The sequence below is a fragment of the Lagenorhynchus albirostris genome, chromosome 5 (genome assembly GCF_949774975.1).
Source record: "Lagenorhynchus albirostris chromosome 5, mLagAlb1.1, whole genome shotgun sequence".
Lineage (NCBI taxonomy): Eukaryota > Metazoa > Chordata > Mammalia > Artiodactyla > Delphinidae > Lagenorhynchus > Lagenorhynchus albirostris.
The window spans coordinates 111905839-111977927 of NC_083099.1; the positions used below are offsets into that span (position 1 = coordinate 111905839).

General features: G+C 34.1%; 1 pseudogene; it reads left to right on the forward strand.

Moving 5' to 3' along the window:
* Positions 1-38530: 38530 nt before the first annotated feature.
* LOC132520663 (transcription elongation factor A protein 1-like) lies at positions 38531-39555 on the forward strand (annotated as a pseudogene).
* Positions 39556-72089: the final 32534 nt, after the last annotated feature.

A 72089-nucleotide genomic window follows, 5' to 3' on the forward strand; every position in this document is an offset into this window, starting at 1 on the left:
TTCATTATATTTAATCTAATCAGATTGTATCAACTTAATCAATATTATTTGAATGCACATAAAATACTATCATATTGTGAATAAATTTAAAAACCTGCTGTTTCCATAGAATAATTGGATAATTTAGAATAATTCAAGTTAAAAATTATCAAGCAAGTTGTACACTAAAACAGTATATATTTCAACTTATACAAAGCACAAAAATAAAGTATTACATGCCTGTCTCCATGGGAATTAAAATACTAGTTTTGTTAAATTTTCAAGCTAGGTAGCTAATTTTATATTGTATCTGTGTGTGTCTGTGCATGTATTATGCCTGATAAGTGATAGTCATTAATGTGAATCCTATGTTTAATTTAACCTAAGAAAGCAATTGAGAAGAAAGCAATTGAGAAATTATGGCTTCCAAATACCAAGAATCTAAGTACAACTTTCAAAGAGGTTATCAAAGGTTATAATTCTGTTTCAAAGAGGTTATCAAGGTTAAAGATTCTAGGGTTTCTTTTGAATTTAAATTTCATATAGAGAAAATATAATTTACTTACAACAATTCTTATTCTTGAACTCTTGAGGCTCACAACATAATGTTAAGTAAAAACAGTGCATACTTTATATAAAATATTTCCCAATTAAAAAAATTTTTATCATTTATATATCACGCTGTGAAAAATTTTCACATTTATCCTCCTCCTCCTCTTCCCCCTCATCCTTCTCTTCCTCATAATTATTATCTCTAGGAAGTAGAACTAAGAATTCATTCATTCATTCATGCATTTATTCATTCATTCATATATTTTTATCTTAACAATGAATTGTGTAAAAGTATCAATACATTTTAAAAATGCATTTGATAATTAATTTGATTTTGCAATTAAACATAGGAAATAGGCTAATTTTTTATTGTTTCAACTTAAAAAAATGCATCATAATAAAATGGATAGTGGACATAGAACTCACATATCCCATAACCTTTCTAAAACTAATTTTGATTTAAATAGAACCTATAACAAATAGCTTAGTAAAATTTTTCTATGAAATATTAAATTATGGGTAGATAGTATTAGGTCTTCATTAATAAAATATCATCCTATTTCTAATATTACAAACCTCCATCAAACTAAAAGGAAATTCACTAGAAAAATTCTGGGCTAGCCCAAGAATGTTAGAATTGTATAAAAAAATAAACTCTGAAGTGTAAGGACTAGACTCCTTCAAGTGTGTTGGCTTATTTTTCCCAGAGAATTTTCTCAGAAATGAAAAAGACTCCTTAGCAGTTTGAGGGTGATATTTTTACAGCTTTGTGACAATGTAAATTGTGTAAAACATTCTTTCTTACCTTGTCTTTCGTTTGGAAAACTCTAGGGAGTCACTTTAGCAGGACTGATTAGGATAATGCGTATATCATCAATGAATCAATCACTTTGACCAGAAGACTGAGGATGTGGACACAGGGCTCATATAAGGAGGCTGTCACTCCCTTTTGGCTAAATCACAGAAAAATCCATTCTCCAAATAATGAGAGGCTACTTCAGAAGTGGAGATTGTGCTAAACTAAGAAATTAATTAATGTTCATTTACAGCCTTGAACTAAGTTTCACATATATGCTGACTATGGTTTTGAACTATATTACTAGTACTTTTTAATAAATGAGGAATTGATTGAGAAAATTCTTAATGAAATTACACAGATTTACAAAACAATAGGATGAAACAAATATACAGAATTTCTGATGAAATAAAACATACTTCAGATAAATAAAAGGTCTAATATTTGACTTGAATTCTATCATTCAAGAATAAATAATATACCCTGAGATATAACCTTAAATATTTTTGTTTGCATTTTTATATACATTTCTAATAAATGATACCATGTAATATACATCTTATGATTTATTTTTCTATACCTAATATGAGGGAAAGCTTTCAATATTAGGAAATAGAAGACTTCATATTATTGCTTACAGAATATTTCATACATGGAAATAATAAAAATTATTTTTAATATGTATTAATTTAGATATTTGTGTTATTTCCAAAATAAAATATTAAACCATGTTTAACCATTATATATATGACTTTGTTTCTATTAATAATTACATTATCACCACATATTTTGGGGATTGATATTGCCTAGTTATTTAGTATGTGGTTTTTTGAGACATTTAAACATTTTTTTTGCAAATTACCTTCTAGAAAATGTTGAAACCATTTTCATTTCTACCAAATGTGTGAACTGTCAAGCATTACTGGAATAGGTAAAACAACAGGAAACATTGGCCCCACTACAAATTCAACACCATCAATTTCAAATCAGTTCTTGATACCTAACAGTGATGTTATCATATTTGTCTGACTCATTCACTTTTCCCACCTACGCAAACAGAGTCTCATGTCCTCTCAAATCTCGGATGTTTCATATTCTCCATCTGTCCAAAAGATACACTCATCTATTTCCTGTAGAAAATCAGAAAGAACTCAAATTTCTGCTTTCTCCAATCCAAGTCTAAAAACATTGGAACCTCCTGTACATTGTTTCTATTTGGCTAGGAGAAGGTCTTTTTCTCTACTGTCGAAAGCTCATACCATCATGTGCACTTTGGATTCTGACCCATTCAGCCTTCTCTGGAAAATTAACAATTGACTTCTCTCCTCTCTTCCTTGCTTATTTAACTATTCCCTCTCAACTGGATTTTCACCTTGATTTTTTAAACATGTTCTATTGCTTCCTATTAAAAGGTAATTTGAAACTGGACCTGTACAGTTCCTTCCAGCTACCACCCCATGTGTTATGCTTCCCTCTGCACCCAATCTTTGCACAGTCTGATCCGTCTGATCCCTCTGCCTTCAGCAATTGTAGCTTCTTTTATACTCAAACTCAGATCATTTTATTCCTCATGCCTAAGTAAGGATATGAGTCACCATGAATGATCAGTAAATATTTATTGATTGGAAGAAAAATGTATAAAACAAATAATAAATATATTCTCAGATCGTGAGCATGGTTTCATGTATTATCAAACTTGGATGAAATGGTGCTAGATATAACAGGGGGAAACTGAAGCCTGCCAAATATTATAAAATAGGCAACACAACAAAATAAAATGTCCTAGGCGAAATGATAGTTCATTGTACTAGAAGAAATACTTTACCAAGGATTGGGAAACTAGGACAATGGTAGGAGATTTCTACGATTAACTTCATATTACTTTTATTTATTTATTTATTTTGGACTTTACAGGGCTGTATGTGACACAATTAAAAAGCACTTACACTGTAATTACAAATGTGCCACCAAAGACTAATTGTCACGTTTTTTTTTTCCTCCGTTGTGCTTTTATTTTTTAAAATATTGCCTCTCCAAAAATCTTCTACAAATAGCCACTTCTAAGAGTGGCTTCTAGGGCTTCCCTGGTGGCACAGTGGTTGAGAGTCCGCCTGCCAATGCAGAGGACACAGGTTCGTGACCCGGTCCGGGAAGATCCCACATGCCGCGGAGCGGCTGGGCCCGTGAGCCATGGCCGCTGAGCCTGTGTATCTGGAGCCTGTGCTCGGCAACGGGAGAGGCCACAACAGTGAGAGGCCCGTTTACCAAAAAAAAAAAAAGAGTGGCTTCTCCAATTATGGTAAGGGTTTTCTTGGCTTACCAATTGTCTTCAATGTTATCGGTTCTCTGTGTTCAAGGGTAGGCTTGGATTCTGGGGAAAAATAAGCATAAGGAATATCTCCTAATCTCTGTACCTCACTTCCTCATTGGACCCAACTCTCATTCAGATGTCTCCATTCCTCTAGCTTCTTATCTTCTGACCCTTCCTTCAAATTACTGAGGGCACAATCCAGGTGGACTATACTCTACCATCACCTCCATTATTTGTGCCTTCTCGATCCTATTCAGTCTCTGACTAAAGTGAAAGATCATCATCATCGTCTTCATCATCATCATTATCATCATCTATTTGATGTTACTATTTTGGCAATAGATTTCAACAGATAAAGACAAAAGTATTGTGGGAAGGGCTAGACAATAAGTCAATGTCTAAGCATCATGTTGAGCACCCAGATTCACTGTTATAATGAGATAATAATACTACCCTTTTCACAAATTGCTGTGAGGATCAATAACCTTGATCTTTTCTTCTAGCTCCCACTCAAAGCCATTGCTCCAGCATTTCTCTCATTTTTCTCTTATATCATATATTTTCCCCTTTTGCTGTGTATTATGCAAAAGCAAACAAATATGGTCCAATTTGTCACACATTATATACAGAGAGAGAAACACTTTTGACTTTAAATATTTCTCTAGCTACTGCCAGTTATTTTTTCTATCTTCTTTATTTCAAAACTCTTCTGAAGAGTTGTCTATATTTTTAATTCCACTCCTCTAATCATTTCTTGAACTCACTACATACACACTGTCTTCCTACTACACTACTGGAACAGCTCTAGAAAAGGCCAACAAAAATCTCTAGGTTGTTAAATCTAGTAAGTTTTAGGCCTGATAATATTTGAATTACCAATAGTATTTGACACAGGTAGTCACTCATGTCTTTTTCACTTAATTTTCAGTACAATACTTTCTCTCTTCTCCTCTTTGAATGTTCCTTCATAGTCAAATTTACTGATTGTTCTGTATCTCCCAGTGCCCTAGGCTCAGTTCTCAGTCCTCTTTGCTACACTATCTACACTTTCTATTTTTCTGAGGACCTCATGCAATTTCATGGTTATAAATATTCTACAATAGTTGTTGTCTTCGTGTTATTTCCCTTGAAGACTTCTCTTCTGAATTCTAGACTTGGATATCCAAGTTTTGATGATAACTTATAAAAGTTTTCTGACTCTACTTCTGCTATTGTCTTCCTATAGTTACGTCTCAAAAGAGCAGCCAAAATTAGCCTTTTGAAAGTTAAGGTGAATCATTTCCTCTGCTTAGATAACAACCATGGATTTGCATCATATTATGATCATTGTACATTTAATTCCCTCTGCCTAAAAGTATTTTCCTTCTGATACACCCATGGCTTGCTTCCTAACCTCCTATAAATCATTACTTTATAGCACCTCTTCAGAAAGGCCCACCCTCATTTAAAGCAAAAACTTATCTCTCAAGGCAAGATCTATTACCCTTTCCTCAGTTTATTATTTTTCCATAGACTTCTTACCACCTCATATACTATCTATTGCCTTGTGTATTTTTGCTTACTTTTATTCTCCCAACTAGAAGATATTACTTTTTTAGTTTTTAACATTCATGAAACTGGTCATTCCCTTTCCCTTTCCTTCTCTCTACAGTGAGGGGATTAAAACATTTAAAGTTGGGTCTTTAATATTCTATGATTGCAATTTCCAGTGGGCACATCATGTTGGTGGCTTACTCTCCCCATTGATACTTTGAATTAACTTTATTGTCAAACTACAGAAAATATACCTTTTTTAGGATTACAATTCTGATTTCATATGAAAATGAAGACATCAAAATTCCTTCTATAAAATTTCACTTTAGAGCAATTTCACTAAATCAAATTTAGGTCATCACACAATGGATTCTCACAAGTCTCATTACCATCATGTGAATTGCTATTTACTGCTCTATTTCAAAAATACTAATTTTATAGAATTCATTTTCAGTATGATTTTTGTATGTTTACCAAACAAAGCTAACATAAAGTTGCAATCTGAATTTTTACAACCTTTTAATTTTCTGAGTATGTTACTCCTGATTTAAAAGAATTATCTTCAAAAAGTAAATAATTCTTAATACTTAATTCACATATAAATATAAAGCAAATGTATCTCTGTATAAGCAATGCTTCTGACACATGTGTTTAACAAGATAAAACCATGAATACAAATCTGGACTTATTGGATTCTTGGTAGTATAAATCAGTGCCCTTGAAAAAAATAGGTTGCAGCAAAATTATAAAATTTACTCTGTAAAAATAACATCCTAGGTGCAGCACGTTCAATAAAGAGCCACACAACCCTATCTTGTTAACAAGCACATTTCATTAAATACTAAATAATTTAACACATATGAGCAATTCATAGAATGTTAAATAGTTATGCTGTTTCTCCACTCATTCCAATTTTATTGATTCTGCTACTACTCAAGTAAAGCTTAAAGAATAATAGAGTGTTGTTTATTGTCCATGTTTTATACAGTTTTCCTGTAACACCAGAGATGCACCAAATAACAATAATGCAAGGGAAAAGCAAATCTATGTCATTCAACCCATTCTTAATTTATGCTTTCCCAAATATTTCAAGACCTCATGATATTCCTGCTTGACTAAATTTGAAGAAAATAGACCATTTTATTGTATGGATAAATGAAATTCACTCTTTTGCAGAATATTGTACCTTCCAAATTTTATAAATTATCTCTATTCTTATTTATATTTCAAGTGTCATCATTTTCTTTGTCATAGGTCAAAATATTTCATTCAAATTATATTCTACTTCGGTCTTGCTTTCTATGTTTTATCAACAATAGAGCTAAGGTTTTTTCTATCATGTTTCTTCTTCTCCCTTAGCACTTCCAATAGCCTTCATTGGGTCCTTGTTACTCCATCCATAGACAAAATATTCTACAAACTCTTTTCCTTTCCTTAGTTTAGCTACATTATTTCATATCTTGTTTATTTTTAATATTCCTTTGTTTGTACATTCAAAACCATTATAGGCATTTCAAAATCTGACCTGAATCAACCTTTGTAGTTCTTTGGTAATTCCTTTAATAAGAATCATTTGTTTTAATAAAATAATAATAATAATAAATAATTATCTGCTTAAATAATAAAAATAGATAATAATAGAGATAAAATATCTCATTTCTGTATTTAAAAAAAACCTGTATCTAAACTTTTGTGTATGGTACATCTCCCTCTTTATCCTCTCCATATCATTCTAACACTTCAAGTCTATTCTTCAGTGTCTTTATAAGCCATATGGGAAAAAAATTAAGATGGAGTTCCAGCAATAGAAAACAAATCAATGTTAAGTATTTAGAAATGGAAAAATGGTTGTATAAAACATTACAGTTACTTCTCTGACTTCATTTGGAGTATAAATTTAGTCATTAAGTAGATCATATTCTTGAAAACCTCACACTACTATCCTTATTTCCTCCTGTATTTCTTTTAGAAGTACTAGAAAATGTTTTTTGTTTCCCCACTAAACTCTTTACCACAGAATTTAGTTAGACTTATCTCCAGTATTTGAAGAAAATATTCATAATAACTTTATTTTCTACCAATTTGCTGAGTTCATGTTTCCATTTTTATATGGTTCCCCCTAATCTTCAATCAAAATTCCATTGAACATAATTTTCCACTTCTTATTTTGATTCATTTTCTAATTCAATTCTCATCACCTGTAACACCCTTTTCTAGTCTCAATCAGTAGACTTGGTACAAGATAACAGCCTGTGGATATCAGAATGGAAATACAGTAACAATCTGGATGTTTGTTGACTTTGTTAATTTACTAAAATAACTAACACGGGTTTTTAAAGATTTTTTATTTCTTAAGCCAGGTGATTCTGTCAATAATGATGATAACAGTGGTGAAGAGGAGCTATATTGCAAATTTGTTAGTGTATCAATTGGAATTGAGAGTTTGAGAGTTTTCTTTAACCTGAAGGCTAGAGAGTAGTTGGATTGATGGAAAAAATTCAAAGGAACCTGGTTTCTTAGATAGATGATAGGAATAAAATATTGCAATGGTAATCAGGAGAATGAGTTGTAATGAGAAATTGGAGAATACAGTTTGAAGTAGCCTACACTTTAGAAGACTTCAGAGAAAGCAGTATTCTCACAGGCAAGTACTAGATTAGAATATGATTTTACTTGAGGACATATAAAGTTTAGAGGACTCAGTGCAAGATGTTATGGAGTCAAAAATGGATGGAATTTTGAGTACAATAAGAAATATAAAAGAAGCAAAAGAGATAAAAGTCTGGGTGATGATGGATGACTGACAAGGTTTAGGTGTCAGATGCTTAGTTAAAGAAGTATGGGAAGCATGGTGGAATTATTTCTTACAATTTCTTAGGGGAAGTGAGCCTCTTTCTTGGGATCCATTTCTCTAAACTTGTGAAGCAAGACCAGTTGTGACTTGGGCGAGGGAAGTTCAGATAGAAGCAAACTTAAGATCTGTGGACATCTCTTTTGATTGCCTGTAAAGGTGTTAACTGGAGAAATTTTCTAACTGGTAGCATTTGGAACTCTGAAAGTAGAGCTTAAAATAAAAGTATATATGGGATTTTTTAAGACCTTCTTAATAGACTTGAAGGCTAATTTTGTTAAATGCTAAGTGATCAACCAAGTCAAGAATATCCTCTTTTTCAAATGTTTCTGCCAAATGCATTGGAGAAAAAGGAATGGGAAGTCACTATATATCCCCATATAACTTTCTCATGGGGCTAATATTAAGGATAGAAAATGAGTAGGTGTATCTACCTTGTGCCCAGGAAAAAAGCAAAGTTCTTAGGTTAGTATTTTTCCCTTTGTATTAACTTAATTAATTAAATGGACCTATATAAATGATCCACTGTCCCTAAATGAGGACTTCAATAGGATTCTGCCTCACAGGTATTTTTTCCTTTCTCTTCTTTGTCATAATAGCAGAAGTCAACTGGTATTGATAATCTTTTCAAATAGGGTTTTTGGGGCTCATGTGTAGTCAACTTGACCTTTACAAAATGCTAAAATGATTATGCCATCTTCTTGATTAAAAATCTCTAATACCTTCCCAATACTCTTAGGGAAAAACAAACAAAAAACCAAACCAAAAAAAAAAAAAACAAAGCCCTTAAAATGTGTTATGGTGTAATATATGGCATGGAGTTGGTCTACTTGTTCAGCCTCCTCTCAACTCTTTTTATTTGCTGGGTTCCAATTACCAGTTTTTTTGTTTTTTCTTATTTATCTGAGAGATCATTTTTCTTCTAGGCTTCTGCATTTACCCATGCTATTCCCTCTGATGACAGGGCATTATCCATCCCTTCACCTTTTCATTTCATCACCAAGCTAACTCCTATTCAACTTGAGATCTGAAAATGAAAATGTTATTTCTCAAGAATACGCTTTCTAAGAAATTCAAGTTGCTTTGACATATGGTGTCATGGTGCTCTGAACAAATACCAGTCTGTAATTATTAGTTATTTAATATATGTCTGCGTCACACACTAAACTATAAGTTTAATAAATTAAAGCATCGTTTATTAGTGTGCATGTAATTTAGTTACTTTTATATTTTTATCACTTAGCATAATATCTGACCAAAATAGCAAACAATTATTTAACGTATGTATATCAAATAATATCAACCAGTAGTTTTCGGCCTCTCCCGTTGCGGAGCACAGGCTCCGGACGCGCAGGCTCAGCGGCTATGGCTCACGGGCCCAGCCGCTCCGCGGCATGTGGGATCCTCCCGGACCGGGGCACGAACCCGTGTCCCCTGCATCGGCAGGCGGACTCTCAACCACTGCGCCACCAGGGAGGCCCCAACCAGTAGTTTTAAATGCTGTGCATACTACAGCAATTCCACCTTTTAAATTCATCTCAAAGAAATTATTAATGATGGATCAAATATTCAGAAGGATGCACTCACAGCATTTTTATAAAAGGAAAAAATTTGAAACAAATTCAGGTTCAGCAACAGGGGATTGGATAAATACATTTTGTTTATAGTCATAAAGGGAAACTTCAAACAATTAAACAATATGTTGTTGGAGACTAAAAGTTATTTCAAAATGTATCTAGCTATCATCTATCTGTCTATCTATCCATCCATTTAATATCTTCTATAACAAATATAAGCTAAATGTAAGCATTGAGTTATCCTTGTACTTCTTAAATTTTCTAACATTTCAACAATATTAAAAGATAAATACATTTTAAAATAATAAGATATAGACCATAAAAACTACTCTTTATTAACCATAATTTATAAGTGTTTCTTGTAGATAATCTTTATTTCTTAAAGTTGACAACATGTTTGGTTAGCTAAGGAATAGTTATCCTCTGAAATCTCAACTGTGGTTATTATACATTTGATCTAAATAAATACATACACATCAGCAAATCTGAAGATATATAATGCTGGAAGGCAAGAGTTCCCAAAGGTGTTAATATATCTAGAATGAGGGAGTTTTATTTCATTGAATTTGGCAATAGAGGTAAAATTTCAGTGTCTACCTTATTATAATTAATGCATTGTGAGTAGCTGTAAAATGGAAATGTTGTAGAAGGGATAGTTAAGCCTTTCAGTAATGAATCAACCCATGAAGAGAAATGCTCTACACTTCATGGTTGAAAACCAGAGAAGTATCAGGCTCACACCACACTCCTTCCCTAGGGAGGCTCAATCTTATTATCTTTTTGAACTCATATTTTGTGTTAATACTGAAAATATCTAGTGCTTTTCTGAGTGAAGAGAGCAGTTTAAATATCTGTTGTGGGATGGTGTTATTAAAATGAAGGTGACAGATAATAGTAATTTATGAAGTGCAAGCATCTATATAGGGGCTAAGTTTGAAAGATTACTGTCTCAACTTTATTCTTTATAAACCTGTTCAGGTTTTTCTATAATACCTATGAGTTAATACTTGCAAAGTCCTAGTTAAAATACAAATGTGCAACCTGAGATATATACAAACTACAGTAGACACTTTCATTCATTAGCATGTTAACCTGAATCAGCTTGTCAGATTAATCAACATTTATACATTACAATCTTTCAAGTGTGTAAAATAAGATGTCAATTTAAAAATTTTATTGAAAAAGCTGGCCTCAAAATAAATATAAAGAGGTTTCTATCCTGGAAAATTTTCAATGAAGTGTTCATTAGTGCTCTACTTGCCCCCTCTCATTACAATCAGGAGTCTTAAAGATGAAGGAAATAAATTATCACATATGTAAATTATCACCATGCAATGCACTAAGTGTTTTGCTAGCATTGAATAACTAATTTACAAAACATCCCCCACTTGAAGGTAGGTTTTATAGTTTGCATTTTACAAAGGAGTTATAATCACAGGTAAGGTAAATGAGACTCAGCTCTAAATGAATGAATTAAAACCATGTATATCTAACGTCAAACATCTTTCTGAAATTTTGTAATGTTAATTTAAAAACAAGGAAATTAAGGTTTTACCTTAATTTTAATTACCTTAATTTAATTACCTTATTCTATGCTTGAATAATCTAAGACCATTAATAAATAATAAATAAATGTAAGAATATACCACATTTATGGTACAATGTATGTAAATTTATTGTTTTTAAAAATTATATTATATGGTCCATCCTTAATTTTAGGGAAGAACATTGCTATTCAATCTCATGATGAATATCCAAAACATAGTTACAGAGTGTACTTAATGTGATAAGTCCTTGAAAGGATCATAATTTGATTTTTCTGCAAAGATAAAGTGAAGTAAATATGATTATCTATAATAAGTTTAACCAATGATGAGTGTATGCTCATACAGAATGTCCTGACATAATGTAAGGTAAGATTTTAAAAAGCACAAATAAATCTAAGATTGTGATAGTATCAAAAATTCAGTTGATAAAAAAGTTTTACTTATTTGTAGACTCTGCCCAATTTTACACAGTAAAGTATTAGATGATTTTTTATCCCATTAAGTTTAATTTTTAAGATACATTTTAAAAGGTAAGGGTTATTAAACTATGGCATTTAATATATATAGTATATCTCAATTTAAAGATTATTAGACATTATCTGACAGGTAAAATCAGATCTAAATATAGTATATATGTGTCTAATATATTTTATTTAGGTAATATATACATGTTTAGGATACATATAAATTCATATAGACATATATATATAATTTAGCTTATATACCTTAATATGTTTATTGGCAATTGATACCAAGCATTGGTATCTGCTAGTGTTTGTTATACATATACAAAGGTAAGAAAAAACTTTTTCAAGTAAATATTTTTGTTTGCACTCTCATATGTTGTACCACATCAGTAACAAATTAAGTCTAGGAATATTAGCATTAGTTCAAGGTTTTTTTTTCTTAATTTAATTATTGTAGATATTCAGGTTCATAAGGCAATTGATGAGACAAAGTATATATTTTTAATATTACCTTATAATAAAACTTTTTATAAAATATTTTAAATTTTTAAAAAGTATTTTAAGGATTACTGGGATGTCAGCTTCTGACCAAGATGAACTTACAGGGACCAGTTTTACCCTTCTGCTAGAAACATCCTCAAAACAGACCACTTTATAAAATATTAGATGATAGACATTGAAAGACAATGATTCCTGGGTGATGAAAAACAAATGAAGTGAGTCATCCTTTTTCCCCAGATTCAAGTCTTGGGAGAGTTTCTAGGCTGTGACGTAGTGAGACTAAACCAAGGCAGAGTGCCTGAGCTGAGAAGACAGTACTGCAAGTCTGGGGAGACAGAGTGAGCTAGAGTTTGCAGATCAGAATACTGGCAAGGAGAGAGCTGGATAGAAAAAGAACTCTAGAGTTTGCAGAGGGTCCTTTTCAACACAGTACTCTGGTGTTGAGTACTGATCCACAGATAAATGTGAGTACCTAACCAAGGCTGGGGATATAAGCACCAGGAAGGAGTAGAGGACTCATGTACAGCTGGGAAGAGTACCTGTTGCCTCCAGCCAAACTAGATACCTCATGTGACATTGTGATTTACAATAAATATTTATATATGGTCTTCATGCTCATTTCTGGCACCGAGTGCCTAAAAAACCCTTGGAATTTCCTAAGTGATGAGAGTGATAGAGTTGTCTTTTTTTATATTAATGAGGTGACTTTTGAAGAGCACCTAAGGACTGGGCTGGTTGTCTCTGGAGCCAACCATGTGATTAGAGGGTTGGAACTTCCAGTCCCACCCGCAACCTCTGAGTAGGGGAGAGAGGCTCATAGGTTGACTCAATCACTAATGGTCAACGAATTAATTAACCCTGCCTATTTAATGAAGCTTCCATAAAACCCTAAAAAGATGGTGTCCAGAGAGTTTCTGGGTTGGTGAACATGTAGGGGTGCTGGGAGGGTGGCATGCCCAGAGAGAGCATGAAAGCTCAGCACGTTTTCTCCATACCTTGCCCTATACATCTCTTCCATCTGGCGGTTCCTGATTTATATCTTTTTATAATAAACTGGAAACTTAGTGAGTAAAATCTTTCTCTGAGTTCTGTAAACTTCTCCAGCAGATTAATCAAACCAAAGTGGAGTGTCCTGGGAACCTCTGATTTATAGCCAGTTGGTCAGTAGCACAGGGCTTTTAACTGGTATCTGAGGTGAGAGTGGAGGACAGTGCTGTAGGACTGAACCCTTAACCTGAACGTGTGGTGTCTGATGCTGTCTCCAGGTAAATAGTGTCATAAATGAGATGAATTGTAGGACACCCATCTAGAGTCTCAAGAATTACTCCTTGGTGTGGAAAAGCCCCCAAAACTCCCTCCTGCCAGCATACATATTGGAACTGGGTCCAGGAGTCCAAAAGTACCTCAAGGTTAAGGCTTTTGGGAGAGTACACAGAAGGATCTTACCTCAGTAATGGAGAATAATGATTGGCATTGACAACTGAATGTTGAGTTCGAAATGCAGAAGCTCAGGCCACATCCCAAATTTACTGAAACAGATTACTCATTTTTGACAAGTCCTACAGGTGACTGGTATAAATGTTAAAGTTTGGAAAGCACAGAGTTATGCAATATTACCTTTGATTAAGTAGATGGTGAAGTCCATTAGGGTGACATGCCTAACATATTCGCTTTTATCTTATGTATTAATTAGCTAATTCACTCAACAAGTCATCTGAAATTAGTATTACATTTAACATTTGTTTTAAAGGGATATGGGGCAGAGTATGAGATAGAAAAGGGAGTATAAGAGATTGTTTACCAATAACAAATGCATTAAGCCATGAGAGAATAAAATTATGGGTGATAACAAATAACAATGGAACTTTGGCTTAGAGTTAAGGTGAGAATTGATCCTTTTTGATGGCCACAGATTATTTCCTCAGTTAGATGCCTTTGTTCAATCTTGGAAACTTGGATCATTTTTTATATTCAGCATCTAGCTGTCTAGTAAAATTCCTGCATTATAGGAAGTGCTTAGTAAATACTTGCTATGTGAGGGAATAACAAGTTTTATACTTAGTATCATTTCAGATTTATTGCTGCATGAACCCACCATAATTTTGATCAATTATTACAAATCAATTTAAATTATTTAATAAGACATATTGCATTGATTGAGACAACTAGTAATTGGAAATTTTTAATCTCATAAACTCTACTAGATAGAGATAAGCTTTGCTGACACTTTCATATACTAAGATAAAAGATGAAAGTATATTACTTCAGGATCTATGATGTAGATAACATTTATAAGATATGATACATTTTTCATTCATAATAAACTTCTGAAAATTGTGTTTCTTATTAATGCTTGTAACAATAGTCTACTACAATTTTCTAAGATTAACTTACATAGTTAATACAATTAAAAAAACTATATCCTGTTTTAATTTTGATTGCCTTAAGGATTAGGTTATATTAGATAATACACAGCATAAATCTCACCTTGAAATTTTGCATCTCCTGTTTTAGTTATTTTGGAAGCATAATAACTATTTCTTTACATAAAACAATATTATCTAACCCTTGCAAAGCAAGTAGCATATTATATACGGAACAGAAGCAATTCCAGGCACATGATTAGTTGCCCAACAAGTATTTATTGAATGAGTGAATGCATTCAGTTTAAATTAGTAAATGTATAATCCATGAAGGTAATGTATAAAGGAAGAAAACATAATAATCTACTTCTGTGTATGGGTCCACAAGATTTTAAGTGAATAAATTCATATGATGACATATTTCATAAATGATAATTTTTTACTGCCACTTATTTGATATAGATGTTAATCAGTATCTCAGCTATAACTACAAAATCTATTGCATTTACTAATTCACACAGTTAATATTTAAATAATTTTATACTAAATTTTGGACAAAATTATCAGCCTAGGACTTTTTTTTTTAATTGAAAATTTGTCCCTTATATATTATGTTGCAATTTTCTCAACTACCAGTAAGATACTTTATGACTTATAGCCATTAATTAACAACATATTAGTGAATTCTCTCCTAGACCCCATTCTGAGTATGTGGCTGGTAATACACAATGTACAATCAGAATATGGAAAAAACACTAGCGTACTTCTTTCTCATTTTCTAAAATACCCTAAAACCAAGTTTTAATGCCTGATTAGAATTTAGATAGGAATTTAAAATCTTGTATTTTATTACACGTGTTTTATTACACATGTATTTTATTACTCATGTATTGTCTTGCATGTATATTGCACATAAATTTAACTTAGTACTCAGAGACTTAAGAAAAAAAGAAAAGGCATATTCCAATGGGAGGTGAGGAATACACTTTATTGAGTGTTTTGTCCATAGAGGTTTCTGTTTAGATCAATACAGTCTCTGCCAAATGCATTTTTTTTACTAGCAAAATTGTAAAGATTTCTTTTCTTTTGTTTTCTTTTTTTCTATAAGACAGCAACGCTTCCTTCATTGGTTAAGTGAAATGTTGTTACCTATTATCACTGCAGTTATTTTAAAAATTTGTTCTGCTAATGTTTTCAATTATGCAAGTTTTTTTTAATCATCTTGTGTTTTCCACCCCCAATTCATTTTACTTTTTCAGTCTGTATGGCTAATGGTCAAATTTACTGAAAACTAGTGGATAACTGATCCCTAAGATAGCCACAACCAAAAATAATATGTTTATAATGTTTAAGAGATGAGATAGCTATTCAAGGTACAGTCTATTATGAAAAGAAAATAAAAATGGAGTCAGTATTGGTAAGAGAGCTCTCTAAAATGGAACTGCCAGGACACTGAGGAAGTGTGACTTATGCAGGTCTCAGCCTGGATGTAATCTGAACTTTGACCACTTATTGTCTTAACTCAGGCTCCCAGAACACCTGCCCAATGTTCTAGAAGTTAAACATGCTTATCAGACCTTGACTCTAAAATAACTCACAGCATAGCCCTTAAGGACAAACATGTTCTTTATTGCATCATTCAGTCATAATTCTTGCTAGACAACTTTAACAACCATGAGGCTTTTGCCTTTATAAACCCTTGACTCTTTCTATTCCTTGGAACACTCTTTCAGTTTTATCTGAATCTGTGTCTCCCAAATTTCAATGCCGAAGATTCCAAATAAACTCTTTTCTTATTCGCATCCTTCTGTGTTTTTTGGTTGACATTACAATATTGTTATATAATAAGAAATATATATTTGGTCTTCATCATGTCCCTAGTTCCTGGCAAAGAGCTCCTAAAACCCTTGTAGTTTTGAGTGATAGAGATGAAGGGAGCATCTTTTGTTATTCATAATAAGCCCCTTTCAAACTTCCCTGAGTATGTGCTAATGAAGTGACTCGATAGACCCCAAGATAGCTTCAGGATGGGGGATGGTTGCCAGAGGAATGAATCAAGTGATTAGAACTTTCAGCCCCACCCCCTGGCCTCCAATGAAGAGAATGGGGCAGGAGACTCATATTCAATCATGCCTACACAATGGAACCTCCATAAATACCCTAACAGATTGGGTTCAAGCAGCTTCCAGAAGAGTGGCACACTCTACTGAGACAGAAGCTCCTATCTCAAGACCCTTCCAGGCTCTCCCTACATACCTCTTCCTCTGGCAGTCCATTTGTATACTTTATAATATTGTTTATAATAAACTGGTATTAGGAAGTAAATTTTCCCTGAGTTCAGGGAGCGTTTCTAGCAAACCCTGAGGAGGGAGTTTTGGCAATGCCTGATTTATAGCCAACAGATGGGAAGAATGAGAAGCTTGAGACTTGTGATTGGCACCTGAAGTGGGGATGGTCTTGTACAACTGAGCCCTTAACCTGTGGGATCTGTTCTGACTCTGGGTAGTTAACATCAGGATTGAATTGACTTGTAGGACACCCAGTTGGTGTCTGCAGAGAGTTGGAGAACTGCTTGGTGAGGGAAACCTACATGTTTGGTGTCAGAAGTGTTACAGGTGCAAAGAGATCTTACTGCCCCAAAGTTTATTGGCTCTAAATCACTATTACATAGATGTCATAAACAAGTCTTGATTTGCAGTAGGACTAGCAGAGACTTATCATTCAAATAGACATAACAGATGGGGTGTCAAGCTAAGAAATTATTGAGCATTACTGAGTGCTCAGCACTCTTGTATGTGTTTACCATATATTATCTGTTTTGTCCTTGAAACAACTATTTGGGAGATATTTTATACATGAAAAATCTTTAGTGAGTAACTCATGCAAGCCACTAGCAATTTGAAAAGAGAGACAGACAAAGCTAATGCAGGAAAAAATTTAAAGGATTTATAGTTATGGAACCTAAGATGAGTTCTACATGAGGAAATAAGTCCACAGAGGGGTGATAGTGAGTAAGAGTGTTGGGCTGAATATAAACATCATTAGCAAAAGAAGCTAAGCTCAAACAAACAAACAAATAAATAATGAATACATATGTAGGTAAGCACTTCATTTTGCAAACACAACTATTAACTCATTTAATCATTATAACAACCCAAAGAGGCAGGCACTTTTATTAACATCATAATGTTTCAGAAGAGGAAATATAGATACACAAGATAATTAAGCAAATAATCCAAAGTCAGATAGGTAGTAAGTGGTTCAAATACTGTCAGTCTTTTTACAGAGTGCAAACTTCCAAGCCCCAAGCTATTAGCAGGAGAATTTTGAGTTAAGCTCCCCTGGAGATTATAGGATACCTTGCAGAATAGAGACATCCTATTTAAGTCCAAGTGTTTCAACAGCTCAAGATGAAGGGGTAGGACATTCAGTCTTCAGAGGATTCAGGTACCAAAAGAAAATTTGAGTGTAAGATGTACTAGTAAAACAAAGCTTAACTTCCTAGCAACAAAAGTAAGGGTCATAGGGTAAAAAAGTATGAATCTTATGAGAACCTGATATAGTAAGATAAGAGAAACAGCCACTCTGGTCAGAGATGAGTTATTAATTTATTGACAAAGAGACATAATAAATGTATATAATAAAAGAGACAAAATTTGTCCAGAAAGCACTCAAGCTTACTGCTATGGTAAGAAGCATGGAATCCAAGCAGAACATGACAAAAAGATAATCACTGATACAGACCATAATGAATGAAGCCTAGTAAATTCTCCAGCTTTTTCTAATAAAATAATCTTAACACTTTCTTATACATTTGGGGCCTGCTTTCTTTTTAAATTCACACATTTTACACAATTTTACATTTATGGCAAACTTCTCTAAATTGAGAAAGCAGGTATCAATCTGTATATCTATTTCAAACATGCACAGAATTTGCAATAGCTGTTTTACTAAAAGGGTAAACCCCAAGATAATCCTCACAGCACTTTAATGAACATGTTCCATGTAAAACTACTCAGAAGATTTTGATCCCTAGATAAGATTGAGTCAGGCTACTGCACAAGTTAGATATCATTAGAGTATCAAAATGGTTTGATTATTTTCCAGCATGTATGTGACTTTTTACATACATATGACCAAGAATATGACTCAAAATGTCAGTGAAGTCCAGGTGAAGCCAAATAAACAAGTTGTAGATTCAGTTCATACATCATTGATCAATGAATGTTCTCAATTTTCACACAGCTCAGGATCCTGATAACTTTCCTGTTGAGTGCATAGCATAAATTTTAAATGACCCAGGGCTCACCATGAGGAGAATTGCTAAAAAAGCGCTCTCAATGATCTAAAAATATTCTGAACCACTACTCCACATAATGGAAGCAACTTTCATTGTAATTCTCAAGAGTCACCTAAAATAAATAGAAACATATTTTACATATGAACCTTCTAAAGCTCAACTTCCAAATAAATGTTATGATAATGTAAGTAACAAAATTTAATCTTTACAGTTGATTACTTATGCAGTTTGAAACTCTATTAATTGCTAATTAAAATGAGAATAACTGAAAACTCCAATTACCCCCAATTTTGTTATATTCTTATTATGAGTTTAGAATAGAGGTAATCTATTAAAAATGTAACACTGGTCTGTGCCATCCCATTAACTCGTGAACATTTGGAGCCAAGACTGCGTCCACTAACATCCAAATAGGCTGACCTATTGTAGATCATTGACAAGAGACTATTGGGATTCTGTCTTCCTGCACCTATCTACCCCCAGATCTTCTCCTTTATGTGATTCCCAACCTATATTCTCCTGGAGTTAGAGAGGTGACATTTTCTGTGCCTTTCCACCCTGTTTTTCCCTGTATCTGACAAAAGTAGAAGCTTCTTTTTTGTATCTGTCCAAAGTAGAAGTGACTTTCATTTCCTAGCATACCTTTAACCTCTTTGTTCTTCCTGTCCTTTAATTAAAATCCTTTCTCCTCTTTCTGTTCCAAACCCCTGGGACTCCTACTCTAGAACTCTTATTCCATGGTCGACAACCTCCTCTATATGCATAAAGTCTTCTGTGGAGGTGAACTTCTGTAGTCTCTCACCCCATACATATCAGAGTCTTTGTTCCTGATCACCAGTTCCTTGCCATTGAAGCTCTACCATATTTTTTAAAAATTCTACTTATTTAAGACTCACAAAACTTGAATATAAGACTTGCTTCCTTCTTATTGTATAAGTAGCATTGTTCCATTCTTTTGGTATACTGAGCTATCAACACTCCTCATTTATTTAAGATATTGGCACCTGACTCATTCTTAATTTTTACGGTTACTCCTTCCATCCATCAATATGATTCCATCATCCTCATACCTGACTCACCCAACCTTCTGGTCTTTCAGTTCTCTGGTAGTCTCTTCCTTTGATTATTTTCTATGCCATTTTTCTGGTAAAAAGTCCTGTGTTTATACATTGGAACTTACTAACAGCCAAGGTTCATTCCCCTCTGAAATTAATAATTTAAATGATAGTTTCTAAAACAAGATAATCCTCTCCTCCCAGCTGCCCTCAACACAACTTTACTCTAACTTCATCAAGAATTACAGCTTGATTTCTTTCTTTCTTTATTATTTATTTATGTCTCGCCACCCGTTACCACTGTTTTGTTTTCACTTTTAGAACAGCAGGTATCTGTGATCTGTTGTTTTTATTATTATCTTTGCAACAACCTATTATTTTTTCCTAATCTCCTTATCAGTAAAAGATACCACCACCTACTCAATCATTTGTCCAAATGATTGTAAGTGATCCTGAACATTTCATTCCCTTGGCCACTCATGTCCTGTGAATTATCAAGTCCTATGATTCTGTTTTGTAAATTACCATGAATTGGTATATTTTTCCCTATTTGCATTCCCATCCCAATGTTCTGAGCCATCATCAAATCCCACCTCAACAACATGAACCACACAATGAAGGTACAATGTACAAAATGAATAAAACACAGTTCAATACTTTGGGTTATAGTAGGGCTCTCTTTAACTTCCATTTGATTCTCATGTTTACTTTGTATCTTTATTTTCATACTAATGTAGGAATTGAGGGAATGCATATTTTATGTCATTGATGATCCATACATGGTAATGGCCTTATGATAGTATTATACTGATTATATATTGGGAAATAATTGCAAGGTAAAATTAGTTGCTTCACTGCATCACTTTTTTAAATTCTAAGCTTTTTGTCACACTGTAGCAAGAGTGATCTTTTTCTTCTTAATTAATAGACTTTAATTTTAAGAGCAGTTTTAGGTTCACAGAAAAATTGAGTGGAAAATACAGAGTCCACATATGACCCTTCTCCAGTTGGCATGCACAGTTCCCCCTATTATTAACATTTTGTATTAATGTTATATATTTATTACAACTGCTGAAGCAATATTGATGTTTTATTATTAAAGTCTATTGTTTACAATAGAGTTCACTCTTTGTGCTGTACAGTCTATTGGTTTTGACAAATGTGTAATAGCATGATTCCACCATTACAATATCATGCAGAATAGTTTTGTTGCCCTAAAAATCCCCCATGCCACCTATTCATCCCTCCGTTCTTCCCCCTAGACCCCTGGCAGCCACTGGTCTCTTTACTCTCCTCATAGTTTTACCTTTTCAAAATGTCATATAGCTGGGATCACACAATACAGAGCCTTTTCAGATTGGCTTCTTTCACTTAACAATATACACTAAAGTTTCCTCCTCATCTCTTCATAACATGATCATTTAAAAATAAAAATCACATCATGTCACTATCCTGCTTAGAATGTCTTGATGCTTTCCTATTGTTCTAAAATGAAGTCTAAAATTCTTAATGAAGTCTAAGACTCCATTACTCAAAGAATGTTTTGTAGGGAAGAAAATACATCTTCACCTAAGAGTTTATTGTAAATATAGATTATCAGGTGACACCCTGGTAATACTGAATTATTATTGACATATGACAAGATCCCAAGGTGACTCAGATGCTCATTGAAATCTGAAAGCACTGGTGTTAATGGCCCTCAATGATTTTTGCTCTTTACCTTTTTTCTAGTCTGACTGTGGATCACCTTTCCATCCAATAGCCCCTTAATAACAAAGAATTCCAATGTGCTAAAAATAAAGGCCTTTATTTTTTCCCAGATGAATAAAAGTTATAAAGGATTTTTGTTTTAATATTGATGAAGATAATAAAATAGTTAGATAAAAGTTCTGTTCTTAAAGTCATATAAATTTTCTTAGTGGCAAAGTATTTTGAGTTTTATTTTTTTAAAGCACTTGAATGTTTTAACTATTTTTATTCTGTAATAAAAATCTATGCAAAGTGTAAGTATTTAATGAAAAATTTCACTTTTGTTCCCCTTTTCTTTCAAAGTAATTTAAAATATTTGAATCTATATAGGCATTTAGTCTTAGATTAACATGTATTTGTCATTATACTTACTCCATATTTCTTTGATGAGAACAGAGCTATTCCAGCTGGAAAAATAGAAAGCCATATGTGTTTCAATAAGAACAGAAAGGCATAATAACTTAGTCACCTTAAAGTTCCCTTGGCTAACTTCTATCCTCCTATCAGTTAGCAGCTTAAACATAATTTCCTCAGGGAAACCTACTTTGGACTCATCAGCCAAGGTTAGATCTTTTCATTATGTCCTTCATTGCACCGTAGTATCCTTTGTAATGTAAGACTTGATATTATTTTTGTATACATCAGTGTCCCCGCTAGATTGTAAATCCCATTGGGAATGTAGGATAGAGACTATGTCTGCCATTTTCTGCAGCATCCTTAGGACCTAGAACACAGTTTAAATCACAGACAATGCAATTGATAAATATTTTCTTGGTAAATGTACATGCAATGGCTGTGTGTTGTCAGTGAATATTCTTCCCTAATCCCTATGACTTTAACATGAATATCCACTGTCTTTTATAAAGAACATTGATTTCCAGAGTCAAATACTTTCCATTCCATTTAAAGGAAGAGCCTAAAATATGTATCTTCCTAAAAAGATTATAAAATAGAATTGCAATTCTATTGTTCTTTGTACTTAGCCTAAAACATGAATGTTCCTCCTTTTGCCAAAGTTGAATATAAGCCACAAATTATTTTAAACTTCACTTACAAAACAGGTATATTCTTAGCAGGCATATTGATCATTTTTAGTCCTTCTCTTTTGGTATAATCTTTTTTGAAACAAAGGCTGAGGTTTTTTTACCGTTATTTTTTGTTTTGTTTGATTGTTTGCTGTTGTATAACAAGCATTCAGCAGTTGCTCAAAAAAATTAATTTCATTTTCCCTATATCTCAAAGCTCCTTTTAGAATTTATTTTATAAGCTTTATAACAGCTCTTGTTTCTAAAGAAAAGTCTGTCATTTTTCTTCTATATAAGCCTGCTGGAATGAAATGGCAGGTTCAATATCACACAGTAAAATAAAGATGAAATAAAATGTAGGTCCCCTTAATCCTCACTCACTATTCATATCATGGCACTAAATTTCGTTGTGGAATAAAAATGGGAAACTGTATTCTAACTTGCAAGCCAACAATAACCAAGATCGTAACAGGATGACCCGTGCCAAAGGAAAAAGCACCTGGCGCATCAGCAATAAAGACAGGATAGATCCCTGAAATACTGCCTTCCTTGGGATTCAGAATTTATATTCAAAACATTGCAGTTGCTGTGAGACACCACAATAACACATCTACAGCACAGTTTCAAAGGTCTAATAAATTAGATTCTTCCTTGAGTCAGTCAAAAATACTGTGTTCAGCAGTTTTAACAATGGAAGCTTCATCTAATTAAATTAAGTGCTGTAGAGGCTCCTGCCAGCAGAACTACCTCAAGCTGATAGACTTAGGTTTGCAGTATTGCTAATCTGGCGTGGAGCCACTGGGATGCTCAGACACAGCCAACAATTTGATCTCAAGTAACTGAAAGGCAAGGAAGGGGCAATTTTCCTTTTAATGGTACAGCAGTTCTAACATGAAAATTTATATCTCACCATTACTCTGTATCTAGAACATTTTTGGAAAGCCCACTTATTATTAAGTTAGACATTTAATTACAAAAAATACTGTGAGCTCATTACTATTTTAATATGATAGCTAATTTTCCTCCAAAACCGTCTACACTGAAAATGGCAAATCTTGCTCTAAAATGCTGTTTTTTAATACTGAGATTTATCATAATATATGGAAAATTTAGTACTTTTCCCTTTGTGGGTTTGCCCTCTTTCTTGTGCTTTTTTACCTGTTACTGTGTTTGTTTGTTTTGATAGTGTAAAAAGTGAAATTCAAACTAAAGCTTGCCACTATGACAATTTTTAATTAGAAAATTAATTATTGTAATTTTTTAAATCCGAAGGAACATTATATTTTTACAATTTTAGGGCACTGAATTTTTTGTAATTTTATTTACTAAAACTCATAAAATTGCCATAAATTAATTGCTATCAGAGTATTGATTTGATTCATAATTTAATTAAGACTGATTATAGGGTAATTTTGCAATCATAAATAACTACATTATTGTATTCACTCATTTTAGTAAAGACTTTACTAAACTGCTGGAGTATATAAATGAAAGTAAAAGAAAGGCATAGTGCATATCAGCATGAGCAGGGATATAGATAATTTTTGGTCCTTCCTTTTAGATGTAATATCTTTTCAAGATGCACCTTTAAGAGTTTCGCTCTTTTAAGAAGTAGTGAATAAGGATATTAAACAGTAAATACGTGTCAATAAAGGAAAGTGGAGTAAGAGCTAATTATCACTGCAGAAGAATTAGGATTATGATGTCTTCCTGTGGCTTTTCAAACACACAGAAGAATGTGAGGTTTGTGGTGGAGTTGGGAGGGACCACACAATCTTGGAAAAGTAGTAACGGAATGGTATGTCAAAAGTATGGAGGACTTTAAATGTCAGGGCAAAACACTATAGCTTTAAACATAGGGCTAGCTCTCATTTAAACCCTGAGATTCCAGTGACTATGTAAAAATATTTTGATGTTGCTATATAGTAACTACTTTAAGAAAATGGATGCTTTACTATAGCATAAGTGGCTAATAGGAATATTGGGCTGAAAATTTCAAATATCAATTAATTTAAGGGACAAAAGCAGATAGTGTGCAATAATCTTCAAAATGTTTAATACAAAATGCATTTTAACAAGATTTACAGGTGATTGGTATGAAAGTTCAAGTTTGGAAAGCACAGGATTAAGCAATGTTTCCTTTGATTTAGTAGTCTGTGAAGTCCATTAGCTTAACACTCCTAACATATTCACTTTTATATCTATACATTAATTACTTACTTAATTCACTCAACACATCACCTGAAATTAGTATTACATCCATTAGGTGTTCCCAGGGGATACAGGCCAGAGTTTGAGAGAAACAAATCAGGGGGTGGGTGTGGGAGATTGTTTAACAATAACAAATGCACTGACATTCTACATCTAATCACAGTTTAACACTTCATTATCCCATTTTATTGAGGCAGGTTATATAATTATATCATTTATATGCTCCATTCTATTGAACTGAATCATTAGAATGAGTTTTAGTTTAATATGTTATCCCTTTCAAATAGCATAATTTTAAATGAGTCTTCAAATATTTACTTAGGATGATAATGAAAATTTCCAGTCTATGCCGTTTGATGGTTATCAGTTACTATTAACAGCTGCTAGAATGCCATATATTATATCCTCGACATTTTTAGAAATATCTCACCAGGGTTTACATGTTTAAAACTGGGTCCATGGCCAAGATTACCATTTAGGTACCCCAGATATTCAAGAAAATATCTAGTCACTAATACTTTCCTGAATATAAAGTATTATTAATTCGGTTAATTCTTATAATGGTGTGAGCATAAACATCTTTTAAATTTCTTTTTGGATCAACCACAAATTATCAAGTATAAAGAGGACTCTTCATATAATCAGGATCCAGTGTTGATAAACACTAAAATCTGTATTTAATTTTACAGTAGAAAACTGTATCAGACGCATGTAATATTGTTTATAAAATTCTCTTGGTCCAACTCTTGTTTGAGCCACTGTTGCAGAAAAGCAGTGCCAAGCAAGCTTTGACCAGTTTAGCAAAGAGGCAGGTCTTGTCTAAAGCAGATTAAATCTTCCTTCCAGCTCCAAGTTTCCTATGACACTGTGGTGTGGGACACCAAGGGAACCAACTCAGCATTCTTGTATATACAACTCAAATGGCTCAGGGATTAAGTTCGAGGGGCCATCTTTATTCAATGGGGGGATTGAAGTCAAGAGATAACTGCATGTTTCACAAAACTTCTCACATTGTCTAGTCACATCAAGCACCAGTCCCATGTAGCAGCTGCAAACTGGATAACACATCCGCCTATCTTGCCTTCCTCTTTTCTGTTTTTACTTTCCCACGTTTGCCACTCTTGTTCCTTTGGACCCCTTTCCAAGTAAACTATGTGTACAAAACCCTTTTTCCTGGGCTCAGCTTTTAGTGAAAAAGAATATATGTACATAAAAAAGTTCATGTTCAAGTGCTCACTTCTTATGAGCTTTTTCTGTCTCAAGTATTTGCTTTTATATGAAAGAAATGAAAACACCATCTCTGTCAAAAAGACTAAGTTCCCCATAAGGATTATATAATTTCTGGAGCTATACCCATGGAGTTTTACTGTCTGTGCCATTTCCTTGCTCAAGGGTTGAGTTTTCCTGGGTTTGACTCTCTTTTGACAATTCATCTGATAACTGTGAAAGGAATCTTGTGGATGTCATGAAAGGGGCTTCTCTTTCATTATCAAATTTAAACCTTCTCACTTTCAGACCCATTCATATATAGTAGACAGCAGTAGCAGGAATCAATAAACCCCTCAATCAAACTATGCAATAACATCATATCATTAGACTGATGTAATGATCTGATCATAATATGACTTGGATTTAACTTTTTCTAGAGTCAAAAGTCTACATAAATTCACAAAGAGGACAATATGTTCTCCAACTTTCCCAATGTTAGAACTGTGATGCTTGCTTCAACCACTAAAAGATGCATTTTGAAGGTACATTACTAAAAGTGCCCCTTCAACCTATGAGTTGTGCAGTCATTTTCCCATGAGGAGCTGTCTATAGAAAATATTGATAAGATCACATAAAATTATGGCTGATAAATATTCCTAAGTGGATAATATAAGAATCTGGCACACTGAAGAGCATATAATTGACCTGTTAAGGTTGTTTTCATGGTAGGCAAAACACCTGCATACAAAATATAGTTTTGTATCCCGGGCAAGGAAAGAATTTGAGTCCTGTTTTGAATTGATACCCTATGCTCAGACTGAGAAAAAACCATATATATTAAATGTCCATTTTATCTTGTCATCGATGCAGGGTCAAAATCATTAAGTTATTTATAAAATTCTCTGTTCAAATTGTATTTACCCTAACTACTTCCAGAATTAAGACTATCACTAAATTTTACCTGAGAAAATCAGAGTCGTACAAAAAAGAAGGAATTATCTCTTGCATTTTAAAACCCTACAGACCTTTAGGGATTTAACTGGTTGATGCACAATGAACTACGAAGAAGGAAAGAAAAGAGCTAAGTTTAGTTTTTATAGAGTACTTTTACCTACTGAATCTTGAGTGTTTGATAAATCTAATTTATTGCTTGCTGAGACCAGCTATATATCTTTTTAAAATAAATTAGATTCTGTTTATCTTTATATCTATACACCACTGATATGTTCAAGGAGGATATATAGATAGGAATTAAATAGACACATTTAATGAGGTACTCTAATAGCGACTGTGAATGATTTCTTAAATGGAAAGTACACAGCTGAACAGAATGCTTTATTTTTATTGAGATCAGCTATACCATTTTGTAAATTTAATTATTATTTATGGCTTATATGTATAATATATTCACATATTTTTTGTCTCTGGAGGCAACCAATGTTAACATGTTCTTGTATATCTTCCATATACAATCTATGCACACACAAAAAGCTATCTTTGCTTCATTTTTGGATGTTTCTTGTAATAATTTAAAGGCTGATAAAAGTTGATCCAATGGCAATTTTTGAAACATAACCGTACAAAAGTTTCTATCTTTAATATGTTTTATTCATTACACTGAGCAGTAAGAAAAACTAGTAATATCTTCTTTCTCCCTTTTTACCACCAAATTTTATTGATTTGTTTATTGTTCATAATGTTGACATTTGGTATTTGGGTAATTTTAGTTTCTTCAAAAAAAATTTCAGCTGCATGATGCAACACAGGTTCATTTCTCACATACATAAAGATTGATAGGATTTGGAAAGGCTCCTACCATCTGGTAGTGAAACCATCTGGAATTTGTGGCCTCCAAGGACACCACAGCAGCCGAAGAGAAAGACAGAAGAAGACACTAGCTCTTAAGAGCCCAGAAGTGTGACACATGCTACCTCTGCTCACAAGTCTCAAAATTAACTGCAAAACAGGCAGAGAAAAGTAGAGGAGAGCAGACAATGTTAGTGAACACAAACTGTCTCTGCAGCATGGTTAATATGTTAAATGTACTAAACATTGTATTGTTTAATGTATCAACTTTAAACAGCATCATTTGATGGCAAAATTAAATGCACAGAACATAAATACACTGCCGGAAAATCATCACCGATCAACCACACACGTTACCCCCACAGATCAAGACATAGACATTTTTAGCTCTCCAGAACTCCCTTGGTGTTCACTGTCAATCACCATTCCCTCCTTTCTGCCTAAAGGCACCAATATCCTAAGGTCAAATGCTATATTTGAGCTTTGCTTATTTTGAAACTTATCTAAACAGAATCACCCAGTTTGTGTATTTCTGTGAATGACTTTTTGTTCAACATTATGTATGTGAGATGTATCCAAGTTGCTATGTCAAGCAGATGGATCATGTCATGAGCAGTGCAGATATCCGATAGGATTTACTGGGGGAAAGCTTACAATCAGATAGGCAGTAGAGCACATGCAGTCTTGTGAATTCGTTTTTGGCAGCACAGGCAGAAAGGCTATTAAGAATGGAGCTGTTCTGGGCATTCTTGTACATGTCTCTTGGTACAAATCTGTACATTTTTCTTGGGTATCTATTAGGGGGGTTTCTGGGTCTTAAATGTGTATGCACACCTTTAGTAGCTTAAAACTTGAGGGTTAAAATGAATGGGAAAAAGAGGATATATACTAATTGCCTTATATATACTAATTTCCATATTAGGGTAATAACTAAAAAGATATTAAAACAGATACATTTACTTAATTATATTTTAAAAGTTGTTGCTGGCTTAAGAAATATGTTTTTAGGGTTTTACACTTACATTTGCAGAGTGTCAATGTTCCTCTTCCACTACATCCTCACCAACACTGGGTATTTTGAGACTTCGATTTCTTCATTGCTATTCTAGTAGAAGCAAAGAGGTATTCTACTGTAGTTTTAACTTCAATTTTCCTGATTGGCAATGAGGTTGAGTACCTTTTCATACATATCTCATTTCTTTTTTTTTTAGTTTTTTTTTAACATCTTTATTGGAGTATAATTGCTTTACATTGTTGTTAGTTTCTGCTGTATACAAAGTGAATCAGCTATACGTATACATGTATTCTCATATCCCCTCCCACTTGCGTTTCCCTCCCACCCTCCATATCCCGCCCCTCTAGGTGCTCACAAAGCACCAAGCTGTTCTCCCTGTGCTGTGCAGCTGCTTCCCACTAGCTATCTATTTTACATTTGGTAGTGTATATATGTCAGTGCTACTCTCTCATTTCGTCCCAGCTTACCCTTCCCCCTCCCAGTGTCCTAAAGTCCATTCTCTATGTCTGTGTCTTTATTCCTGTCCTGCTGCCAGGTTTTTCAGAACCTTTTTTTTTTCCCTCTGGATTCCATATATATGTGTTAGCATATGGTATTTGTTTTCCTCTTTCAGACTTATTTCACTCTGTATGACAGACTCTAGGCCCATCCACCTCACTACAAATAACTCAATTTCATTTCTTTTTATGGCTGAGTAATATTCCATTGTAGATATGTACCACATCTTCTTTATTCACTCATCTGTCAGTGGACACATAGGTTGCTTACATGTTCTGGCTATTGTAAATAGTACTGCAATGAACATTGTGGCACATGACTCTTTTTGAATTATGGTTTTCTCAGGGTATATGCCCAGTACTGGGATTGCTGGGTCATATGGTAGTCCTAGTTTTAGTTTTTTAAGGAACCTCCGTACTGTTCTCCACAGTGGCTGTATCAATTTACATTCCCATCTACAGAATATGAGGGTTCCCTTTTCTCCACACCCTCTCCAGCATTTATTGTTCCCTTTTCTCCACACCCTCTCCAACATTTATTCTTGATAGATTTTGTGATAATGGCCATTCTGACTGGTGTGAGGTGATACCTCGTTGTACTTTTGATTTGCATTTCTCTAATGATTAGTGATGTTGAGCACTCTTTCATGTGTTTGTTGACAGTCTGTATATCTTCTTCGGAGAAATGTCTATTTAGGTCTTCTGCCCATTTTTGGATTGGATTGTTTCTTTTTTTGATATTGAGCTGCATGAGCTGCTTGATTATTTTGGAGATTAATCCTTTGTCAGTTGCTTCATTTGCAAATATTTTCTCCCATTCTGAGGGTTGTCTTTTCATCTTGTTTATAGTTTCCTTTGCTGTGAAAAAGATTTTATGTTTCATTAGGTCCCATTTGTTTATTTTTGTTTTTACTTCCATTACTCTAGGAGGTAGATCAAAAAGATCTTGTTGTGATTTATGTCAAAGAGTGTTCTTCCTATGTTTTCCTCTAAGAGTTTTATAGTGTCCATTCTTACATTTAGGTCTTTAATCCGTTTTGAGTTTATTTTTGTATATGGTAATAGGGAGTGTTCTAATTTCATTCTTTTATATGTAGCTGTCCAGTTTTCCCAGCACCACTTATTGAAGAGGCTGTCTATTCTCTATTGTACACTGTTGCCTCCTTTATCAAAAATAAGGTGACCATATGTGCGTGGGTTTATATCTTGGCTTTCTATTCTGTCCCTTGATCTATATTTCTGTTTTTGTGTCAGTACCATACTGTCGTGAGTACTGTAGCTTTGTAGTATAGTCTGAAGTCAGGGAGTCTGATTCCTCCAGCTTCATTTTTCTTTCTCAAGATTGCTTTGACTATTTGGGGTCTTTTGCGTTTCCATACAAATTGTGAGATTTTTTTGTTCTAGTTCTGTGAAAAATGCCATCGATAGTTTGATAGGGATTGCACTGAATCTGTAGATTGCTTTGGATCATATAGTCATTTTCACAATGTTGATTCTTCCAACCCAAGAACATGGTATATCTCTCCATCTGTTTGTATTGTCTTTAATTTCTTTCATCAGTGTCTTATAGTTTTCTGCATACAGGCCTTTGGTCTCCTTAGGTAGGTTTATCCTAGATATTTTGTTCTTTTTGTTGCAGTGGTAAATGGGAGTGTTACCTTAATTTCTCTTTCAGATTTTTCATCATTAGTGTATAGGAATGTAAGAGAAAGGAGAAGTAACAACTGACACTGCAGAAATACAAAGGATCATGAAAGATTACTACAAGCAACTATATGCCAATAAAATGGACAACCTAGAAGAAATTGACACATTCTTAGAAAAGCACAACCTTCTGAGACTGAACCAGGAATAAATAGAAAATATAAACAGACCAATCATAAGTGTTGAAATTGAAACTGTGATTAAAAATCTTCCAACAAACAAAAGCCCAGGACCTGATGGATTCACAGATGAATTCTATTAAACATTTAGAGAAGAGCTAACACCTATCCTTCTCAAACTCTTCCAAAATATAGCAGAGGAAAGAACACTCCCAAATTCATTTTACAAGGCTACCATCACCCTGATACCATAACCAGACAATGATGTCAGAAAAAAAGAAAACTACAGGACAATATCACTGATGAACATAGATGCAAAAATCCTCAACAAAATACTAGCAAACAGAATCCAGCAGCACATCAAAAGGATCATACACCATGACCAAGTGGGATTTATCCCAGGAATGCAAGGATTCTTCAATATACACAAATCAATCAATGTGATACACCATATTAACAAATTGAAGAAGAAAAACTATATGATCATATCAGATGCAGAAAAAGCTTTTGACAAAATTCAACACCTATTTATGATAAAAATTCTTCAGAAATTGGGCATAGAGGGAACTTACTTCAACATAATAAAGGCAATATATGACAAACCCACAGCCAACATCATTCTCAATGGTGAAAAACTGAAAACATTTCCACTAAGATCAGGAACAAGACAAGTTTACCTACTCCTCCCACTATTATTCAACATAGTTTTGGAAGTTTTAGCCATAGCAATCAGAGATGAAAAAGAAATAGAAGGAATCCAAACCAGAAAAGAAGTAAAACTGTCACTTTTTGAAGATGATATGATATTATAACTAGAGAACCCTAAAGATGCTACTAGAAAACTACTACAGCTAATCAATGAATTTGGTAAAGTAGCAGGATATGAAATTAATACACATATCTCATTTTGTGAATATCTTCTCATCAAGTGTCTTGCCAACTTTTATTCTTTTTTAATCCTTGTCTTTTTATTATAGATTTGTAGGATTTATTTATATATTTGGGATGAGCCTTAGTTGAATGCATCTGTTGCAAACATCTCTTTTCACATTGTGTTTGCCTTTTTACTATTTTAATGGAAGGCTGTTATTAGTTGCATACCAACTTTTAATTGTTATTGTTTTTTGATGAGCTATACCTTTTATCATTCTGAAAGGTTGATTTGCAACTCTGATAGCACTTTCTCCTTAAAGTCAACCCCGTCTGACATTAATATGGTTACACCTCCTTTTTGGATTAGTGCTTGCATAGTAAATATTTCCTTCTATTTATTTTACTCTTAGAATATCTTTATATTGTAGATATATCTCATGTAAGGAACATATATGGGAATATTAAATTTCCAGCCTCAGGATATTTGTCTTTTATTTGGAGCATTTATTCCAATTGCAGACATATTTGGTTTAAATCTATTATCTCCCTATTTGCTTTCAATACCTGTCCTGCCTGTTCTATGTTACTTTTTATTCCCTACTTTTTAAAAATCTATTTAGATTTAACTATGTAATTTTTATAGTGGAATATTTCTTTTTTCTCAGCATTTTTATGCATTATTTTACAATTTCAGTGCTTAGTCTAGAATATTTTAACTTGATAGTTATATTTCCTTTTTTCATGATAATTCAAAACTTTTAGAACATTTCAAGCCCATTTATTCTTCTCTTGATTCGTGACCATTGTCATCATGTATTTTGATAAACCATGAACTACTGAAGAAGACATTATTTTCTATGACAATGTAATTTATATTTATGCATATGTTTAGGATTTTTGTTGTCCTTCATTTCTTACTGCATCACTGAACTTCCTCCTAGGGTTAGCTTTATTCTACCTGAAGAATAACTGTTAGTATTTTTTTGAAAGAGAACCAGTGGTGACAAATTCTGTTTTTGCTATTGTTTGAAAATATCATTATTTCACATTCATTCTTGATGAGTATTTTCACTGGTTATGGAAGTTTTGTTGCTGTTTATTAATTTTCTATTCATGAAAGATATTCTGCCATTGTTGTCTCACTTCCATTGCTTTTATTGTTGTTGAGAAGTTTTCAATCACTCTAATTATTGTTCCCTTGAGTATACCCTATCCCTTTATCCAGAATTTTTAACATTTTTATTCTAGGTAAAATTATGTGTGGTTCAAATTTCTTCCCTTAGTTCATGACTTCTCTCTCATTCTCTGAATAGAAATTAAAATAAACAGATTTCATAATTTAATATAGACTTTTATGATTACTCATTTTATGTCATATTTAATAAATCACTTATTTCCCATTTGGCAATGAAGATATTTTGCTAAATTACATTCTACAACTTTTATCATTGTGCTATTCACAATTATAATTACAATCCACTTGAAATAGATTTTTGTAAGGTAGGGCTTATTTTCTATATAGTTAATTGGATATTTCAATGCTATATATTAAATAGTCCTGTTACACTCATCAGCAGTGTCATTTTTCATAAAGTAAGTGTATGTATGTATATGTGTATGTATAACTTGTATATTTATCTGCAAATATATCATATGGATATAGATGTAAACATAGATATATAGTATATATTAATATATTCTACTATATTTAAACCAATAGCAAACTGGTTTTGCTAATTTAGCATGACATTAAATATTTTATTTACTTATTATTGAAATATAGTTGATTTACAGTGTTATATTAGTTTCAGATATACAACATAGTGATTTAATATTTTTATAGTTTATACTCCACTTAAAGTTATACAAAACATACATTAAATCTTAATACCAAGTACAGCCAAATCCTATAACTTGTGCCTCATCAAATGCATCAAATGCATCTTGGCATTTCTTGGTCTTTGTGTTTTCACATAGAGTGTAGGAAACCTTGGTATTTCTGAATGGAATGCACTAAATATAAATATCCATTTGGGAGAAATTGACATTTTTACAATAGTTGGCCTTGCAATTAATAATAGTTTGTCCTTCATTTATATAGGCTTTCTTCAATGAAGATCAATAATATATTATTGTAATACCTGAAGATCTTGGATGACTTATTAGATTCATTCATATTTACCTGATAATTTTAATGCTATAGTAATTTTTAATTTTCTGTTTGTTGAAAGCATATATATCAGTTGAAAGCAACTGATTTACATATATTGTCTTTGCTAATTGATTTGAATAATTCCAGTAATGAGTTGTATGTTCTTTTGCACTGTGTAAATAAATACACAGTCATATATCTGTAATAATGACACTTTTTTTTTAATCCTTGCCAATCTTTTTTTTTTTTAACTCTCAACATCAGTTTATTTTGGGAACAGAGACAGATAACTGTGGTCTGGGGTAGGAAGGAGACTTACTTTACAGTTGATGAATGCTCTTTTGGGTTGTTTTATTTTATTTTAAACTCTTCATTAAGTATTATTTGTAATTGAAAAGTAGTTTCTAAGGCACAATGTATTATCCCTGAATTCATTGTCTAAACATGCTTTTATGCCACTAATATCCCCATAGGTTTTATTTTGTTTTGTTTTCATTTTATTTTTATTATTTTAAGTTTTATTGAAGTATAGTTGATTTACAATGTGTTAATTTCTGCTGTACAGCAAAGTGACTCAGTTGTATATATATATATATATATATATATTCTTTTCCATTATGATTTATCATAGGATATTGAATATAGTTCTTTGTGCTATACAGTAGTACCTTGTTGTTTATCCATCCTATATATACTAGTTAGCATCTGCTAAGCCCAAACTCTAAGTCATTCCCTCCCACCACCACCCTTGGCAACCACGAGTCTGTTCTCTATGTCTGTGAGTCTGTTTCTGTTTCATATATATGTTCATTTGTGTCATATTTTAGATTCCACATATAAGTGATATCATATAGTATTTGTCTTTCTCCTTCTGCCTTATTGCAAATGGCATTATTTCATTCTTGCCATTCTTTTTTTTTTTTGTGTGTGTGTGTGTGTGTGTGTTTATTTTCTTCTATGGTTGTAGTGGCTAGCACTTGCAGTGAAATTCTTTTATAACTCTTTTAAGTAAAGGGAAAATATTCAATACTTCCCCTTTTATCCAACTGATAATGGCAAGAAACAGTTTGAACATTCAAAGTTAATATTTTTAAGGGTATTTAATACTTTACAAAAATGTGTAGAATGTAGAATATAAGGAACCAAACATGATGGTGCCATACATCAGGGCTGGGGGCTATGAAGAACAATTACATTTAGGCCTGATGAGACAATGAGAAAAACTGTATCTAAAAGCAGAGATGGTAGCTCTACAAGGAGGGTTATCTAATAGGAGCTGTAGCCACATGATGTAATGAGGTTGAGACAGGGAAGAGGCATTGAGGTAGTAGCAGCAGGTACCATGAGTATTTTATACCTTTTTGTACAATTTACAAAAGCTTGTTCTGGGAACAAGCTTTGGTTTGGTCTCATACATATCACTTAAAATTTAGAGTGGAAGGATGGTGTTTGTGTCTAATTTCATGGTTTGATGGATCAATAATTCCCACTTGGGGTACCCATTTGGTGTCCCTCAGTCACATGTTTAGTCCTTCCAAGAGCCTAGGAACAAACTGAGAACTGGTTTTCCAATAAAAAATAGTTTTTTATAGTAGTGAGCATTGCAGAAATGTAGAATTCTAGGTGTTTGAGCTGGATTCTCATTTTGGGAGCTTGACAGAGGATAACAGAACATCCCTATCAGGAACAAACATGTCTGGAAAATATTGGGTCTTTATATTGCATAACACATTTGGTAGAATAACTAGCACTCAAGCTGAAACAAATGAAAAAGTACCTTTTCCTTCTTAATACACCTTTAAAGCTGACAGCCTTACATGTTATTCCAAATGTGATATATATTGCCATCAAAATCCAAAAAGAGCCTCTTTTTCACGGTGGGCAGTGCAAGATTCATCAACTTGTCTCTCACTCTAGAAGTAATATTGCAACATACTTCAAACCACTGGAGCCTTGGTAACTTAATGTGTCAAGCTGCCATAGTTTCCTGAGGATTATCTCTGATCCTCTGTCAGATATGTATTTTAGTAGGGCAGTTAAAAGTGTTTCCTATTTCCTACTCTCTAGGAATTAGCATAATCTTATCAATGAAATAGACTTGCATAATTTTCTGTGGAATATCATGATAATCAAGATCCCTTTGGACTGTATTATCACAGGAAGTAGACTTGACATACCATTGAGGCAAATATATCAAGGCATACTGTTGTCCTTTCTACATAGAAACAAACGACTTCTGACTTCCTTTGCTAATAGCGATAAGGAAAAAAATAGACAACTGAATTCCAGATTCATTAATTCTGCTCTTATTGGCTATGGTAAATATACAACCTTCATAATTGAAGGTGAAATTAGCATCACCTAATGAAGATGTCTTGATGCTAGATTATCAAATAGATTATCATTAAAAGGCTTTCTCCACAACTTACCTGTTTTTCATGCTAGCAAAATCATGTTGAATAGGTATTGATCACTCCTGCAATTTTCAAAAATTTCCTCATAGTACTAAACTCTTCAATCAGCTCCACGAATGTAGAATGCTTTTGTTTATTATCTTGGTTGAGGGAGGCATTTCTCTGGGTTTTTATTTGTCCCTTCCTGCCATTTTTGCGGTCAGGGAATAGATGCAGGAATTCCACCAGTTACCGAGTATGTTGATTATATACTCTGTGAAAGGAGAATAACCATCAGATAAATCTGTGGTCCAGGAATAGACGATGAGGCAAATTTAAGTCAACACTCCCTTTGAAAGCTGAATTCAGTAAGTTCTCTTTAAATGGGCCATAGTAATTTTTCAGGGTACCATGAATTAGAGTCAGTCAAAAACAGTATCTCAAAAACAAACAAAGAAACAAAACAAAAAACCTCTCAGAAATTTCAGCTATTTCTTGTTTCTGTGCAAAGTTACTCCAGTAACTGTTTCAAAGTTCCTCTGGAATAATCCTGGAGTAATATTCATGGTATGCTACTGTGGCTGAGATGTAGAATCCTTCCTCGAAGTAACTGTGGACTGTCTATAAATTGTCATATGTCTGGAAACTGAGCAATAGGCTATAAAGAGGTTTCTGCTCGGCTAACCTAGAACTTTTTTGCCTAAATATGACAAATTACATATGAGCAATCTGCCATCTGAGTATCAGTGAGATGCACCAAGTATCCCTGCTTTTCTCTAACTAAACTTTTTTATTTTGAGATAAACATAGGTTCACATGTAGCTGTAATAAATAATACACAGTATTTTTGTGTCTACATTTTACCCAAATTGTAACTATAAAGCTCCTTCATATTGTCCTCTTATAGCCTCACCCACTTCTCTCCTCATTCACCTTCTTAATTTTGTCATTTCAAGGGTGTTATATAAATGATCCCGTATGGGATGTAACTTGTATTAATATCTTGTGGGAATTAGCTTTTTTATTCTGTATAAGACTCTGGAGATTCCTTTAGGTTGGTGGTTGTGTCAATAATCATTTCCTTTTATACTGTTGAGTAGAATGCCATGGTATGGATGCCCCATAGTTTTTTAAACTTTTATCAGTTGAAGGATATTGGTTTGTTTCCAATTTTTGACTATTATGAATAAAGCTTTTATAAACATTAGTGCACAAGTTTCTGTGTGAACGTGTCTTTCTTGATTCCTGTACCTATGTAAAAAGTCTTGGAATCAGGAAAACTTATTTCTCTCACTTAATTCTTCTTTCTGAAAGTTGTTTTAGCTATTTTAGTTCCTTTGATTTTCCATATACATTTTAGAAAGAAATATTGTAGATATTTTTGAAATGCCATAGAGCACTTACCTCACAATGCAGCAGCTTCTTTTTTCCTTAAGCTTTCCCCTGGTTCCTGTACTTTCTGACTAGATTACAGTCCGCAAAAGTTGATTCTGAGAATTTTGACTAGCGTTTTAGTTGTGTCTGTGGAGGGACAGAGCCCTAGAGTTGCAGACTCCACCATTTTAACGACGTCAATCCAGTCAGTGCTCACTTTTATATTCTAATTTCAGCTAGCATAGTGAGTGTTTTGATCTGCACAGTCATTATTTCCTTTGTTTTTACTCTATTATCATATGAACACTTCTTCTTTTTTTTTTAATTATACTTCATATATTCACTGTTACTACCCACTACGGGAAGTAAAATAGAAGATGATTACAATGGAAAATCTTATTCTTGCCTCAGAAGGCAGGAAAGAATGGTAATAGGCATCATATAAACAGAATCTATAATTTAAAATAAGATAAAGTGAAACTAAAATGCTCTTGGTGGAGTGAGGAAGCGCCTCCGTCAGGCCTGCTGAGGGCCCTCGCCGACGCCTGGACTCACCCGCTGCCCCGCCAGCTCCGCTCGCTTCCCGTCCCCCGTGGCCCGGCGCGGGGCAGGGCTGCTGGAGCCATGGAGGACGAGGTGGTCCGCATTGCCAAGAAGATGGACAAGATGGTGCAGAATAAGAACGCGGCTGGAGCACTGGATTTACTGAGGGAGCTTAAGAATATTCCCATGACCTTGGAATTATTACAGTCCACAAGAATCGGAATGTCAGTGAATGCTATTTGCAAGCAGAGCACAGATGAAGAAGTTATGTCTTTAGCAAAGTCCCTCATCAAATCCTGGAAAAAGTTATTAGATGGACCATCAAAAGATAAAGACTCTGAAGAAAAGAAAAAAGATACTGCAGTTACATCACAGAATAGCCCTGAAGCAAGAGAAGAATGTAGCTCCAGTAGCAACGTAAGCAGCTATCTATCAAGAAATAAGGAATACGGACATGAAAAACAAAAATAGAGTATGAAGTAGGATATCAAATCTTAAGGATGCTAAGAATCCAAATTGAAGGAAAAATGTGCTGTGTGGGAATATTCCTCCTGACTTATTTGCTAGAATGACGGCAGAGGAGATGGCCAGCGATGAGCTCAAAGAGGTGCGGAAAACCTTGACCAAAGAATCCATCAGAGAGCATCAGGTGGCCAAGACAGGTGGAACCCAGATGGACTTGTTCACATGTGGCAAATGCAAGAAGTACTGCACTAACACACAGGTCCAAACGCGGAGTGCTGATGAACCGATGACAACGTTTGTTGTCTGCAACGAGTGTGGAAACTGGTGGAAGTTCTGATGAGTTGGAAGAATTGGCAAAACACCTGGACTATTAAGAAAATGGATTTTGTAATTAGCTTTAAGACTAGGCCAACCAACTAGTTTTACTGCAAATCAGATTTTTAAAGTAACATATATCCCTTGGGTTAGTCTCTGTTTTTGACATAGGATCCCTTCCTTAAATGTCTTCTGTAGTTTCAGAGCAGTAAGGAGACCACATGATAATTGTTTGGTATCCGTTTCAAAACTTTTTTTTCCATTTTTATAAGTAAGTTGATATTAAACTTTTGGCAGTTTATTTTTACCTTTTTTTTTTCCTTCTTAAAGGAAAATGTACCTTAACTTTTTTACAATCTGAAACATACACAGTAAAAATGTTATTCTTCTCAGTTAATACACAAATGGAAATTACATTTTTTTCTATATTGGCATGTACCTGCAAATATTAAAAGAGAAGAAAAGGTAATGTAATTATAAGTTTATCAAACATGGTGTATATTCAGATAACACTTGACCAGCTTATCTAAATTGTGCATAATATTTTAACTAGCATATGAAATTGATTTTAATTATTATGTTCAAAGTCTGGGATAATTAGTTATTATTTTGCATTTGTAACTAACTGTGATCCTCATTTCTTGTAATTTCTTGTACATATTTATTACTTGTTCGTAATAGATTTTACTTTTGGAAACATGACTTGACTTTGTTGAAATCAGTTTGGTTTGTTGTTTATTTACCTGTTTGACTTTGTAGTGTATTTTACTTTTGCAGAACACTGTTGTTTAGTAGGTTTTTCCTAAATCCTAGCTCAGGAAAAGAATGAAAACTTTTGACCGTTTTTTTGTTTTGTAGGAAGACATACTGGGAAGAAAATGTTAGCATTTTAGGATAGTGTTGTTCTTATAAACAGTTCATGACTTAACTTTGATTTGGAAATCTGTGCTGACCAAGGACTTTAAGGTTTATAAATCATTAACGCTGTGGCCTTTCCGTATGGAGACTAATGGAGCACATTTCTGTCCAGACTCTCTTTCTGTCACACAAGAAGGAGGTTGTGGAACAGACTAATTCGTGGGCTGTAACATAGCTCATTTGCAGGAAGGACCTTACAGTTAAGTGTGTGCCATCTGTTTTGTTAGGAATAAGAAAAAATGGTTTTCACACTTGGTCTAGCACATCTTAAGGCCACTGTTACAAAGTCCACATTTCATTGTGCTCCGTCTGCACTCTCAAACCTCTATAGAGAGATCTGAGTACCTGCTTTGCACTCCCCTTCGCTCCCTCTTCTCCACTGCTTACTGCAGTTCAGTTTGATGTAATAGAAAAACAACATCTAAAAGTCCATGTTCAGACCCCACATAGAGGAATTGGCCCATCCCACCTCTACTTTGTCAGGTCACAGAGTAACCTTTTATCATTTGAAAAATAACATGCATTTTTGAAAGAATGAATTTAATAAGAATAAAATTAAAATAGTCCCAGTTTTAAATTAAGTGATCCATTTTTAAATTTGTTAATTCAATAAAGTTTCTTGTTATGAATCATGTAAATAAAATAAAATAAAATAAAATGCTCTTGGTGACTTCCTAAGCAAAACATAATTCAAACATTGCATTTTATGGTTCATTTAGCATATGTAGATTCAGGCATTCCCTGAGCTTCATCCTGGAATATTCTGTCAACTGACATGAAATTTCCCTGAAGTAATTTCACCTAAGAAAATGTATTAAAAATTAGTACCTACTTTTCTGCAGAGTATTATGTTTCTGTGTGCAGAAATTATATGAACTACAAAACCTATTTCACTGGCAATGTGATACCATTGATAGAGTGTGGAAATAAAAGAAATTTGATATGAAAGCAAGCTTGTTTAATATTTATTTATTTATTTGCTCTTCTAAAAATCATTTTTATTAATTGCTTTTGTAATGTTAGCTCTTATGTGAATGCTAAAGATTTGTGATTTCAGAGAATATATGAATATATTTTATTTTAAAATTCAATTACTTTTTGTAAAATACAAAATTATACAGTAACTTTCCTAATTAGAAGTCAAAATCAACATTTCTTTTACTATTGTTGTTTTATTTTTCTAGGAAAGGAGTGTGTTATGGGGCATGTATATTTTCAGTAGGTTAAGTTTTTCTTGATATTGGAACACTAAGCTAAAGTTACAGTGCCATTGTCTCAGTAACTTCAATTAAATGCATATCTTCTGACTACTTCAATATATTTGAGAATAGAATAACTTTAGCAAATTTCACACAAAAGTTTGTTCTTAAAATATGATACAGTTCTTCCACTTTATGACATTTTTGATTATGATTAGTCTCATGATATTTTTCTTTCTGAATAAAGGAAAATAAAGTGGATAAAATCTTGTTAATTTTCCTCTTAGTGGTTTAAAAAAATTATTACCTCATAAACTTGGTTATCAAGATTTAAAGACATGCTTATTCAACATATTAAAATTTTCTCTATAAGTGTTATATTTTTTTCTTTTCATATTAGTTAGTTAACCAACAAATCTTTGAGTATAACTAAAGAGTAGCCATGATCCTTTTCCTTTCTCTCTCCTTGTGTGTCTTGTTCCTCTCTCTCCTTCTCTTTCTCTCTCTCTCTCTCCCCTTGTTTAAAACTTCTGTCTTGCATTTGATTTTATAGTTTTCAAAGTCAGATTTTTGAGAACTTTTCCTTTCAAAACATCTTTAATTCTATAAAATTGATAGCCACTTGTGATATGTCTATACTCTGTTTAATAATAATTATGTTTTGCTAGGATTATTTTTACATGATTTTTTGTTTTTTTGTTTTGTTTTGTTTTGTTTGATGTGGACATTTTTTTTTAAAGTCTTTATTGAATTTGTTACAATATCGTTTCTGTTTTATGTTTTGGTTTTTTGGCCATGAGGCATGTGGGACCTTAGCTCCCCAGCCAGGGATTGAACCCACACCCCTGCATTGGAAGATGAAATCTTAACCACTGGACCACCAGGGAAGTCCCTGATTTTTGGTTTTTAAAGTCTGCAAATGATTACAAGTTGTGAGACTGTGCTGTGTTGATATTTGTTTACTTCAATAATATAAATGAATTTGTCCTGACACTCCATTTAGGGCTCTTGTCACGTAAGAAACTTGTTTAAAAGATGACTGAACCATTTGCAATTTGAGGAGAATAAAAAGTAAGGAAAGGATAAAAGGGAAACAGTTATTATCACAGATTGAATATAAAAACTCAATTTTAATAGGGACAGGAGAAAAAATAACCTGTAGACCATTGGGAAAGTATAAGTTTTGGTTTCTGTATCACAGTGAGTTGATTAGCTGTTGGCTAGCGAAAACTCTGAAGTGGAAAACACTGTTTTTCTGTACTATTACACATAGAACACTTTGGACACCTGACATGTGGGTTGTTTTTCTCTACACCAACCAATTCAGCAACTCTCTGGACACCAAATGGGTGGACTACAATTCAATTCAGTGCTGACACTCTATACCTGGAGTTAGTACAGAGGTCACAGGTTAAGGACTCAGGTGCACAAGACTTCGTCCTCCCACTTTCAGATGCCAGTTGAAAAGCCAGGTTGTCACCTGTGCTTCTGACTAACTGGCTATAAATCTGAGGTTTGTATGAACTCCTCTGGCTCAATAATTTGCTAGAATGTCTCATAGAATTCAGGAAAACATTTTATTTACTAGATTACTGGTTTATTGTAAAAGGCTGTAACTCTGGAACAGCCAAATGGAAAAGGTGTGTAGGGCAAAGTATGTGGGAAGTGGGGGTGGAGATTCATGCCCTCTCCAGGTGTGTCACATTCCCAGTACCTCCACTTGTTCAGAAACCTGGAAGCTCTAAGTTCTATGCTTTAGTGATTTTATGGAGGCTTCATTATGTAGGCATGATTAAGTCACTGGCCATCGATGATTGACTCAACCTATAACTCCTCTTTTCTCCCCAGAGGTGGGGAGTAGGGCTGAAATTTCCAACGCTCTAATCACATGGTTGGTTCTCCTGGCAACCAGCCTACACTCTGCGGTTGTCTAGGAGCTTTTCAAAAGTCACCTAATTAACTTAAACTCAGGTGTGCTTGAAGGGGCTTGCTATGAATAATGAAAGACTCTCATCTTTAGTGCTCTCATTGCTAAGGAAATTTGTAGGGTTTTAGGAGATCTGTGCCAGGAATGGGGATGAAGACCAAATATATATTTCTTATTATAAATCACAGTATCACAAGCCCCTTCTTGTCAGTCTACCATTAGCAAGCTGACTAGAGACACCAAAAAAAAAAAAAAAGAAAAAAGAAAAGAAAAGAAAAAAAAGGAATTCCAGTCATTATGAATTCTTCCAAGCCCTTGAACATTTAGATGTGCAACAGTCTGTGTTTTTTAATATTGCCAGTTTCCTTCCATTAACATTTCCATCTTAATTTGGAATGTTTTGCACCATCTCCACATAAGACTAACTTCCAGATGAAGCTTGATACTTATTTTTCAGCAAACTTCCACTCTTTCCTCCACTTCACCATGGGTGAAGTATACTTCCATACCCCATTGTGTGGAAAACTCATGGTTTTTTAGAAGGACTTAGTAGCATTAATCAATAATTCTCTCTGATACCTAAGGTTTACTTCCTTTCATGAAGAGGAAAGGAATAAAAAGGTTTAAATCAGAGTCATGATTTGGAGTCATGTACTGTCTTACTTAGGAGTTTCTAAAAGAAAAGCCTAAGACAGGAATTCTGGTGCATGTAATTTATTAATGGAGAGCTTTCAAGAGAAAATGATTGGGAAAACAGGATTGGGCAAGGAAAAGAGATAGGCAGGAACATGGTTCCTGCTGGAGTCTAGTTTCACCCACCACCCAGAGATATTGTAAGGCAGCTCCTTGTTTTGCACAATAAAATATTTTGGAAAAAATATTTAAACCAGTGCTCTAATTCTGTTTTAAGCAGTAGGTAAAATGATGTATCCTGAGAATATATCTAAAAATACTTAAACATATAATATAACATTCTATTACAGAACACTTTAGATCATGAGAGAATAAGAAAAGTTCTTGGGATCAAAACATTAAAATGGTCTAAAAAATAAGAGTGGTGAGCTAACACTAAAGGTATTTCTGTCCTGGAGACTTTTGCTAATATCAGGAAACAAGAGGTTGGATTTTAAGAACCAAAAACAGCAGGTGATACTGCCATGGAGGAAGTTGAAAATGATACACTGTCTAATATGGAGGTCTTTGAAGGTCAAATCCTCAGTGAAGGAATGGAATTAAAAATAGAAATCATCAAAAGAACATGACCAAGAAACTTGTCTGTCTTTGTATGGGCTGTAAGCAGAAAACAAAATCTCCCCTGAAAATTTATAATTGAGGCTTATCCCTGTACTGTTTTGGGATTTAAATTTACATTATTTTCAGACTCTAGTGTGTTACAAAATGAGAATATAGCAAAAGTTTTCCTTGATTAGGAGTGCCCTAGAATATCTAACAGATATTTTACAACTCACTTCTCAAAGTACTCAAAGGATTCTCACAGATGCCCCTTTAACATGGAGATCTTACCAAGATTCACCAGTCAAGATAACTGAACTACATGTTGCCTGAGGGAGCACAAGTTCAAGCCTTGAGCCCAGGCCAATCTCCTGACTATAGGGAAATTGACAAGCTCATTCTAAAATTCACATGGAAATGTAAGGAACCTGGAAGAGCCAAAACAATCATAATAAAGAAGAACAAAATTGGAGGACTCATTTCCTAATTTCAAATGTTAACTATACTTCCAGCTTCAAAACTTACTATAAAACTATAACAATCAATATTGTGTGGTACTGCAATATGAATTGACATATAGACAATAGAATTGAGAATCCAGAAGTTAAAAAAAAATTCCCATAGGCCACCTTTGTTTGTCACATACACTTATTACAGGTTTTGTAGCTTCTGCTTCTCAGTGTGATGGAATAACCACTTACCAGATGGTACTCCCTGAAAAATAAAATATAAAACCTGGATACAAAAAGCAACTACCTGAAAAATCTTAAAAGTGAAGAGAAGCAGTCCAACCCTGGCAGGGAGCATGAGCTTGTATGAAGGAGGCTAGATAAGCGGCAATTCAAGTGCATTCCTTTCTCTGCTGGGTAATTTATGCAGCTGCAGTGGGAATACTTGGGGAAAAGCCCACCTTCTGGCCTGGGAACCTGAAAATTGAAATAAATTGGAAATAACACCATCTCTCTATCAGGATGTTTGTACTTGCACCCACCATCATGCAAGGAAGCCCAAGCCATGAGAGGCTGTGAGTTGGTGATTCCACCAATCACTGACAGCCAGCATCAGCCACCAGAAATGTGAATAAAGAAAACTTCAGGTGATTCCAGCTCCCAAGCTTCAAGCCACCCAGTTGACACCAAGTGGAGCAGGAATGAGCTGTTCCCATTGAAAACTGCTCAATTTGAAGATTTGTGCTCAAAGTCAATGTTATTTTAAGCTACTAAGTTTGGGGGTGATTTTATACACAACAAGAGATAGTCAGAATGTTAGACAAAATAGACTTTGGGGGAAGATAAGCTCTGGGGCTTCATAATTCAAACTATGTAATTTCACCAGAAAATTATATAGTATTATAACCTCATATGAATCATATAACATATATTCAAAACACATGAAAACACTGATGGAATTAAAATATGTTATGTTCAAATGCATGATTACAGTAAGAGATTTTTAACACATCTTTGTTAGTTGACTGATCAACTAAATTTAAAAAAAACTGTTAGGGATATAAAAGACAATCTACAAAATTAGAAAAATTAGTAATAATGTAGAAAATTTTACCTAAAAACTTCGTGGGTATATATAAACTTGTATCTAACAAATATAAGATGCATCTCGTCCTCAAGCATACATGAAATACCAAAAATGACCATATACAAAGCTATAAAGTTATTCTTAGCAAGCATAAATGAATTATATATACAGACCAGAAGCTCCACCTTTAATGTAATAATTTATAAATCACAAGATAAGTTTTAACAAATCCATTTTTTGTAAAAAATTAAAGGCAGAAGAGTCATAATTAAAATACTTGTAGGTAAAAATGAAATCATGAAGCAAATCAGAACACATTTAGAACTGAACAATAATGAAAATGCTATATAGTTCATTTGTGAGTTACAGGTCAATAGGTACTTACAGAGAAATGTAAAACCTCAACTACCAATTAGGAAAAGACATTTCTAATACAAGAATCTTTTTCTAAAAAAAAACCTGCATAACAAGTTTCAACTATCTAGAGAAAAGAAATTAATAAAAACAAGGACAAAGATTAATGAAACAGAAAGAGTATTTCAAGTAAGTCAGCAATGTTCAAAGTTAAATCTTTGATGAATACTAAAAGAAAGCAAATTCTGAATGGATTCATCAATAATAAAGTACAGAAGGGAAAATACTAATATACTGAAAATAAAAAGTGAATATAACTGAGGTATAACAGAGACTTTAATAAAAAGGAAAATAATGAGAACCTTTTTGCCAATAATTTGAAAAATCACATAAAATGGAATTTTGTAGGAAAACATAACCAAGAAACATAAATATATCCTTAATTTTTAAAATATTTGAGTCAGCAAATTTTAATATCTACTCCTGCTTGTACAGATAATACCAAATCCAGATAATTTTATGCACATTCTGCCAAAGAAATAGGAACTACGAAATTAATTAATATAATGACAATCAAAATGGTGTAGAGATCTGTGAAAATTTTAACACAAAATGCATTGGAAAAGACAGTCTCTTGCATACAATCTCTCGGCCCACACTTAGTCAGCTATGAATGGACCTTGGGCCTGGAACACTTCCTTAGCAAGTGATAAAGAGCCCACACAGCCTGTGCTGGGTTTATCACATTGTGTGGGAATATCTTTCCCTGATTCAAGGTCAGTGAAAGCTCTTTTGTCTCTGCTTGGAGCATGTGTGTCATATGGCACCTGGCCAACCCTAATGTTATATCTGTCCTCCACAGGGAATGGACTGGGTTCCATTGCCCAATAATAGGGCTGCCCATAAGCAAATCGCCCTGCGGCACTTGTTGGGAGAGACTAGCCGGCCATAGGGGAACCCACAAACATTACTGAAGCTTATCTTGCTCTGTCTCCCTGATTTAAGCAAAGCGTTGTTCCATGCAGTGCTTGACTGTATTGTTTTGCTTGGTGACTCCAATACCCAGGTGCAGTGGGCAGACATATTTAGAGTCCTTCCCTGGGATTGCCAACTGGGGCATCCTACTCTACTTGACAAAATAGAACTCTATATATAAAATATAAGAATATTTTTAACATTGTGGCAGTTGTTATTCCCCTTACCTGGTCTGATTTTCAAAAATTTCACAACTGGATGTGTTTTAACTCTTAAGTAGTTCTTTAAAAAGTATAGGCTTCCTTGACCACTTGTAAACAAAGTACATTCAGACTATACAATGTCACAAGCTAAATCTTTTCATTTATAGATGATGTTATAATACCCTGGATTTCAGCTTCACTTTTTATGGTGTTCACATTATATCCTCTGTAGTAGGTAAATATATTTTAAAAGTAAAGCTTTCTGCCATTTTCACACAAGTACAAGTTATAGAGGAACTAATATTCCTTTCACACTGAAAGAGAATCAGACCCAGAGGGAAGAGATCTAAATCTTTTCAATGTAGTGATTGTATATTGCTGGCCTGGCACTTTTCCCAAACTGAAAAAGAAAGACTGGTGTATGTATTTATATTTTTAATTAAAAATGTGACTTTAGACTTTCATGAATTCAACCTGGCCACTCAGTATTAAAACCCTACTTTAATTTTGTTTTGTTTTATTCCAGAACTACATGAGAGGTTGCTTTTTGTCTGTTTGTTTGGGGTTTTCTGGGAAATAATAGAAATTAATATATCAGTCTTCTAACATTTTCATGGACATGAAGGAAACTACACCCTATGGTACTTTCCTATTTGGTAGTATATATAAGAAAAGATTCATATATATCAAACTGAATTACCATCAGGGGACTTAAATCAACTAGGAAAACAATAAAGAAAATTACCAACAAATATTTGGGAAGAAAAGTTTACTAATACATTTCTATATATCACTTGACTGTAAATGAAATGATGGCTATTTTCATCACTGCTGATGTAGTATCCTTTTTGTTATTAGATTGTATCACAGAATATTGTAATTACTCTCCCTTTTCTCCTGTCCCTTTACAAATGAAATCATTGTCTTAGGAAAGAATTGGCTTGATATAACTGTATCTAGTATAAATTTTCTTTTCATGCATACAAGGACATATGCACAGAATTCTGTGTTGTTCCTTTCCTGAATCCTATTGTGCATTCAAGCTCATAAAAATCATAAAATCCCTTGAAATCAAATTGAGGGAATTCCTTTTTGACTCAAAGGAAGAATTCGTTATTTCTATACTAAACAAAACAGATCAGGTGATGAGTGTATCAAGCTTTTGAGACCTGCTAAACACGTTGTGTTGGAGATAACTTAAGATCATTCATGGGGACTACTCATCCTTAGGCAATGTCAGTGACTTTAGTTGCAAGTTTGCAGATAGCTTGGTGGGATCTACTATATAATAATTCTGTGTATGTGATACAATTTTTATTTCATGCTTAAACCCCAATAAGAAATGATTTGGATTTCTCATGACCTGTTTTAGCATAACTTCCTATGAGAGAAAATGAAACTACATCAAAAGCATATATTTACATTTGTACTTGCATGTTGCTATATAAAATTACATTTATAACTACAAAACCCCAATACATAATATCAAGATATGTTTTGAAGAAGTGAGAATTTTCAGTAGAAAATACCAGAAGGTTTACAAGTCAATTGAAAGGAACTATGTAAGTTGTTCAAGACATTTTTCAAGTATTTGAGTTAATTAAATAATTTTCAGTTTTCAACCTCAATTTTCAATATTTGGTTTATTTACCTGTTATTTTCACTCACATTCTATGTCAAGACTACACCATTTTTAAGTACTCATCAGGTAAAAAGTTCTGAGTTAATTTCTTCACAGTTCTTAAATATGAGTATATGAATCTTTGGCATGATATTATTATGTGTATATGCAAATATATATCACACAGGATTCTGGTCATCCAATGTGAAAAATGAATTGCCTTTGAATAAAAAAATAAATCAGAAATTTCTCAGATTTGAAAATATTTTCATGAAGAAAGATAAAAATTATGCTTATTATTTTCCAATTATGGAACAACTTATTCAAAAGAAGGACGGGGAAAATTGCACAGTTTATTAGTAAATATTATTCAATATAAAAATAACTCTTTTCAACCTGCATTTATTACAGACTTGGCTTTTGTTCAAGTTTATATTTTGAGGTTCCACATCTACTCCAAACTCTCAGCAGTGATGGATACCACATAATAGTGTGATTAAAAAAAATCAAAAATTAAAAATATGAGATTGATTTGTCCACATAGAAGATGCAGATCATCTGGAACTCCCTTACATTGTTTGTAGAATTGTAAACTAGTGCAACCACTGAACAACTTAAATTTTTAAAGCTTTTTTTAAAGTATAAGTTTGCTTAAAAATCTTTTGCTATAACTCAGATCACCTCCTTGAAGTCAGAGGCTAGAGAGGAAGTGGGGTATTCTAAAAACAAAGAACAATCAGAAAAACAGCAACAAATGGCTGTCATCTGCTACCTGAGATGAGAATTATGAAAAACGCCAGATACAAAATGTCATAATTAGAATAAGGTGATAAGGAAGTGAAAGAAGCAACTGGGTGACTGTAGCTGCATAAACAATATTCTAAACATTGTCATGATGCAGCCATTGAAAGCCTGAATCTGAACTATGGGAGGATGTCTGACGGAGCAAGTTCAAAGACTTTAGACAGGAGGAGTGATATTAAAGAACATACAGAAATAAAACAAATCAGGCTGGGAAGTATAGTGCTTTGTTCTGTTTTTCTATTTTCCTTTTACCTATTTACCTCCAGGCACATTTCACCAAAACAAACCAGACTATAGCTGTGTCTATCATATATATGACATGTACTGTGGTCAGACACTATTATAGGTACTTTGTGAATATTAACTCATTAATCCTTTAATAAACCCCATGTGGTAGTTGTTATAAATACTGATATGAGTGAGACTTGAATTTCTTATCTCTTGGAACTACCCATTCACTTAAAATTATTTTTTGCTGATTTATGTAAAAATAACTCAATAATATTACAAATAAAAGACAATATGTATAAATTATAATACAGTTTTGCCCTTGGTTCTTAGAATACAACATGAGAAATATGTAGTTAGTCATATTAACTTAAACTCAGGTGTGGTTGAAGGGGCTGTTTACTGAATTGGCGGATAGGCAAATTTTCCAAGTAATATCTGCATGTGTTGGCAGGTAAAAAGATTTTTGTTTGGAGTGAAAAAAGAAGTAAGATTTTTTAAATGTTTTTAGGTGTTAAAGTTTTTATCTACTTGAAAATTTTTGTGTCTGTGTGTGTGTGTATGTGTGTGTGTGTGTACCAAAGTCTGAGAAGAAAGATAGTGGAAACAAGAACAGTGAAGAACATGATATTTCTGCTGGTTTTGATATGAGGCATTTTTTTTGAGCTACATTATAGAGATTTGAGGTTTGGCAGCTGGTTTACTGAGTGAACTTGTGAATCTAAGATGAGTACATTGGAAACTAAAGGCACATACATTGTAGATTTCAGTGCTGATGAAAGAGTTGGGAATAGGACTTTCCCTTTACATTTTCCTGCTCTGGCACACTGTGGGCCAGGGTAGTGCCCTGGAAAATCTATGGCTCCTAGGAGGTAGAGGTGAGTAATTATGGCTGTCAGAGGACTGACATTTCTTTTTTCCCCCCAAGGGCACTAGAAGCTGTAAAAAAAACACAGACTACTCAGGTGGGAAGCAAATCTTCAATGAGAAGATTAAGACTAAATAACATGACATCCCCCAGTTACATGAAAAAATAATTGGGGAAATGTAGAAATAAAGTTGCTAAGGGTTCAAGGTGTGGTATGAGCAATGTGAAACAGAATTTGTTCACAAAATTAATGTTGCCTCTTACCTAGTAAGTATAAAAAGTTTCTGTGAACATTTGTGTATATTGTTCTAAGAATTTACACTTGCAATAATAACTGTAATACTTAGAGTATCTTACATATTAGTTATCATGCATGCTCCATTACATTATTACTATTATATGAAGTTTTACATTTGAATTTGAATTAGCAAGAAGAAAATAATGTAATAATATTAAGAAATCCAAAGCCAGCCTGTTGGATATCTGAAAGCCCTTCCTTCTGACCACTGAATGATTTTCTGTTGTTTCTTGCATAGATTGAAAAAAAAAGTGTTATATCTTCTCCAATTTTCAGGAGAAGGAACTCAATGCACTATAGCTGATACTTAAATTGTATTTTCCACTTTGCACTCACTTTCATAAGAGTTTGCACATTGAGACCTAGTAGTTCCAGTAAAATGGAAGGTTTTTTCTTTTTTGGGGGGGGAGGGGATAGAATTCAGTATAGTTTGTTTTATCAACCTTATTTTGAACTTATCAATGCATCACGTAATGCAGTTGACCATAACTTAGCAATCAAATTTTTCCCCCTGCCTTAAATCATTATAGACCTTGGAAAGGAAAGCAATCAACATGCACATTTAGGCAGACTATATTAAAAATCACTGTTACTTTCCTATTCTTTTCATAATGGTAATAAAAATGCAAGTCAATGAATAGGGATGAGGCAGAGAATTTGGAGTATTTAGCAATTTCAACAGATTTATACATTTTTATTCCCTTAGTTTATGAGCAATGTGTTCTTGATGCATATTTTCTTTAGGCCTTCAAACATCTCTCTCTCTCTCTCTCTCTCTCTCTCTCTCTCTATATATATATATATATATATATATATATATATTACATATAATGTATATGTGTATGTATACATGTATCAATATATATCTATACATATACATAAAACTCACTTCAATATTTGTTTCTTTGTTTTTTGGTAAGTTTGTATTTTCTTGTTTCTTTTTAGTAAAATACAATGTAAAATAGAATGAGTTTAACTGCTATTTTTCTCACAAATAAAACAGCAAGGAAAGAAGACCCTTCAGGGATATTGGCAGACCATGGCATATTTTAAAATTCTCTTCCTTCATTCATTCATCAAATGTTTATCAAGTTCTTCTGAACTTAAAGAACTATGTTAAGCACATAGAGGTTACAAAAAGAATGAATCATTATTCCAAACCTCAATGACTTCAGTTTAGCAGGCAGAGTTAGACACAAAATGTGGTATACAAAATGCTAGGAAGATACATAGGGAAGAGTAATTTATTATGCTATGGACAAGGCAGAAGGAGTTTACTGGAGAGCGACACTGAGATGGAATATGAGGCATGAATAGGAGGTAACCAGGCAGAGGTGAATGGACAGGGGTGTTCCTGGCATGTAGAACTGAAGGTGAATGACACAGAAGTCTGAAGGTGAGCCATATGTTTGGGAGATACCAGTGTGGCATAGGAAGTCGGCATAGGAATGTTTGCTCAGAGATTGTCAAAAAATCTTGCGTGCTGGGCTATATATATCCCTGTGAATTTTAACCTCCAAAACAAATTTACTCATGTTGGCCTCTCTTATCTTCATTGGATTTTCTTCTCTTAAACCTTTTAACTTTCAAGACCCCTCAAAGTTTATATACTACTGGAAAATTGATCCTCTCAAATAGATAAAATAATTTCCTCCATTAAATCAACTCTGTCATACCTAATTTATGTTTTATTACTCTCATAACGTAGGCCCTTGTTTTTATAATCTATGTAATATATAATCTCATTACCCTAACCTGCTATATAGATTGAGGAAAAATAGCCAGTGCATTGAACATAATAGCCACCCAATAAATATCTGTAAAGTGAAGTGATTCCCACTAATTCCAATGTCACAGTCACTCAAGTGATTTTGCAAAGGAGGGCAAGTTGAAATGCCTAAACTGTGATGCTCATGCTCAGTCTCTGCCCCCAGGGTCACTGGCTGCATTTCTTAAAGCTCTCTTCTTTAAGCCGAGCTTTGCTTCTTTCAGCTGTCATTTTCCCCATGAGTTCTTCATTCCTGTTTGCTTCATAGTGCAGCTATGTTCAGCTGGGACACAGAGGTACATTTATTATGGTGCTAATGAAGTTTAATTCCACTTATGCTGGCCCCTTTCTAGGACCAGAGAGGAGTTCCAGCAATGCACTCTCATGGTCATTTATTTTTGTAAAATTTCACAAAAGTAAAATGATAATTACAATCAGTTAAGACTGCTTCTTCATAATCTGATTTACCCTCTGTCACACGTTCACTAATTCCATGTGGTCTTGGAGAGGCTACGGCTGGAGTTGAGGATTTATTTCATTTGAATTCTGTTTCATATATGTAGGTGGTTCAGTCTCTCCTCTTTTAAGTTATTTTACTGCTAAACATCAAGAATAAGAACCACTTCCAGACATATTCCTAGCAACCACAGCTCCAACTCCCTCGCTGTCATGAAGAAAAGGTGCAGGGTAGGAGATCAAACAGAGCAATGAACATGACCATCAGGGCCCATACTCAAAGTATGTGGTTAGTGAGTACTGTCAGCCATGGAAAGGGTATTTAAGACCAATCATTTTGCAAGAAAACTTGAAAAGCATTGAAATCTTAACATATGTGTAAAACCAAATCTAATAAGGTCTCTAATTTAACATCAACACCAAAAATTTACAGATTACTAGAAGACTTTTGAGACTTTTAATTCCTCTTCTATTATAATAATGAAGGATATCCTTTTCAAACAACAACCCTTCACCAGCATCTCCACAGATGTGATACATCCCTCTATTAATCACAAAATGCCTATAAAAATCACATTTAAGGACATGTGATTGTTATGTATTCTACATTAAGCCTCAGCTATATTAGAGAAAGTTAAAATAAATGAAGTGTGCCCAGGAATAGAAAACTGAAAAAAAAATGTTGTATTTCATCTATCTTTCAGAAAACTTGAAGAACCCTGTATACTAGCCTAAAATCATTTCTCTCTAACCTCTTCAACTACAACCCACACAAAGCCCTAATAAAGTTACTATATTAAACTAGCACCCTTAATTAAAACATTCATTTATTTATTATTTTGTTTTTGAAATGCAAAAATCTCTACATACTTAATGTATACAACTCAATGAATTTGGATAAATATACACCTGTAAAAACAACACCACCATTAAGGTCTTAGGCATATCCATCACCTCTCAAATTTTCCTCCAACCCTCTTTATTATCATTTTGTGGTAGGAACAACTAATGTAATGTCTACCATCTTAGAAAATATTAAGTACATAATAAAGTATTGTTAGTTATAGACACAATGCTATATAATAGATCCCCAGAATTTATCTTGCATAACTAAAACTTTGTACCCTTTGACCATCATCTCCACATTTTCACCTCTCCCCACCTCTTGACAATCACCACTGCACTCTCTACTCCTATGAGTTTGACTATTTTAGATTCCACATATAAGTAAGATCCTACAGTATTTGTAATTCTCTTTCTGGCTTATTTCACTTAGCATAATGTCATCCAGGTTCATCCATGTTGTCACAAATGGTAAGATTTCCTTCTGTTTTAAGGCTGAACGATATTCCATTGTATGTATATGCAACATCTTTATTCATTCATCAATCTGTGGGCCTTAAGTTGTTTCCTATCTGGACTAGTGTGAATGATGCTGTGATGAACATGGGAGTTCAGATATCTCTTCAAAACCTTGATTTCAATTTCTCTGGATAAATACTCAGGAGGTGGATTGCTAGATCATATAGTAGTTATACTTTTAATTTCTTGAGGAAACCTCCATACTGCTTTTCATAATGGCTATACTAATTTACACTACTACCAAGGAAAAGGGTTCCCTTTTCTCCACATCCTAGCCAATACTTGTTACCACCCCCTTTCCCCCACTTTTATTTTTAATAGTCAAATAGCCATCCTAACAGGTATGAGGTAATATCTCATTGTGGTTTTGATTTGCTGAGCACCTTTTCATATATCTGTTGTCCATTTGTATGTCTTCTTTAGAAAAATGTCTGTTCAGTTCCTTTGCCTATGTTTTAATTAGGTTTTTTTGTTGTTGTTGCTATGTGGGGTTTTTTATGTGTTTTTGTTGTTGGTGGTGGTGATTTGTTTGCTTTGCTATTGAGTTATAGGAGTTTCTTAGATATTTTGGATATTAATCCCATATCAGATATATGGTTTGCAAATATTTTTTCCCATTCTGTAGTTTGTTTTTTCCATTTTGTTGATTGTTTATTTTGCTGTACAGAAACTATTTAGCTTGATGTAATTCTGCTTGTTTATTTTTGCTTTTGTTGTCTGTGTTGTCAAATGCAAAAAATCATTGTCAAGACCAATGTCAAGCAGTTTTTTCCTTGTTTTCTTCTGGATATTTTATGGTTTCAGGTCTTATGTTTAAGGCTTTAATACATTTACAGTTGATTTTCATGTGTGGTGTAAGATATGATTCCAATTTCATTCTTTTGCATGTGGACATCTGGTTTTTCCAACACCATTTATCGAAGAGACTATCCTTTCCCCATTTTGTATTCTTGGTTCCCTTGTCAAGGACGGTTGACCACATATGAGTGGGATCATTTCTGGGCTTTTTATTCTGTTCCTTTGGTTTATGTGTTGTTTTTTATTCAAGTAGTATACTGTTTTGATTACTATAGCTTTGTGATATAATTTGAAATCAGGAAGTGTGAAGCCTCCAGTTTCGTTCTTTTTGCTCAATTATTACTTTGGTTATTTGGGGTCATTCTATATGAATTTTAAGTACTTTTTTCTGCCCCTATGGTACATCTTTATAAATTTAAGATAACAATTATATGGCTCTTTTATATTTCATTATGCAAACTGGATTGCAATTATGTTTTCCTTAATGTTTGAGATTCATGGAAATTTGGATTTGCTCACTGTACACAAGATGTACAAGAATGATGTTTCTAAATCATTAGCAATGGAAGTGTCTTACCTCCACCACAAATGAAATTTAAAGAATAGTCTTTCTGCAGAATGATTATTCTATTATCCAGAAAAATAGTTCTTTGATCCATACTGTATATTCTATAGTACTGAATTGCTTCTTATTTTGAAGTTAATCAATTCAACTTATCACTTTGTCTTCACTTATATTTTATGCAGCTTCACTTCCCTCCTTTACCCACCCTATTGCCCATCCAGTTCTGAGTTGTATTCAGTGTTCCCACATTTTAGTATACTGTTATTTTTGAAATGAAGTTACAGGTTTCATTCTAATTTTTTTAGTGATTACTCAGAATAAAATAAAATAAAATGGTACATGGATGAGAAAGACAGATGATTCATTTGTTTATGTGGTACACGTGTACACAGGCTAATAATTTGAATTAGTACAATCTTAAAAATGAAAGCCAAATCATTTCTTAATATTAGTCTCTCTAAAATGTTGGTCCTGGAAGAGATGAGTATATATTTATTGTTACATTTGATTCTAATTATATTTATTATTTGGTGAGACAATAGCAGATAAAATTAACTTTGAGTCTGATGAAGGAATTAATGACTGTCAGCAATTCCAGTTTGCTCATGCAGTTACATGATGGACACTAAAAATATATTAAAACCTGATACTTAATTAAGCAAAACAAAAAAGTAACCTAGGTTGATATATGGAGAGTTGAAGTATGTCCTGAGAGACAAATAAATGAGGAGTTAATTGTGTACCCATTACCTAAGGTTGTCATCACTTGATTTAAAAAATGAGATAAAGATATACTGTAAAGAATTATAATTAATATTCTAAGATTCTTCAGTTAATTAAAATAATTAGTAGCTTACCACCATTCTTCCTTTACATTTGAAAAAGGGTAGTCTATTTCTGAAATTATTATAATTATTTTAATGTGCACAAATTATTATTATGCCAGTAGAGAAGTAGACTAAAAAATGCAAGAGTTAAAATTATTTGGTCCCTTTCCTTTCCTTTTGCTATGGAAAGAAAACAGTAACAAAGTTTCTTTTCAGTTATTAATAATTTATATTAAAAAACTCTAATATAAAATAGACAACATTTAAAAAATTTTGCACCAATATTATCTATAAAATCCTTGTTTATTCTTCTTATCAGTCTAGAAAGTTGTTCATACCAAACCAAATATCAAAACAAAGCAAAACTCTCTTTTTCTTTTTTGGCTGTACTTTGTGACATGAGGGATCTTAGTTCCCAGACTAGGGATGGAACCTGCAACACCTGCAGTGGAAGCGCTGAGTCTTAACTGCTGGACCACTAAATTTGGATTACTATTTTTATTCATAAATTACTCTCCTATGTCTTGTCCCGTATTACATGCTACCTGTGTGCTTTCATTTTTCATTTATCCTTTACCTAACCATTTGATTTCCCCAAGTTCTACAGCCTTACTAAGTCTCAAACTACTCCTTTTAACTGGTCTCTGTTCCCAGTCTCTCCCTCCTCTGTTGAATTTTGCTCAGACCACCACATTAGTATCTATTAAACACAATTCAGATCATGTTCCTTGCCTAGGGCAAGAGGACTCACTTAAGCAATATATTGAGATAGAAAACTGTGCCCCAACTTAAATTTTCTTCAATAAATGAGAATTGCAAATTATTAATTTACAATTATAAATAAAACATGGGGAATCAAATGATATTTAGAAGGTTGCTTGGTACATCTAAAATTGTTTGGAGTTGCTAATTGAATCATTTTCAATACATTTATGCTTGTCCAGGAACTGAGGGTTTAAGTCCTTTGATACCAACACTTTCTCCCCTAAAAAAGCAGTGAAATCAGAGTTGCCAAATTTGAGTTCTCCTCACTTCCCCTTCTATGCTGTAAACTGACCACAGAGCCTCTGTTTTCATATTCCTTCAAGGAGCCAGTAGAGTTATAACCTTTTTACTTTTGCTTCGATAGGTTTTATCCTAAGAAGCAATTGTTGCAGCTTTATAGTCTCGAAATTGCATGTTGACAACCTCTTTCTAGTTCATTCTCCCCTTTTTGCTGATTGGCATTGCAATAGTGAAGATAAGGGAGTGAAATAGAGGTATATAGGTATTGAGTAAGAAAAGACAAAAGATTAAATTGTCCTCCACCACATTACTATTTTGGCATTGAATGACCAAACAAATAGCTTTTGTCTTCAAAATACACAGAGAGAACAGAATGTAAATTTTGGTAAGGTAAAAAAATAAAACGAAACAAAAAACTGTATAGCATCCCTCCCAGCAAAAAGATATAAAGGGAGAATTGCTTCCATTAACATATTCAGTAAGTTGAAAAAGTTATGTCTTTGTCTTCAAATATCAATAGATTGGTTTACTATTTCCTTGTTTAATATCCATTTTATTTGTTTTTGACTTTTGTTACAACTGGGAGACAACTGGATGACATGGATCATGCAGTGCCTGGGTAAAATCCTTTTTATGACCCAACTGAAATTTGACCTTTTTCTGTCTTCCAACCCTAGTGTTACCAAAAGTAGGGAAAATACAGCTCTTCTTTTAACTTTCATGTCATACTCAATTTCCCTAAAATCTAATTATTTTTAAAATGATTATTGAAATCATGTCTTTTAACTAGAAATAGTTATTGCTAAATGAAGTCAACATTGGATCAAATTAATTTAAAATAGCAAATAATGTCCATGGTTTTCAAGTGTAAATGTAAATGCTTTTTAAGTGCTATACTTACTTTTACCAGTGAATAAACTAGAATGGATACATATTATTTACAAGAGAATGCTGAGAGTATTTGTCAATGACATCAGACTTGACAATAAATCTTTTTAATGTAGTCAAACAGCCATACCACTGGATCAAATCCATATTAATAAACTACTAAGCTGCAATTGAATAATTTTTACTATTTACTAGTGGGAAGCAAATATACATTTTTTTTTACTAAAATGTTTTAACATTAAGAGAATTCTGTGAGTAGCAGTGGAAACATGTGGACAAGTGAATCAAATCAAAATTGGAGTGCATAGAGTAGTAAATGGACACACACCTTTGACCACTTTAATTCAAGCCTTTTATGAACATATTCTTTAAGCATGTCAATAATTCAGTATTGCCTTAAGTCATACTTACTCAGCCTGAAATGATACTAGTATTCCCTGATTATATGGTTTTAGAAAGGCATCTCATATTTTTATTACATAATTTCCTCATGCAAAGAGAATATTAGTATTCATTAATAAGCAAATATTAAAGGGACATGCAAATAAGATCTAGTTATGTAGTGTTACATATTTTGTCTAAATGATATGGTATCCAAGTAATTTTGAGAATTTTTTTTAAATGTATTAGTTTCAAAAGAAAAAATTCTCCTTGAGATAATATTGAAGATATTTATTATGCTAATTGAAACTCATGAGCAACCATAGTGATGCTAACTTATTTGACAACTAAAAAATGATTATGAATAGCTGTACACTTTTTTCCTGCAATCTATACAGGTTTCCAAGGGAAAGAAGAACGTTCTGTGTAGCCTTTTACTCTTACATTGTTATAGTCGTAGTGTGATCCTGTTTACTTGTTGGTTTAAAACACCTAGAAAATTTAAGAACAAACATAAAAAACAAGAGATATTTTAAAGATTTTATAATAGTACATATTGGTTTAAAATGGAGATATTTATTTTTATTATCAGAAGTGAAATTAGTTATTGAAACCTAATTATTTTGAGACATTAAAGAGTCAAAGAGGGGCATAGTTATTTTTTTTCAATGTCTGAAAAATATTTTTACATGTTGCGTTTGTAACAAATGTCTCATGGTATTCTTCAGTAAAAACAAACGAAAAACCCTCTTATCTTGAACAAAGGCTCAGTAGTAATAGCAAAATAACTTATCTTCACCATTGTGCTAGCCACCTGCACAGCTCTTTGCCTGCACAGTGATCTGGGTCATGAGGAAGACTATACTCTATCAAGTTACTGTCCCTGTAATAATAAGTTGATCAGTTGTAGACCTCATATTTCTAGAATGTAAATTGGAAAGAAGCTTTTTAAAATCAAGTTTCAAAAATAGGTATTTGTTTCAAAGACATGAGAGAAAATGTTACAAAAAGTTCCTCTTAGATGTCAGTCCTCCTTGTCATCCATACTTCAGAGTGCATGTTTCTTCTCTGGAAGCCATTTGATGATCTTATTTAGGTTCTTGGTTTTGTTTATGTGTTTACTCCTCACATTTCACCTCAGAGCAGGTAAATTGGCATGCACCCTGTCCTCTGTTTTAACAGATGACCTGGGGTAGACTATAGGTAATATATTGTCATCACAGAGGTTCATGGAGCTGCAGAGTGTTCTATCTTTCAAATTTCTCCTGATGGGGCTTTTGGTTGAGTAACTGAGTCATTACAAAGAAACTGAGCAAGAACATAGCTGCTATAACAATTGATTCTTTCATGACGTTATTTTGGTTAGATTCCGCTCAGATATTTTTGTAATACTACCGCAGAATTACAGAAATTTGGACTTGAGCCTCTAAAGCCTCCAGTAGGCATGGTCTCTGAAAGGAGGGGAAGACTGTAGAGAAACCTAAGTGGAATAAAGTCCAGCTTGTATGCCACCTTCTCTTAAGGCCATGAAGGAAAGACAGAGATGGCTTCTCACCAGTGGTCAGGGAGCTTCCTAGAAGCCCACAGAAATGTATAGGTGAAGGAAGAGTGTGCATTGAGGTGAAGTTAGCAAAGTGCTACAGAGACATGGAGTGAATTGATTTTCAGTTTGTGGGTCACTGTTTTCCTTTGAATGATAAGTAATTAGAGGAATTGGGGTGAGGATTAGGGAATCCATAGGTCATAAGGAAATAGTGACAGTGAGCGTCTTTTGAGAAATTTGACTTTGAGGAATTGAGAGATATGAGAGAGATAGAATGTTTAGAAAGGGAGATGTGTGTGAACATGTGTTGCATGTGTGTGTGTGTGTGTGTGTGTGTGTGTGTGTGTGTGTGTGTAGACAGATGTGAAGCTCCTAGTGAAAGTGGGAGCTCACATTTTGAGCTGTTGGGTAATAGCCAATAAAGAAGAGAAGGGAAAACAAGCAATATAAGTGATAAAGGGCAAAGTGCAGAGAGAATTGAATGGGAAAGAGTAATAAACAAAATGGGTACACTTAACAGAGAATACTTATTTGAGTAAAAATTGGGACATTTCTAGAACTGTATAAGGACAGGGCAACTCAGACACTACACAGACCTAATTGAAAAGTTTTTAAATGAAAACTTAAATTTCAGTGTCTTTTATGTTTCTTGGAAATATCCTTAAAGACAGAAATTTGAACGTACATGGTAAGGAAATGAAAATAAAGTGTCTTGAGAAATTTGGCTCTGAGTGATTGGTGGATATGAGAAAATAATTTAGATAGAAAGCAGAGTGTGGGAGAAGAGAGATGTGTGGAAGAAAGAAGGATAGAGTCACCTTGTAAGATGTGTGTGTGTATGATGTGAGAGACATGGAGTACAGTAACTGATGTAATGAAAATTCCCATGTGGAGAGTACAGAACATGAGCACATTACTTGAGGTATCTTTAATCTCCTCAGTGAAAAAAAAAATAGGAGAACCATTTGGTGATGATTCTACAGCCCATCACTCTGGATTGCAGTAATTGAAAGACCAACCTGCAGTGCAGGCCCTGGAGGCCCCAGTTCCTCTCCACGTTGTCTCTGCTTATTTCTACCAGGTTAAAGTCTAGCCTTGAGTTATTGAATATTATATTTTCCTCTCAGCATTTTTCTCTAATGTAGTAAATTGTGAATTTTTAAATTATTTTTGGGGTGATCCTTATTTATCCCAAAGTTTAAAAAGAAGTGGATTATGTATGTGAATGATTCATTATGTAGAGGTATATGTAAAGTTTCCAAACATGTACAGAAATGGCAGCATGACATCTTTTAGGGGATTAGTGAAACAATTGTCCTTGTCTCTGAAAATTCAGGGTTTTTTACTTACCATGTAAAAAGTGATAAATGAAATAAGAATACTTATACTCATTTCAAGTAAAATTTTATATTTGGGCTCTAGTAAGAAAGTTGCAATCTTCTGTAAATGTAAACTATAGAAAAGCAATTGTAATAAGGATTCAGGTTTTTGAATCCACATTTCCAGAAGTATAGTCTTAAACTTTGAGTTTCACACAGTAAATTACAAATAGTTATTTTTTCATAAGGTGTTATAAAATTAGAAAGAAAAACACCTCAAAGTAATATATATTCTATTTCTTCATTATCAAGCTGATCTAAATTATAGAAAGAGGTTGATTGTCCTGCTCTTTAAGATTAGCAATGATGGAAGTCTAAAATCTCCTTTAAAATCGTAATCCAAACTCCACTTGCTTCCACTCAAATCATTGCTATTAATCATAATCTTGGTGAAGATGGAAAACAGTAGATTAACACCTTAAATATAACTGAGGACCAAGCATTTTCTGTTCTTTTCTCTTTTCATCCCCATCTATCCTGAACATTCAAGAAACGCTGCATTAAATTGCTTTGTATTCCTGACCATGCTGTGCCCTTTCGCTGTCTCTTTTTCTAGGGAGTGTTTTCTCTTTCTTTTCACTAATAAAAAGTTTACTCAACATTAATTACCAAAACTAAAGGTCATCTCTGTGAAAACATGTCTATCTTATCTTGAGAGTCTTTCTCATACAACAGAGTACCATGTTATATTGACACTGTTTGTTTAGCTGTCAATCTCCCCAATTGGTTATGGGCTATTGTATGGCAAGGGCATATTTCTCTACCTGGAATCTATCATAGAGGCTTGCACATTTGTGGATACTTAATGAAAGAAAGCACAAGTACTTTCTCCCTAAAAAATGGCTTTTCAGCTTCAGCTGTATCTTTTTTCCTACCCACATAGTACCGTAAGATTTTTTTTTAAAGTATTCTGGACCTTCAATTGAACTATAGCAAGCATAAAGAAGGAAAAAAAAAAACCTGTGAAATTTTAAATTCCATATCTTTGTTACTTTGATCACTTAACAAGCATTATTTGCAACAAGCACTTTGTTAGGCTCTAGGTTGTACATAGTGAACAAAACAAATCCCTGACTTTAAGAAGTTTAAAATCTAGTGGGGGAGGCATACGAGAGAGAAATGACCAGTAATTATAAAATGTGCAGCACAATAAAGGAAAGAGTGAATTGAAATAAAGAATCATGAGGTGGGACCTACTGAGATTCAGTGTTTAGAGATCTCACTGAGGTTGCTTTTTAGCTGAGTCCCTCATAACTCCACACCAATTCTTATTTTACATTATAAAAGCATTTACGCACATACAAATACACATATGCACACACCTCAAAATTATGGTTAAACTATTACACATTTGCTAATATGCTCCATAAGAATTGTTCCCTTGCTTCTTTTTTACTATGTTCACTTGTTTCCATTAACGAAAACATTTTTCACTTCTTTTGATTCTCCCCTGGCATTTGGAAAGTGGTATTAAGTCACTTAAATAATTTTAGGTTGTTGTTTAAACAATGAGTGAAAATGGTCTTAGAAGTAATCTGCAGCTGAGAATATAATCAAGTTGGGAAAATATGCTTAGACATTTAAGTCTCTTCAGGGTATAGTTTGTGTGTGTGTGTGTGTGTGTGCGTGTGTGTGTGTGTGTGTGTGTGTGTGTGTGTGTGTGTGTTTTGATCTGGGTACATCCATGAAAGAAAAGATTAATTGGCTAAACCAAATAGAGATGAGAATAACCAGCTGGAAATCTTCCCATGAGCCAGGGCAGCAGTGAACACACTCTACTGTTACTCTGTGATTCACTAGAAATGCCCCCTGTGTTTTGGAATAAGGAGTAATAACCATCACTCTACTGAGATGTTACTGTTCAGTCTATTGCGCAGAGATCCGAAGTCTCATTCTCCCTGCTCAGTGAGGGAATCTTAAAGTCCTGCGGACTTCATGTTTGCAGGTTTCAACTGAGAATACAGACAGAGCTTCTCAAAAGCCTAATATAAGAACTGTATGCATGATACCAAATTCCCATGTTAATCTAATTTGGAATTTTGTTCATTGTAAAATGAATAAAACGTTGAATCGGCAGTCTCTGTGGTATATACACCCTTCGAGTGGAATAACATTATCTATATCTCTTGGCTACAGTAATATGTCTGTGAAGACTAAAGTGCTCTATTTCTCTGTGACATATTTCATCTGTGACATGTTATTAATGCTGGTTATGTAATTGTAAATGAATGAAGACATGATTTTAGAAAGTCTCATAAGTGCTGATGGATGGCATTAATTCTCCTGTTTAGTCAGTTATATAAATAATGATTTTTCTACATACTTAGAAAGATGTCCATCCAAAGAAATAAATTAAGACCAACTGTTACACAGAGTCTAGCATTTAGTTCAAAATCTGAGTCAGATAGGTCTGTCTTGGTTTATTCCTTGCAAGATATATCAACCTACAATAATTTTCCCATACGTGTAACTGAAGCTTTATAAACACTACTGTGATAGTAATGTTTGCCAATTTATAAAAAGTGTTAGTCATTATCCTACATTTGGTTCAAGGATAATATTAAGTGCTTTGTTGATAGCTTAACAATATATATTGCATGAAATTCTCAAGATAACTTTTGTAGATTCTTTGGAGAAAGAAAATCCATCAAGTAATCTAATCATGATGGAGTGAAAGAAATGGAAAGAAACCAGATAACATACTCATTCTTCTTGCATTTCCCTTCCTGCTCCCTTTCCACTTCCACTGAAGCTGATCCCATCTTTTGCATTCACTTTATAAAGCTGTAGACACAAATATAAATGCATTATAGGTTGAACTATCTTAATGGGAATTTGTAACCCAAGAAAAGAACTCAGTTACCCAAAATTGATCTGATTGATTAAATATATAAAGAAACATTATGGGGACATACTTCTTGCCCAAGCCCACAATGTGTTTGTTTTCTCATGTTCTACAGTTGGCAGACCTAATCTGTCAAAGGGTAAATATAAAGAAAACAGGTTTGATTGTGCCCTAAAATTACTTTTATTTATAAAGCAACAATTTTTCTTAGGTCCATCTCTCATTGATTCTTCAACAAATATTTATTGAATACCTACTAGTTAACCATGTATGAGAACAATTCTGGGGGCAGCTAGTTTCAACAGAGGTTCTCTCTTCTCCATCTCCAGAAGGACTATTTTAGTCAGGATCTTGTCTTATAGAAATGAGTAAGGAACAGAAAGAAATGTTACAGACTTTTAAATAATAATAAAAATCAGCCACTAAGTCAATATCCAGGGAGAGTTATCGGACAGCAGAGAGCTACTATTAAAAATGGGATGGGGGGTTAATATGTAGTTGATAATTTTAGCTGCAGTTGCCTGGAGAAATAAAGAGATTTTTTTTAAAGCAAAATGGGAAGAAAATAGATAGTAGAAAACAACACAAATTTTATAGACAAAAGGATATGGTCTGAATGCTAGCTTTGCCACTAACTAGCATTGTAATTAAGGACTATTTACTTAGTTTTTCTGAGCCTCAAATGACTAGATAATACCTACTTTGAAAGATTTATGTGAGGAGTAGAGATAGTCTAAAAGTGAAGCAGAATGTCAATACATATGCAATGTAGTATCTTTTTTTAAAAAAAATATATTCTAATTAAGGATTTGCCTAGAAAATAAGCCACTGTCACAGTCCTAAACTCATGAAGAAACCAACAGGTGGCAGTGGCTGGGCTTACATTTTGCCATTTCAATTTTAAAGAGGTAAAATATGGATGGTGATAAAAGGTCTCCCAACTCCCACTATTCTTTCCATAATAATGTCTTACACTCCATGAAGTTTTCTTATGTAAGGTAAAGCACACATAATCAGGACAAAACAGGACGTGACATAGTTTTGATTAAGTGGCTACCAATTGCAATGTCAATAAATGGAAAGGTCAATAGAAGTACATGCAATCCAAGTTTTCCTCCTTAACTAAGTGAGGAATCTTTTTATATCAGAACTTGATAAATGATATGTCTGGAAACTGACATTGTGGAGGCAGGAAGCAGGCCCTAGCAAGGCTTCTGGGGTGTAAGTTAGGATGGAGAGAGAACAGAGGTCAGGTAGCAGTCCAGTATACTCATAAGCTTAAACAGGGATGCCAGCCAGGGATATTGTAGAACTGTCAGTCACCATCAAATTTAGGCATAGGTCAGTAATGTTTGTTCCCGTTCTAGATCAATCAGTTTTCAAAACGCTGAGAGTTTTTGATGTACTGGGATTCTGATTTCTCTATGGTTGAGTAGGCCAACATGACATTCTGCGTGTTATCTGTGGGCCCATGTTGAGCACACACCATAGGACATGGTCTGGCAGGAACAGCTTGAGGGAAATGAATACATATGATATTGACATGATCTAAAACCCAACTTGAGTTAAATTCCTCACTTTTGCTGCTGATGAAATAGGACTTAGAGAAATGAAACAGCAGTGCCATGACCAGAACATAGTGATTCTGACATCAGGTTCAGTTAGTTGACTCACAACCAAATTTATTCAACTGAAGGACTCAACTAGTTACAGAGAATGTAATTCCTTCTTGTACTGGGAATCCTATCTTAAAGGCATTATTTGAGCCTATTTCTATGAATTTCAGAAATTACGTTTATTTAAAACCTACAGTGAAAGACAACAATCTTTTGTAGTCCCACCAACTAAAACAACTATGAAAACTTGAATTTATGCAAAAAGTAAACTTCTTTTGCTGTTTTCTATTATTTTCTTTTCATACCTGAACATAAACTGTAAATGCTGTCAATTTAGGATATTCAAATGTAAATATACCTTTTTGTAAGAAAATTGGTAAAATTATTTATAGAGTCAGAAATGAAATTCAAGTTTAATCTTATTAAAATTTCAAAGCTTGACAACACAGATTTTCTGTTTCTATATTGTTGTCTGGTTACCATTTGTTAACAGTATCTTAAAAACCAAACAAATAAACCATTATTTGAACAGAATTAAAATAATCAAAGCAGTTACAAGGTTAGAAAAATATTTACACATAATTTCATATTTATCTTTGGGCAAAAGCAGCAGTCATCAGAATGCTGAAATTTCAGCAGTCATTATACTAAAATTGAAAATATAAATAAGTAAAACTGTCACATGAACATGAATGACATTTTTTTAATAAACAATTTGTCAAAAAAAAGAAATTTTGAATTCTGTAAATTTTAATTTGTAAGTTGTCTTTAAAATTCATATAATGGTTTTTAACTATAAATCAATTTTGATAGCTGAACATTTTTCTCCTCTAACTACTTTGTTTCAAATAACAATGATACTGTGAGCCACCAGACTAGAATCACAGAAAAAAGAGTACCCATTGATCATGACATGAAGAAAATAGTACTCTTATAGATTTTACTTATAAACCTAGGGATATATCTTAGTAGAATGTCACGAAAGAAAGGGAAAAAGGGGTCTCAATAGAAAAATGCAATGTATCTTTTCTGTTGAAAATAAATTAGCAAGACAAGGAACACTTAAGTAAGGACTGCAAAAAATAGAAATGAAACTGTGTTTTTCTTCTTTTTTTACGTCTTCAATGTTCAAGGGTTCCATGGTCCCTGCAGTTTTTATTGCTGTTGTTTTTGCCACAAGATGGTTTGGCCTCATTTAAGTGATTTCCTGATTGACAGAGTTATCCATGATTTGGAGAACACTGCACAGTAAAAGAGCATTAGGGAATTCAGTGAGCAGGTGTTAAACTGATTACAGAGAATATTTCTCTTTATCAATCTCTAATCTTCTGACTTCAGAAATTTTAAACAGATGTTCTAGACAAATTTCTTCTACTGTTTGTGTTTCCATGGGGTTGTCTCTCACCTGCTTAATTGCTTCTTTGCCAAATAGAGGAATACAAAAGGAACACAAAATATATATTCTCACTTCCCCTGTGTGAACAAAGTTTCCTTTTTGATTTTCTACACCTTTGTTCACTTTTCTTTGAAGGGTAGAAAGTAACAGTTGAAGTGAACTTCCCTCCTGAATTTTAAGACACTTGAATATACGGACTACCTCTCTCTCCTCCCCATGTTAGGAATTTTCTTTTTACAGAGTGGCCTGAATAGCTCAGCTTATCAACCAATTCGTTTCTTTTTGCAGACTGATGACTGTAAGGTTTCTTTTTGATTCAAGTCTAGCAAGAGACTGAAAACAAGAATAGTGAGTATAAATATAGGGATGATAATAGCCTGAATTTAAGAAGTTGATAGGAGCAAAGGAATGGAATATTTAGGACAAAGGGGACTATATGTCATGTGTATTTGGGTGTTTTTTTTGGTGTGGTATCACATAGAAATCACATTTCTATGAATGTCTGTAACACTAGAAGAGTAGACTTGGCAGAACTTTACATATCTTCATTAACTCTGATATGCTTCCCGGTACAATTATTTTCAGGCAAGAAGTAGCCATATGTAATGAGCTTGAGTCCTCAGGAAAGCCATAGACATGGAAGTGGAGTAGTGATGCTAAATGCAGCATAGTACCATCATCAGCCTATATCTCTTGATCTAAACTCAAGAAAACAGGTTCTTATGTTTCTTTGCTGGAACCTAAGAAGAGACGTCTATGAAAAACAACCTGTTTAGTTACCAAATACTGAGGGCAATAGTATTTCTTTGGGACTCCTTTACTGCAAAGCTTTGTTATCATTTTATGCATGGGTACCAGCATCAAGTTGGAAAGAAGTAGCACCTGGAGAGAGGACTTAGACTGCCTAGGTGAAAATAGAAGTGCCAGATGGAGTTCTGATAGCAACACTTGGTAGGAATTTTGATGGTTAATTTTATGTGTCAAATTGACAGGACTAAGGGGTGCCCAGATAACTGGTAAAACATAATTTCTGGGTATGTCTGTAAGGGTTTCTCTGAAAGAGATTAGCATTTGAATCGGTTGCCTGAGTAAAGATCGGTCTTGCAAATGTGGGTAGGTGTTATCCAATTCATTAAGGGCCTGAATAGAACAAAAATGTGGAGGAAGATTGAATTCCAACTCTGCTTGAGCTGAGACATCCATCTTCTTCTGTCCTTGGACTTCATCTGATTCTCAGGTTTTCAGACTCAGACTGGGATTCACACCATCACCCACCCATTCACAGGCCATCAGACTTGGGCTGAATAACACCACTGGCTTTCCTATTTCTCCAGCTTGCTGACGAGCGGTCTCCACAATCATGTGAGCCAATTCCTTTAATAAATCTCCTCATATGTATCAAGATTTCTACAGATTTCTACAGAATCCCTGTATTTGTCAGAGTCATATATATATATATATATATATATATATATATATATATATGAATCATGTATCCTATTGGTTCTGTTTCTCTTTTGAACTCTAATAAAAAGATTTTGTATGAAGCTAGAGAATCTGAACTAGCAATTGAGGGAGAAGATTTCTTGAAATTTAAATTACATTCGGGGAGAGCTTCAAGATGGTGGAAGAGTAAGATGTGGAGATCACCTTCCTCCCCACAAATAAGCAGATACATCTACATGTGGAACAGCTCCTACAGAACACCTACTGAACGCTGGCAGAAGACCTCAGACCTCCCAAAAGGAAAGAAACTCCCCACATACCTGGGCAGGGCAAAAGAAAAAAGAATAAACAGAGACAAAAGAATAGGGACGGGACCTGCACCAGTGGAGGGAGCTGTGAAGGAGGAAAGGTTTCCACACATTAGAAGCCCATTCGCAGGCGGAGACTGCGGGTGGCGGAGGGGGGAAGCTTCAGAGCCACGGAGGAGAGGGCGGAGGGCAAAACAGAGAGGTTCCCGCATAGAGGATTGGTGCTGAGCAGCACTCACCAGCCCGAGAGGCTTGTCTGCTCACCCGCTGGGACAGGTGTGGGCTGGGAGTTGAGGCTTGGGCTTCGCTCAGATCGCAGGGAGGGGACTGGTGTTGGCGGCGTGAACACAGCCTGCAGGGGGCTAGTGCACCACGGCTAGCCAGGAGGGAGTCTGGGAAAAAATCCAGAGCTGCCGAAGAGGCAAGAGACTTTTTCTTGCCTCTTTCTTTCCTGGTGCGTGAGGAGAGGGGATTAAGAGCGCCCATTAAAGGAGCTCCAGAGACAGGCGCGAGCCGCGGCTAACAGAGCGGACCACAGAGACGGGCATGAGACACTAAAGCTGCTGCTGCCACAACCAAGAAGCCTGTGTGCGAGCACAGGTCACTATCCACACCTGCCCTCCCGGGAGCCTGTGCAGCCCGCCACTGCCAGGGTCCCGTGATCCAGGGACAACTTCCCCGGGAGAACGCACGGCGCGCCTCCAGCTGGTGCAACGTCACGCCGGCCTCTGCCGCCGCAGGCTCGCCCCGCACTCCGTGCCCCTCCCTCCCCCCGGCCTGAGTGAGCCAGAGTCCCCGAATCAGCGGCTCCTTTAACCCCATCCTGTCTGAGCAGGAACAGATGGCCTCAGGTGACCTACACGCAGAGGCAGGGCCAAATCCAAAGCTGAACGCAGGGAGCTGTGCAAACAAAGACGAGAAAGGGAAATTTCTCCCAGCAGCCTCAGGAGCAGCAGACTAAACCTCCACAATCAACTTGATGTACCCTGCATCTGTGAAATACCTGAATAAACAAATAATCATCCCAAATTGAGGAGATGGACTTTGGGAACAACGATATATATATATTTTTTTCTCCCTTTTTCTCCTTTTGTGAGTGTGTATGCTTCTGTCTGTGATTTTTGTCTGTATAGCTTTGCTTTTATCATTTGTCCTAGGGTTCTGTTTGTCCTTTTTTTTTTTTTACTACTTAAAAATTTTTTTCTTAATAATTTTTTATTTTAATAACTTTATTTTAATTTATTTTATCTTCTTCCTTTCTTTCTTTATTCCTACCTTCCTTCCTATCTTTCTTTCTTTCTTTCTTTTCTTCTTTCTTTCTCTTTTCCTCCCTTTTATTCTGAGCTGTGTGGAGGACAGGCTCTTTGTGCTCCAGCCAGGCGTCAGGGCTGTGCCACTGAGGTGGGAGAGCCAAGTTCAGGACACTGGTCCACAAGAGACCTCCCAGCTCCATGTAATATCAAACAGCAAAAATCTCCCAGAGATCTCCATCTCAATGTCAAGACCCAGCTCCACTCAAAAACCAGCAAGCTACAGTGCTGGACACGCTATGCCAAACAACTAGCAAGACAGGAACAAAAACCCATGCATTACCATAGAAGAGACCTGAAATCATAATAAGGCCACAGACACCCCAAAACACACCACCAGACACAGACCTGCCAAACAGAAAGGCAAGATCCAGACTCATCCACCAGAACACAGGCACTAGTCCCCTCCACCAGGAAGCCTAAACAACCCACAGAACCAACCTTAGCCACTGGGGACAGACACCAAAAACAACGGGAACTACGACCCTGCAGCCTGAGGAAAGAAGACCCCAAACACAGTAAGATAAGCAAAATGAGAAGACAGAGAAACACACAGCAGATGAAAGAGCAAGGCAAAACCCACCATACCTAACAAATGAAGAGGAAATAGGCAGTCTACCTGAAAAAGAATTCAGAATAATGATAGTAAAGATGATCCAAAATCTTGGAAATAGAAAGGAGAAAATAAAAGAAACGTTTAACAAGGACCTGGAAGAACTAAAGAGCAAACAAACAGTGATGAATAACACA